Consider the following 72,089-nt stretch of genomic DNA (forward strand, 5'->3'; position numbering starts at 1 on the left):
AAAGGATAGCAACAAGTTGAAACATGAATTTTCAAGAGAATGGACCAAGATTAAGAGAAACTCTTCATCAAACTCCAAGCTGCGTACGATGGCAAGAAGCACCATCAAGAATTACCGAGACACTCCGAAATAATGAATAAATAAAGGTTGAGCAAACAAAGAAATAATTTGAAAACAATCTTGAATATGAATATGACTGATGGAATCCATACTTACGTCAAACTTGAAAATATTTAGAGATCTCCGATACAGATTAGATGAGCCAGGTAAGATCCTGGAAACCTATTGATAATGGGCCCACTCAAAAGAAACCACCATGAAACAATTGCTTAGAAGAGAGATTGCACCGGTACAATGGAAAGTTGATGAGGTGAGAACCTCGAAATAATTGAAGTATTTGAATGAAAACATAAAACTTCTAAGATATCTACAACACTCCGGATAGAATAGAGAGAAGATAAATAAGTAAGAGAGGTTGATGAGAATTTCCAACACAAGAAGCATTTAAAGGATGAAAAGTATATGATGAACATCGAGATCTTGAATTGAATCCACCAGAGAAGAACACAGAGAAAAAATATGAAGAACTCAAGGCTCTTGAAAATCTTCACAATAAATCACGGGATACGATTCGAACGAAGAGATAGAGGAAGCAACACTGAAATAATGCACTTGGATGATAACTGAATCACTAAAGAAAAGGGGAGTGAGGGTGGGAACAAAGAAAACTTGGGACAGATGAGAAAACTACAAATGGAAATAAGACGATTGATCTTGCAATATTTGAAAGGATTGAATTGATTTGAAGAGAAGCACACCGGTTGGCAAGACTTGAAATCACAATTTCGGTTTGAAAATAATTGATTATACAATTTGATTTATCAAAAGAATTAATTAGGACTCCCATAGAAATATGAGATCACCACTTAGATAAGATATGAAATCACCACTTGACATCGAAGCAACTCAAATTACCATACTCAAACAAAACAAAGGATGAGGCTTACGAAACAAGATGTAAACAAATATATGACAAAGATTTCGCTTGATATTTTCATGGTAAGGTTCACATGGGCTCGATAGTACATTGGATTGTCATATTGAAATGACGCTCGAATATGATCCTCAGGCGTAGCGAACTACAAGGCTTGACGGAGCATATGTGATGACATATATTGAGATTTTCCTCTGTAAGAAAGACTGTGAACAAACGAATCCACTAGATGTCGAACCCCAACCTCACATCATGCATTTGTTGGAAGATGACTCTTGGTAAATACTTGAATTCCCACCTAAGAACCCCCAAATTTTTCTGGTTATGCAATCGGGTCCACGGATACAAGGAGTAAAATCCATCACTCAACTCCTAGCAATAACACTACCCTTCCAGTGTGTCACATCTGTCGACACATAACCATAGATCTCAGAAACTCATCTACCTCAGACCCTCGTAATCACAATGATACCAAGTATGGAAGTACATCCGGACGCTCTCCAGCAGTACTGGGGATGTCAGACTCCGCTCGCGACAACTAGTATTAAAGCAATTTCGAATATCCTCCGTCCTGAGATATTAAGGAAATTGAACAATAACGAGGTTGACAAGAATCCCCTGGAGCTCAACTCCTCAAAAACAGGAGGCACCAAGAATAAAATATTGGTCCCAACAACATCGTAGAGGTTCCAAAATAACCGCGTGATCCTAAAAAAATTGAGCGAGAAGAGAAGTAAAAATAAAATTCCTAGGTCATGAACCTCACTAGAGCATAGAAGCGGAGTAAAAAGAATCCTACTCTCCGATATATAACTAAACTCAAAGTAGTTTTTCACCAAACTCGACTCGGCCAAGTTCGATCAATCAAGGGGGCTCCTAGGTCAGTACTGCTCTGATATAAACTTTTAACACACAAGATGTGATCATATCCTCATTTTGGCACGAGGGACTCGACAGGGATAGAAGCACAACTCGTCTTTTTGAAAGAAGGGATATTGTTACAAGTACATGTACATAAGACATGAGTATTTGGAATTGGCTTACACTCGCCACAGGCTAGAACAAGAACAACACAATACAACAATATGTTCAATCACCAAGTAGAAGAGTAGGCTCCGACGACGGACGAAATCAAATGATAAAATAACGATGTCCATCCTTGCTATCCCAGGCTGCTGGCCTGGAACCCATCCTAGATCGATGAAGAAGAAGAATAAACTCCAAATATCACAATCAACGCGCTCACATCAAAGTATCGCTTTACCTGTACCTACAAGTGTTGTTGTAGTAATATGTGAGCCACAGGGACTCACCAATCTTATTTCTAAAGGTATCAAGACTAGCAAAGCATAATGGGTGAGGCATGGTCAAGTGGTGAGGCTGCAGCAGGCAACTAAGCATTTATTTGAGTGGCTAACTTATGAATACGAGAATAAGAGGGGGGTGATCTACGCATACCAGACGTGAACTAACAATGATCTCGAAGTGATCCAGAACACCTACTTACATCAGACATAACCCCATCATGTACACTTCAGGATGCCGAACTTACGAGACGAGACGATCACGGTTATGCACACAGGTTGCATATTTAATTAAGTTTACTTCAAGTTATCTAGAACCGGATGTTAAACAAAGTTTCCATGGTGCCACATAACCGCGGGCACGGATTTTCGTGAGATTTAACTCTGCGGGGGTGCTCCAACTAGTCCATCACAAACTACCAAACGCTGCATCGGATACCTCGACCGCGAAAAAACCTGTGATCTCCTCAGATTCCTGGTGGAAAACCTCAACCTCGAGATAGCCCAAAGTATCTTCAGAATCCATCACACAAGACGTTTGAGAAAGGTAAAACAAATCCATCAAGGCCGCCGGACATGCCGTCAATCCCAATAGGAGCTGCCTATCTCGTTCTCAAGGCACAGTCGGATAAGCGCAGCGTACGGTAGCATGATAGAGATCTCCCGAGTTGCCCCGGGTTGGCCCTGCACATGACTCTAGTTTGGACCAACACTCATGAGCAGCACTCGCTCGGGGGTTGATTATTTATCCTCGGGTTAATTACTCCCTCTGCGGTTCATTAGTTATTAGGCAAATGTAGTATCTATGTTAGGCCTTAACAGAAGAGTTTTATCCCAAAAGGAAATTTAGGGGGTCCCCATAACAACCCCAAGCATGTTAGGTGCTCAATATGGAACTTAAAAATGATGGCCGAAACTAAGGCGGCAAAAGCGGAACAAAACACCCAGCCAAAAGGCGAAACCTTCCGCCTTTTACTAGGTATATACGTGTATTCAATTAATAGCAATAATATGGTGATATAACAAGGAATTCATGTTTTCATATGGAACCAACTGCACCTGCAACTAGCAACACCATAATAAGGCTGAGCAAGCAGTAACGTGCCCAAATAGTGGTTTGCTGGGTTGTCGAGGGGTTAGAGGTTTTTCATGGCAATGTCGGGAGGTTGACATTTGTTTGGTAGGCAGCGAGACATAGCCAAAGAAATGAGACAACTAGCATCACAATGATAGTAATGGTATCTAGGGAAATGATCACCTTGCTTGTGATCCCGCTTGAAAGAACAACGAATCCGTGAAGCAGACAAACCAACGTAGTCGAACGAATCCTCACATTTCGACACGCTTGGGAACTCTATCGAGAAGAAGCAATCTGGAAACAAGAATCAACACACGATAGACACCACAATATATGCATGACATGATGCACAAACACATATGATGCATGTCCAGTTTAATTATGCAAGACACGACAAGCACAACAATCAATTAGTACACATTAAGTGAAGTTCAATATGCAACTCATTGCATATTGAGGAAACTCCAATTTGAATTACTTAGTTCACTCCTATTAGGTACACGACAATGCTAAATGTTTTTAAACATGGTAAGAGGTGAACCATAAATAAACTACACTAGATAGGCATTTTAAATGAGTTTGGAAACAACATATATCATTTCCAAAACGACCCGAGATGTTTATATAGAAATTGGCCCAGATATAGACTGAACATATTTTATATTTATTAAAAAACAATATAAAGTAGACCGTGTGATTCTACACGTAATTCTAGTCGATTTACATATATTGATCATTTGAAACGGAGCTACGGTCTAAAAGATATGAGCAACACAAGATGATATGTCACGAATGCAAAATGTATGCAAATGACTGCCACAAGCATGTTAAACCATGGACGCACAAGATATTATGGAACTACGTGAATTCTAGGCAAGTTCAAATGAGGACGCAACAACGAATAATAATTCCGGAAAGTCCCCATATGTAATTTTGAATTTGCTACACATCTGCCAAAAACACAATTTTATAGTTGTTAAATAGGAAAACAGATGATACCCTCTTAGTCTACACATTTTTCTAGCCAGGTTACATATGTGGCACATTTTAATCGGAGCTACGGTTAGATAGTTATGATATAAGCAATTTCTACAATGGCATCTACGTAGTTTAATTAAATAACAAGTTAAAACATTTTGTACATGGTTGAAAGTTGGATATTGTGAAACTACACAAAATTCTAAGCATTTTTCATGCACAATGTTTTTAAATTCGATGAACGATTATTTTGCTACAACTTAAATCGTTTTATTATGGCATCACACAAAACAATGCAAACAGCGGGTTAAATATTTCTTAACATGGATGAAAGTTGGAAATTATTAATCTACACAAAATTGTGGCATTTTACATATATGCCATTTTTTTTAGATGCACGGTTAATTATTTATTAGCCTTTTAAAATAAAACATATAGTAATTATGCACGGCATTAAAAAACAGCAGCTAAATCCTTAGAGAAGAGAACAAAAATACATGTACGGGCCTGAAGCAACAGAGTGCAGCAGCCTAGAAGTGGAATCGGCCCAAGTGGCGATGTGTGGGAAAATAAATAAACATGCAAAATTTGGGTTCACTATGATTTAGGTATGGGGCTCACAACGGGGGATCAGAGGCTAGCGGCCATGGCGATAGAGGGAACGGCTACCGAAACAGGGCGACGAGGCTCTCACAACATGTGGTGGTCGGGAACGGAACGAGTATGGCAAGATCTGTTGGATCCACGGCATAGGGCATCGGGCTGCCAGAACCGTCTGCGGGAGGTCCAACCTTGACCTCCATGGTGGCGGTGGGAAGCTCCTCGGGCTGATCTTGCTGGATACAGAAGAGGGAGAGAAAGAGCGTGAGGGAGAGAGAGAAGACAAAGAAGGGGAGGGGAAAGATAGGGCTGGCCTGGTCCGAGAGGTGCCAACGGGCATGTTGTTGTGCCCTCGGTCGTCCCCTCGTCAGGACGCGAGGACGGATGGAGCTGGCGTTACGGGAAGGCACAAGGCATGAAGACTAGTCCTGGTCACAGATGTTGATGGAAGTCGTCGACGCTGGAGCTATGTAGCCAGGGTGGGTCCATGGCTTCAAATGATTTAGGTCCGGTTGGTCCCACAGGGCGCTCTTGCTCGGGAGCTCGGCTCCTCCTCATCTGGAGGTCGAAGGAAGTTGCACGGCAACGGTGAGGCTCCTGTCACGCGCGGACGCGTCCAGGGGAAGCAGGGCACTACGGTGGATGAGGCGCTGGATAGAGAGGATGAGTTAAGGTGGATCTGGCGAGGAGCTCAGATTGGTTGGTTCAGGATCCCGATGGAAGCGAGTGTTCGGTGGCGGCGGAGGGACAAATCTTCTAGAATCTTGGGCTTGACTGGTTTGGCTAGGGTTACCTACTATATATAGTAGGTGGTTAATAGGATAGGATCTGGGTTATTTGGACCGTCCGATTGTGATCGGACTGCGCGGAACGAAAGAGGGGGGTTAGCTGGACTAGGTTGGCTCTACAAAGGGGTTGGGATGAGACGGTAGGGAAGTGTGCGGCCCGATGCGGAATTTATAAAATCGAAAACATCCAACGAGTAAACCGATGACTGCGCTCCTACGGTCAACCGTTTGGGTATCAAACGGACTTCGATTGCGACAAAATTTGATAGGCACTCTAGCTACACTAGATGAAGACCGCACGCCAAGTTCCAACCCATTCCGAGAATGTTTTAAACACACTTTTAAAACAATGTTTTAAGTGATGTCGCGGGCACGTGCGTGTGTGGTTGGTCTCGAAATGGTCAACGACAAAAACGGAGAGAACCGTAAGTAATAATGGATGCATGTTTTGAAAAAATGAGGGCAAGGGAGTGCCGCTGCAATGTGGATGATGCGAATGATGAGATCATGAATGCGACTGATGAGATCATGAATGCGACAACATAATAATTCACAAGGCAACAACAGAATAAAAGCGAATCTTCTCGAGCGTCGGTTCCGGCCTGTTACAACTCTCCTACACTAACAAGAGATCTCGCCCCGAGATCTAACAATGAAAAGGGGAAGAGGAAGAGAAAGAGCAATACTTAAATCTTAGTTGCTTCTTAGACAAACGAGTGAAACCAACGATCCTTGAAGGTTGTAAGGACATGAAGAATGACATGAGGGACAAGCAAGAATTGAAAAGAAATTTCCGCAGCACTTTGGTAGGAAAGAGAAGAAAAACTTCATAAGATGGAATAACTTGGAAAGATGACACAACACTCCGGTTAAATGAACAAGCAAAGAAAGAACATGATCTTGGCAAAACAAAATGATCTGCTGAAGAGAGCAACATCACAAAGCCTCCGGAACAAAAGAATAGAAACTAGATCATTGGAAGAAAAGAACAAAGAAGAAAATGACAACTTCCACCACAATTGAATTTAAGAGCATGCTTACAAAGAGAATTGAACGAAGTTGTTGAAAAATCAACAACGAATTGAACAAGCTAGTTGTGGGCTTATGGAAAACCATCTCAATTAATGAGGTGACAACCGGCCACTAATGGAAGGAAAAATTACATGGGACAACAAGATATGCAAAACTTCTTACACCAAGAGGATATACAGAACTTGGATCATGATATACACGATAGTAGAAACAATCCTTAGAAAAAGCTTTAGGTGAAACCTAAACCAAGATAGCTTCGATGGAAGAAACCATGGGTTGAAAATATCTCATGATCAAAGAATTTGGTGGGTTTAAATATCTCATTCTTGAAACAAATTCCCTTCGAGACTCCTCCACTAAAAAGAATGCTATAACACTACCTCAAAGGGGAATGGAGGAAAAATTGCACCTCTAAATGCAAGAGAAAGAATACTTGAGGTACTCCAACAAAATTTTGAAGAGCACTTTGAGAAAGCATTAAATCCTTGAAAAACCACCTTGAAGAACCCTTGGAAGAACTCCAGAATGAAAGGATGATAGAAACGAATTAAAGGTTGAAAGGAATAAGATTTAGGCCTGGAATTGATTTAGAAGGAACTTCACGAAAAGATACTTGAGAAAATTTGGCACTCCGGAAAGAAAAGATAAGAACACTTGGGATAAGAATTAGATATCACGAAAAACTCCGGAAAAGAATTAAAATCACTTTGATGAAACAAGAACTAGAATAAGAATTATGGTATGCTTATCCTTCACCAAGTAAAATTGATGACAAACAACTCGCTTGGCATACCACTCATTCTTCTTGAAAAGATTGAGGAGAGAGATACAACACAAACTTGAACAAGTCCTGGAATAAACACCGGTAAGAATTTGGAATGAAAGAGCATAATACAAATGAACTGGGTTCCATGAGGACAAATAGAGCATGATTCCATTAGGGAATGCTTGAACAAGCCACCGGTAAGAATTTGAAACGAATGGGGATATTTCGCATAAATGGAAATACACGAGATGAAGAGAGCACGATCCACCTGAAGAATTTAGAACATATGGGGATATTAGAAATCAATAGAATATGCGAGAACAAAGAGATATTGAGCCATGTAACAGAAAACTTCTAGAGCGCACGGGAATAATTGAGATACGAACGAAGAGACAAAAATTAAGAAGAATTTGAGAATGATTTCTGAAAGATGAGAATGAAGAAATCTTTCGAAATGATGGCCTTCGTAGGATTGAGAAATTAACACAACACTCAAATGCACTGGTTAGGTATGGAATGAATAACTCCTGATCGACAACAATTTGAAAGGATATCAACAAGCTGAAACATGAATCTGCAAGAGCATGGACCAAGATTAAGAGAAACTCTTCTTTGAACTCCAAGCTGAGTATGATGGAAAGAAGCACCATCAAGAATTAGTGAGACACTCTGATATAATGAATGAAGAAAGGTTGAGCCAATGAAGAAATAATTTGAAAACGACTTTGCAGAGGAATATGACTGATGGAATCCATACTTACGTCACATTTCAAAATAGTTAGATATCTCCACAGTAGATTAGAAGAGCCAGGTAAGATCCCGGGAAACCTGTGGGTTATGGGCCCACTCAAAAGAAACCACCATGAAACAATTTCTTAGAAGAGAGATTGCACCGATACAATGAAAACTTGATGAGATGAGAACCTCGAAATAATTGAACGATTTGAATGAAAACATGAATCTTCTCAGATATCTACAACAATGCGGATAGAATAGAGAGAGGATGAATAAGCAAGAGAGGCTTGCTAAGAATTCCCAACATGAGAAGAATTTAAAGGATGAAAAGGATATGATGAACATCAAGATATTGAATTGAATCCACTGGAGAAGTACATAGAGAAAAAGAAATGAAGAACTCAAGACTCCTCAAAATCTTCACAATGAATCACCGGATATGATTTGAACGATTGGATAGCAGAAGCAACACTCAAAGAATGCACTTGGATGATAATTGAATCATTGAAGAAAAGGGGCGGGAGGGTGGGAACAACGCAAACTCGGGACATATGAGACGAATACAGAAAGAAATAAGAGGATGGATCTTGCAATATTGGAAAGGATTGAATTGATTTGAAGAGAAGCACGCCGGTTTGAAAAGACTTGACATGACAATTCTGGTTTGAAAAGAATTGACAAGACAATTTCATTGAGCAAAAGAATTAATTAGCACACCCATAGAAATATGAGAACACCACTTAGAAAAAATATGAAATCACCACTTGACATCGAAGCAACTCGAATTACCATACTCCAACAAACAAAGGATGAGGCTTATGAAACAAGTCGGACACAAATATATGACAAAGATTTCGCTCGATTTTTTCGTGGTAAGGTCGCACAGGATCGATCATACATTGGATTGTCATATTCAAATGATGTTCGAATATGCTCCCTAGGCGCAGCGATCTACATGGCTTGACGGAGCATATGTGATGACATATATTTTGACTACCCTCTATAAGAAAGACCGTGAACAAACGAGTCCACTAGATGTCGAACCCCATCCTCACATCATGCATCTGCTGGAAGATAATTCTAGGTAACTACTCGAATTCGCAAGTAAGAACTCCCGAGATTTTCCAGTTATTTAATCGAGTCCACAGATAGAAGGAGTAAAGTTGACCACTCAACTCCTAGCAATAACACTACCCGTCCATTGTATCACATTCGTCAACACATAACCAGAGCTCTCGGAAACTCATATACCTTAGACCCTCGTAATCACAATGATACCAAGTATGGCAGTACATCCAAACGCTCTCCACCAGTACTGTGGATGCGAGACTCCTCTCACCACTACAAGGATTGAAGAATTTCGAACATCCTCCATCCTGAGATACTAAGGAAACTGAATGATACCGAGTGTGACAAGAATCCCCTTGGGCTCAACTCCTCGAAACTAGCGGCACCAAGAACAGAATCCCGTTCACAACGTCGTCGTAGAGGTTCCAAAATACCAGCGTGATCCTAAAACATTTGATAAGAAGAGAAGTAGAATTAAAATTCCTAAGTATTGAACATCACGAGAGCATAGAAGAGGAATAAAAAAATCCTACTCTCTGATATATAAGAATACTCAAAGTGGTTTTTCACTAATCTCGACTCGCACAATTTCGATCAATCAAGGGGGCTCCTAGGTCGGTACTGCTCTGAGACCAACTTGTGACGCCCAAGATGAAATCCTATCCTCATTTTGGCATGAGGGCCTCGACAGGATGGAAGCACATCTCGTTGTTTTGCAAGAACGGATATTGTTACAAGTACATGTACAAAACAGATGAGTATATGGAATTGCCTTACACTCACGACAGGCTACAACATGAACAACACAATACAACAATATATTCAGTCACCAAGTAGAAGAGCAGGGTCCGATTATGGAAGAAATCATACGATAGAAGAACTATGTCCAACCTTGCTATCCTTGGCTACCGGCCTGGAACCCATCCTAGATCGATGAATAATAATAAGAAGAAGAAACTCCAAATAGCACAATTATCTCGGTCACGTCAAAGTATTGCTTTACCTGTACCTGCAACTATTGTTGTAGTAATCTATGAGCCACAGGGACTCAACAATCTCATTTCCAAAGGTATCAAGAATAGCAAATATTAATGGGTGAGGTATGGTTAAGTGATGAGGCTGCAGCAAGAAACTAAGCATTTATTTGAGTGGCTAACTTACGAATACAAGAATAAGAGGGGGTGATCTACGCATATCGCACGTGAACTAACAATGATCTCGAAGTGATCCTGAACACTTGCTTACGTTAGACATAGCCCCACTAATTCCTCTTCCGGATGTAGAACTCACGAGAAGAGACAATCACGATTACGCACATAGTTGGCATATTTGAATTAAATTTACTTCAAGTTAGCTAGAAGGAGATGTTAAAAAAAGTTTCCAAGGTGTCACATAACTGTGGACACAGCTTTCAGAAAGATTTAAGACTGCAAGGGTGCTCCAACTAGTCCATCACAAACTACCACATGCTGCGTTGGAAACCTCGACCTTGGAAAAATCCATGATCTCTTCGGATTCCTGGTGGAAATCCTCAACCTGGAGATAGCCCAAAGTATCATCGAAATCCCTCACACAAAAAGTCTGAGAAATGTAAAACCAATCCAGCAAAGTCGCCCGACGTGCCAACAATCTTGATAGGAGTCGCTTATCTCGTTCTAAGGGAACAACTGGATGAGCGCAACATATATTGGCTTGATAGAGATCTCCCGAGTTGCCCTAGGTTAGCCCACACAAGACTCTTGCTTGGACCAACACTCATAAGGATCACTGGTCCGGGGGTCGATTAATTATCCTCGGGTTAATTAGTTCGTATGCGGTTCATTAGTTATTAGGAAAATGTAGTAACAATGTTGGACCTTGCCAGAAGAGTTTTATCCCAAAACAAAAATCATGGGGGTCCCCGTAACAACCCCAAGCATGTTAGGATCGCTCGACATGGAACATAACACCGGTAGACAAACTAAGGAGACAATTGTGGAACAAAACACCCAACCAAAAGGCCAAGACTTCCACCTTTTATCAGGTATATATATGTATTAAATTAATAGAAATAATGTGGTAATATAACAAGGAACCCATGTATTCATATGGAAGAAATTGCACGTGCAACTAGCAACGTTATAATAAGGCTGAGCAACTGGTAACATACCCAAATAGTGGTTTGCTGGGTTGTGAGGGTTAGAGGCTTTTCATGGCAATGTTGGGAGGCTGACATTTAAGTGGTAGGCATCGAGACATAGCAAAAGAAACAAGACAACTACCATGGCAATGCTAGTAATAGTATATAGGGAAATGATCATCTTACCTGTGATCCCGCATGGAAGAAGAACGAATCCGTCAAGAAGATGAACCAACATAGTCAAACGAATCCTCACCTTTCGACACGCTTGCGGAACTCTATTGAGGAGAAGCAATCCGAAAATAAGAATCAACACACGATAGACACCACAACATATGCATGACATGAATCACAAACACATATGATGCATGTTCGGTTTAATTATGCAAGGCATGACAATCACAACAACCAATTACTACACATTAAGTGAAGTTCAATATGCAACTCATTTCATATTGACGAAACTCTAACTTGAATTAATTAGTTCACTCCCATTAGGTGACAATGTTCGTTAGCTAGGAGCCGAGCGATCTCCTCTCCTATCGCCTTGCATTTTTCATGGAGGAACGATGCAAGTGTTCCCTGACGGGCTTGACCTTGGAGTCCAGTCGGAGGTGGTGCGTGGCAAGTTCCCTCGAAACACCCGACATGTCAGACGACTTCCATGCGAAGATGTCGCAGTTCTCATGGAGGAACCAAATGAGCTCGGCTTCCTATTTGTTGTCGAGTGATGTGGAGATCGTAGTCGCAGCGGCGCCCGGGTCGTTGGGATCAACGTGCACGTGTTTGGTCTCATCAATAGACTAAAAGGAAGACAAAGTAGATGGCCGCTTTGACCTAAGAAAATCAGTAGTGTCCGCCATCTTATTGTATCCATCGAGCTCGACTGCAAGGACTTGCTCGTTGGTGATTTTGGAGCCTTGCTGAAGGCACTCTTTGGTGATCTTCCGATTGCCAGTCACCGTAATCATGCCTGTAGGTCCTAGCATCTTGATTTTAAGATACACGTAACATGGTCGGGACATGAAACGTGCGTAGGTGGGCATACCCAGGATGGTGTGATAAGCGCTTCGAAAGTCTACTACCTCGAAGGCCAGTCGATCCTTCCTGTAATTTTTTTTGCCACCGAATACGACGTTCAGGATAATCTAGCCAAGTGACTCTATCTTCTTCCCGGGAATGACCCCGAAGAAATGCATGTTGCTCTTGCTCAGTTGGGACAACGGGGCATCCATGGACCTGAGTATATCGGTGTAGATGATGTTGAGGCCGCTGCCGCCATCCATGAGGACCCTACACCGTCAGACCACATAGACAACCAGGGTCGGCCGCCCAGGGGTGGCAATATGGAATGGATGGTCGGACTAATCGAATGTGACGGGTGTCTTCGCCTAATCGAGATATTTTGTGACAGTCGGAACTGCCATGTTTGTCTCCCGATTGACGACCTTCAATCGGCTCTTTCTCTCGTAATCAGCGAAGAACATGAAGACCTTCTCGAGATTCAGATACCCAGAGGCATCCTCTCTGTCTTCGTTGTTGTCCTTTTCCCCACAGGGTTCCCCTCCCATCTCCTGTGGAAGCACGCGACCATCCCTACCAGAGTGCTTAGGATAAATGGGATTTCCATCACGTCCGTCTTGGTGTGGATCTCGCATGGCCTATCCAAGAGGTCACTCTTGGGATCGGTTTTCTTCTTACCTGCCCAATCCTTCTTTTTCTTCTTCTTGGATTTATTTTGGCCTTGCCCTGGGACAACGGCAACTTCGGCCTTGCTCGATGCATCAGCCTTCAGCTTCAACTTATTTCCCGTGTTGCCCCCGAGTGAGGGGCATCACCAGCTCGGCCCTTGCCGGTAGAGAGGCGGTCTTTTTTTCCGTTCGTAGAACGATTATTGATTTCCATTGTGCAAATGAGGGACATCTCCCCCGGTCGGCCAAACTTGAGTATGAACTCCCTGTACCGAGTGCCTGCTTTGAAGGCGCACATGGCCTAATGCCTAGTGAGGTTCTCCACGGTGTCGTGCAGCGTGGTCCATCACTCGATGTACTCGCAAAGAGTTTCATTGCTCTTCTAGACGCAATGCTACAACTCTTCAAACCACCCATGTGCTTGTAAGTGCCCTCAAATGTTTTGATGAACACTCAAGATAGGTCTCCCCAGCTGTGGATACTACTGGAGGCAGCTGATGGAGCCACGCCCTCGTTGACCCCTCCAGCATAAGGGGTAAGAGTTTCATCAGGACGAAATTGTCGTGGCCACCTACGTGGATGGCCACTTGGTAATCTTCAAGCCAAGTTTATGTCTTGCACTCACCATTGAATTTGCCATTCCCCGTGGCCAACCGGTAGTTGGACGGGATTTCTGCTTCTCGAATGTGTCTATCGAAACACTCGAGACCGGAGACACCCTGGACCGCCCGCGATCAGTCAACCATGTTTTGCGTGATAATGGAACTCACGTTGAACTGGTGAGCGAGATAACCCTCGTCTCCATAATCCCTATGCCGATTAGGGCTTGGCCTACAGTCGTGAGGTCGATGTCCGAGAGACCCACTCCTCGGAAGAGGTGTCCTGCTACGACCTGATCGTCAGTCCTTCGATCCTCGTACGGACCTATCAGAAGAGGAGGAGATCTCCGATGTCTTCTGAGTGCGTGAGCACGGTGAGCCGGCTGCACCGTATCCGCCCATACAGACTTGCCATGGATGTGATACTGCGGTTGGGACACCGCTGATTTTTGTTGCAGGGCGGTCTTCAATAGAGTGTCTTCAATGGAGTCTGGATCTGCGGAATGCCTTCCGAGCTATGGGATCACTCGGATGCCATGGAATCAAAGATCTAAGTGGCTGCAGCGAGGTTCTGCAAAGGTGTTCGCATCACCTCTATGTTGCGTTGGCGCTCGTTTAGAAACAACTGTCGGCGGTTGCAATTGGACTTGGGCTGATCCCTCGCGACTCATGCATCTAGTGAGCGTCGAAGCCGCTCGAGTTGCTCCCGTTCAGCCAGAGTGGCTTGGCGCGCGTTCTCCAGGGCTATCTCCTCCGTGGTGTTCTCGGTGATGAGGATATGCAGAGCATGCTCATTCCTCCGCCTGTTTTCCTCCCGCTGCTGCTCATTGAGCGGCTGGGGAACGTAGAGGCTGGAGTTGGCATGGCGACGATTGCCTCCATCATGTATGTGGGTGTTTGGCGCCAGAAAACTAGGGGCTCCACCCCTGGCCATGTCGGCTATCAGGACCTCCACAGTGTCTCCGCTGCTCTCGCAATCGGACTCGTCGAACGAGTTGTCACCTAATGAAGGGAAAAGGCTGATAGTGGGCTCGTCTGAGTCAAGCATGGACACTTGCCATGATGTGTCTTGAAGAGCCACCACATGCTTGATCCAGCGCTGAAGCCTTGAGCGCCCGAAGTGGTTGCGACGAACCGCAGCAGGACGTGGGTGTGGCATATGGTACGACACCTACGGTTGCTCTCATGGTTTTGTCACGACAGATTTCCTCCTGGAAGGACTTAGTGATGGGGCCATCGCAACCATGTAGCGATTCAAAGGGGTTAATGTGGAGCAAGAGACTATTTTACCCAGGTTCAGCCCCTCTGATCAAGGTAAAAGGCTACGTCCTGCTCTATGTATATTGATGTGGAAATCGATTACAAGGGTGCGGATTTGCCTGACCTAGCTTTCGATTGGTGATAACTTAAGTCTTCCAGCCCTATAGACTCGCCTTTATATACAGGTCAAGGCCCTAGGGTTACAAGGTTCCGGGTCACGTATGATTCGTGACCTGACATATCTCTAACTGTCCTTACTTCTATCACAAGGAAACTTCTCGAGTCCCTTCCTTTATATGGGCCATAAGTTGTCATCTTTGTGTCTTGGGCTACAACCGACTCTTCTGGCTTTGCCTTGCGCCTTCTCCTTCTTAAGTCATGGCCCATATTGCACACGAACGTTGAGACGCCATCATCTTGACCCGGCCTCTTTGTATGGTCACATATCCATATAATATCCGCAACATTAGGCACCAAATTGACATGAACTTGTTCACGTCAATAAACATTTCTCGTAACTTTGGCGGCTCACACACAACCCAAATTTGTTCTCCGATGGAAGAAACGTCGGCTCGCAGTGTCCTTCTAAACTTTTGCTCCATTTCTTAATGATGTCAGCTAACCGGAGATTTTAGGGGTCTTTATGACGTCATTCCAATGGCTCCTTTAACTTATCCATTCGGCCCGACAATCGAGACGCCATCAACTCCAAAATTTATTGCATCTCCTAGATTCCCGCACGAGCCGTTTCCATTTCTGCTCGAGCCTTTAAATATCGACAAGGATACCTATTTTACTTTTACCCTGCTCCTCTTCTTCGTCTTCTACCTTGAGTGTGAGCCTCCATCGCGTCGCCGCTGCGCGTCCCATCAACAAAACAGTTCGGTACGAGGACCCCGCCGCTGTGGGCCTTCTACTCCGAATCATGAAGGTTCTCCACATCCAGCAACGCCATCAGGTAAGATTTATGTTTTTTGTCATATATCTGATTTAGGTTGTGTGTTGTAGTTCAACGGAGTTCATAGTGTTTGTCTCGCGTTCATCCCCATTACAGATCTATTTGAAAACCTTCTCCAGCGATAGGTTGCTGGAAAAGTATGGATCTGAATCTCGCATAACCTCCCTCGATGTTCTGCGAAAACCTTATGAATGCTAGCTGTTGCTACCCCATATTTTATTGTCATCTAGGACTATTGAATACCCTTTTTGTGTACCGTTGGTAGATACCTCTTTCCGCACACTTTGGTAGAAAACTATTTGTCCAGGACTTAGTGGAATCTGATATCATGGTCCTTTCACAAGTCATTTTCTCCCTCACGCTGGCATGCTTGACATTTTGGAATTCGCCATCTCTATGAACCGCCTTTGTATTAAGGCGACTCAAATATTGCGAACTTCCTCATTGTTTTTTTGAACTCCTCACTTCCTCAAACAATTTTTGTTTGTTGAAATAACCCACCAATCATATGTATGCAACATGTTTTCTTCGTGGATCTGTTGCTATGTTGAAACCATAAAAATACGACTGGTTGCCCTGCCCTACAACGATGCGGGTTAGTAAGAACTTTGTATTCTAAGGAGATGATCGGATGGAGAGCCGCCGCTGGAGAGGTATGACCTCAACCCTCCGAAAGAGAGGTTGTGGTTTTCACTGATCATCTAGAATGAGGCTTCTCTCCCCCTGGTTCAAAATTCTTTCGAGACACTCCTAACTTCTACAACCTTCACCCCCAATATCTAGGTCCCAATTCAATGAGTAATTTATGTCAGTTTCAAGTCTTCTACGAGGCGTACATAGGGATAGAACCCACCGTTCCCTAATTTAGGGAGTTCCTCTATTTGAACTGTCAGATGGAATGGGTTGATGGTCCAAGCTTAGAGCTCGGCGGAGTCACAATCCAGAGGCGGTGTGAGTGTGGTTTTCCTAGTGTCACCTTGCCCAGTCACCCCAAGGGCTGGGGAAAACTTGGTTTTATTGCAAGAATACCGCACCTCCTCAAGGAAATCCTGTGTCGGGTTTCAGAGAAGAGGGTCTTCCAATGGATTTCCAGATTCCCGGTGCACTGACCCCGGAAGACCAAGCTGCCCACACTTTTGTCTCATCAAAACTTAGAGCTTTGAACACCAATGGCTTGACCGTAGTTGACTTGATCTGATGTTGGGTGGAATGGCATATTATGCCCTTAAGCCGCTGAGATGGACTGATTTGCCATTATAACGGTGACTTAAACAATGATCAACACTTCACAAATGTAATGCTTCACTCTGAAGAAGTTAATTGCCTTGTGAAGAAGCTATGTGGTGATCCCAAAGAAGTATGTTTGAAAGCTGGTTGGAAACCATTCTGCATCCAAAATCCGTCTCCTGAGCTAAATATATTTAACTATCACCCGCCTTATTTTGTATTTCCTTTATTCTTTGGAGAACTAACTTCCCCTCTTTTTATACTACTGTAGAAAAGCGCGCCCTTCTGGAAACGTAGCCCAGCGAAGACACCTGTTAAAAAGGTAAAAACTGCCACGAAAAAGAAGAAGAAAACCAAAACAACAGCTAGCAAGTCAACTCTTGTGGGCGAGTCACACAGCATTGAAGAGTTGTGTGAGGTAAATGTATAGACTATCCCCTTAGTGTGTCACGTGATGTTCTAATCACTCAATTTAATCTGAGGGGAATGGCGTTGAAAGTGATGCTGAAGATGTTGAGGTAACTTCAATATCTTCTGACTAAAATATTTCCTTGGAAAGACCTCCAAGGCGGGTTTGTAGGAAAGTTCCTATGAATCATCCAGATGCTCATTTGGATCCTAACTTCCTCTTGAAGAAGGCTTTATATACTCCAAAGTGCCACACCCGCAACTCCTCAGGTGATCTTATGGCGGGTCTACCTGAGAAAACCTCCAGTCGTAAACGCCACACTGAGGTGCCTTTTCTTTCTTTATGAACTGTACCCTATTTGTTAATTGTGCAAACTCACAAGATTTTCCTCCTTAATAGGTGTCTCCTCCTTCATTTGGCGATTCAGTGTCTTCAAAATTGCCTCCTCTTGTTCGTCTCCCACGGTGCATCACTATTTGTCTATCCAGCACTTGCTTCAGTATTTTATATTCCATTATATATACCTCAACCTTTCATTCTTTAGGGCTCAAGCAAAGAAAAGGAAAACTGGCGGCTCAGTCGCAAATAGTGAAGCGCCTGAAGTGGGGGAAGCAGATGCTTCTAACCATGATGAGCCAGTAGAACCAGTTGAAACTCATGTTGAACCTGAGTAGTGCTATGGATGATATCCCTGATGTTCCAACTGACCCAGTAGAAACTGACAATACGACCATGGAGGCGAGTCAGAGAAAATATCTCAACCCGCCAAGTCCTCTCAAGACAACCAAAGATGCCATGCTTGAAGAAGAAGATGTTGCCATTACTGGGATGGGTGACTCGACGCCCGTCTTTAATGTGCTGACTAAATATACTTCAAAGGATGTCTCAACCGAAATAGAAAAAGGGAAAGCTAAACTTCAGCTTCCCAATATTGAGAAACTAAACTTTGAATAACTGCATGCGAGATATCTGAACCGTCTCTCCATGAACCTAGACATGGAAAACGGCCTGGTAAATATGATGAAGAAAAGATACAAGGGATGGTATTGTGTAACAAATTACCCAATATATCCCTATGTAGCCCCCAAGGGTCGGGTCATCTTCTTGAAGATGAGCTGGGTCTTGTAAATAGTCTTGAAAACTTAAACATGTAGCCCCCAAGGGTCAGGTCATCTTCTGGAAGATGAGCCGGGTCTTGTAAATAATCCTGAAAATTTCAACCTGTAGACCCCAAGGGTCGGGTCATCTTCTTGAAGATGAGTCGGGTTTTGTTAAATAACTTCAAAAACTTCAACCCGTAGCCCCCAAGGGCTGGGTCATCTTCTTGAAGATGAGCCTGGTCTTGTTTAATAACTTTGAAAACTTCAAGCATAGCCCCCAAGGGCCGAGTCATCTTCTTGAAGATGAGCCGGTTTTTGTAAATAATCTTGAAAACATCACCCTGTAGCCCCAACGGGCCGGGTCATGTTCTTGAAGATGAGTCGGGTTTTGTTAAATAACTTTGAAAACTTCAACCCATACCGCCAAGGTCCGGGTCATCTTTTCGAAGAAGAGCTGGGTCTTGTTTAATAACTTTGAATACTTCAACCCATAGCCCCCAAGGGCCGGGCCGATAATCTTCTTGAGGATGAGTCGGGTCATGTTAAATAACTTTGAAAACTTCAACATGTAGCCCCCAAGGGCTGGGTCATCTTCTTGAAGATGAGCCGGGTCTTGTTTAATAACTTTGAAGCTAGTGCATTAGCCCCCAAGTGTCAAGGATATTGCTTGCAATCTGCTTGAGACTTGATGCCAAATGATCAATTTGTTCAGGTAGCTTCGAGCTAAACTCATTTCTCTTGTTTGATTTTCTAGGAAACTATAAGCCAGGATGACTCATCCTTAAGTGGTAGGAAGAAAAGCTTGGGAAGTCAACAAGACGCCAAGGCTGCTGCTGAGGAAAAACTTCGAGTCTCTCTGGCAGAACATGAAAAAGCCAAGGCTGAGCACATATTATACAGAGATTCGGCTAAAGCTGACAAAGTCGCTCTGTTGAAACGTGCTGAAAATGTTGAGGGTCAATTGAAACTGGTTACGGAAAAATTGACTTGTCTGCGACGACACATCTCCAAGATGACAAGTGTTGTCTTTGGTAAGTATTTTCTGTATTGTCCGTTGCAACCATTGGAAAGGACACAAAGCGCCAAGCAATGTATGTTTCATTTGTTCCTTGTAGGCCCTCGATCCGCCAATCTTCAAGATTACTGCGTGTTGAAGTTGTAAGCGCTATATACCCATACAGAGGAACTCTATGGTGGCGGCTTATTCACCATCAAGGTTGTGTGGGGTGACAAAGAGCCAGTAAAATTCATCAGTGATATGCTGAGGCAGCTCTCAACCATACTGAAGCACATAGAAGAAATAAAGAAATCACCTGCACGGCAAGTGCTAATCACGGCTATGAGCCGGTCTTTAGCGTATGCCCCAGAACTCAAGTCGGACGAAGTTGGAGGTGGGTTTCCTGAGTATAAAGATGATGGCTCGAAATTTACTCAAGAAGACTACGCCCAGTGCGTAAGGGATGTTCCTCCTGCAGCAAGTCGACTTATCGAGAGTCTTGACCTATCCAAGTATCAGGCGGCTTATGATGACAACGATAAGCGTGTGGCACCTCCCAGCTTTGCACCAATGGACCTTACTCCTCAGTGTTGTAAGCATCTTTTTGCCCCTGATGCTGATCCGTCAACCATCTTCACAGAGGAAGCTTAATTTCATGCTTTAATCAATTGCACTTGGGATATCGACAACTTCCGGATCTAAGATCCTGAAAGCTCGGCACAGGGTAACCCGGAGGCAGCTTAAACGAGGTGACTCCTGAAGCTTCAACCTGGAGAAAAATACTGAACCCGGAGGAAACTTGCCACCGGGTTAATATGGAAAAAACATTGTCCTTTATGATCCATGTAATTTTTTTAAGTATAGTTAGACTTCTATATTGTTGCATGAGTATGGATGCCAAAACTTTGTGGCATTACCTTTTAATACAAGTCGCTTGTTTGAGCTGTCATTGTCTAGGAAATGTGTTTTCCTCCCCTCTTTGAGAAACAGACTTCAGAATCACCAAACTTTGGATGACTCGGTAAAGCTATTGGATCTCTTCCTGAAAAAGAGAACACCGTATATGGTGAAAAATAGGCCGACCCAGTGAGTCGCGATGGGTAGACGGGCTTGCAAGGCTCTAGTCGTACCCTAAGAGGTTTTTGTAAAATCCTTTATGTTTTTAGACTAGCGGATCAGGCTCAAGTCAAGCTTTAGTGAAGCAGGTTCTATGAACCCATGGTTTTTCTATTTTCCATATGCTGGCTCTCGCAAGCACCTCAATGTTTTAACTTTGGGAAGTTCAGGGTCCAAGAATGGATGACTCGCCAAGAGTACACGTGGCTTATAGGGCGAGTCGCAAAACATACAGTCTAGTATAACCATTGTAATGCGTTAATTTTCCCCTAGCCAAGAGGGTATTAAGGCGGAACTCGATGAGTTAGAAGCCCCCAAGCATCGTATGATCAAGGAAAAATGGGCATATGATTGTAGAATACAATGCTATTACTGCTAAACAACCTCGGGAATAGTAGCAACAAGTAAGTCGTTTTTCATCGTTCATGATCATAAATTGGCGCCTATGTTTGAATCGTGTGTCATGGCACTCGGTCCTCTTTCGCGTATTAGTATGTATGTTTGAACGATCACAATAGGGCGAATCGTCCTCTTTGATACTAATAGCGTCCATGTTGAAATGGCAGAGACCCCGAATTTCGTGGGCGTTGGATTTATTGTTGTGATATAAGTAGTACAAATATACTAAACTATGTACATGAGTAAGGAGCCGATGTCTCTAAGTGTAATAAGGCCGCAGATGAGCAATGTTCCACGAGCGAGTCGTCTCTTCCTCCAAGGTTGGCCTATCAGGGCGAAGATCGATCAAGTAGTAAGAGCCCTTATGAAAGCTTTTGCTGATGACAAAAGGTCCTTACCATGGAGGTGATAGCTTATGCATGCCTGTGTGATACTGAATCAGTCGGAGCACTAAGTCGCCCTCCTGGAAGACCCGGCTCTTGACTCCTCGACTGTGATAACAACCCAGGTCTTGTTGGTAGATAGCGGATCGCGCTGCGGCTAAATCACGCTCTTCCTCCAGAGCATCCAAGGAATCCTGACGTGCTTGTTCATTAACTGCTTCTGTATACACGATGATTCTAGGAGAATCATGCCTTATATCGCTTGGAAGAACCGCCTCGGCCCCATACACAACGAAAAAGGGAGTATAACCAGTGGATCTATTTGGTGTTGTTTTGATGCTCCAAAGTACTGAGGGAGTTCTTCAAGCCAACAACCCGGAGTGCACTGTAAAGGAACCATGAGCTGGGGCTTGGTCCCACGTAAGATCTCCTGGTTTGCCCGCTCAACCTGACCATTGGACTGTGAATGGGCCACCGTAGATACGTCAAGTCGGATGTGCTCCCACTGACAAAACTCCTTCATTGACCCCTTAGACAAATTAGTACCATTATCACTAATGATGTTGTGAGGATAACCAAAACGAAAAATCATCTTCTTGAGGAACTTGACTGCCGTCTCTGCCTCTCAATTGCTGACCGACTCTGCTTCAACCCACTTGGTAAATTTGTTAACCGCCACCAATAGATGAGTCTTTTATCGGAAAAGATCTTGAATGGGCCAACCATATCAAGCCCCCAGACCGCAAAAGGCCATGTGATTGGGATCATGCGCAATTCCCGAGCCGGCACGTGCACTTGGCAACCAAACTTCTGACACCCATCACACTGGCGCACTATGTCCTCTGCATCGGCATGAGCCGTCAACCAGTAGAAACCTTGGCGAAAAGCCTTTGACATCCAAGATAGTGACCCGGCGTGATGTCCGCAGTCGCCAGCATGTATCTCATTGAGAATATCTCGCCCTTCCTCTGGGAAACACAACGCTGAAAGACCCCACAGGTGCTTCGTTTGTGTAACTGGCCTTTATGGATAACTATGGACTTGCACCGCCGCGCGATCTGTCGAGCAAAATTTCATCAGTTGGCAACTCGCCGCGGGCCAGATAATCCATGTAAGAAAATGTCTAGTGAGGAATCGCTCGGAGAGCCACCAGCAATTGTTATTTTGGGTCAAGAGCTGCTATGTCCTCTTCAGAAGGCAACCTCACAGAAGGGTTATGCAAGACATGCAAGAACACATTGGGGGGAACAGGCTTGCGTTGTGATCCTAGTCGTGTTAAAGCATCAACCACCGCATTCTATCGACGATCAATATGATCAACCTGGTAGCCTTGAAAATGACCCGCCACGTCGGTTACCGCATGCCTATAAGCCACCATTCATGGGTCTTTAGAATCCCAAGTTCCAGATACTTGTTGAGCCACCAAATCTGAATCGCCCAAGCACCTGACCCGACCAAGGTTCATCTCCTTAGCTATCCTGAGCCCATGGAGCAGTGCCTCATACTCAGCCGCGTTGTTGGTGCAAGGAAACATGAGGCACAAAACATAGCAAAATTTGTCGCCTCGTGGGGGAGATAATAGTACTCTAGCTCCAGGGCCCTCCAACTGTCTAGAACCATCCAAACGAATAGTCCAGTATGTGTTGTCAGGCCTATCTTCCGGAATTTGCAACTCCGTCCAATTGTTGATGAAATCCACCACAGCTTGAGACTTGATGGTTGTGCAAGGCATATACTTCACATGGTGAGTACCAAGCTCTATCGCTCATTTAGCAATTCACCGAGTGGCTTCACGGTTCTGTATAATGTCCCTGATTAGCGCAGAACTGACCATGGTGATTAGATGCTCCAGGAAGTAGTGCTTCAAATTCCGGCTTGCCATAAAAATCCCAAAGACCAGCTTCAGGTATGTATAGTCGATGCACATGTGAAAGGTGTTGTTCTTATTGAGAACAAACACCGGGTTAGCCAGAAGCCGAGCGAATTCTTCCCCAATTTCTTTACGCCTCTCTTCATTGAAATGACGGAGGTATTGTCGAACCGGCTTCATCTTGGGATCTACATTCAGATGGTGCTCAGCGAATTCTCTCAGTACTCCCGGCATGTCAGAACGTTTCCATGTGAAGATGTCCCGATTCTCACGGATGAATTCGATGAGCACACTTTCCTATTTGGAATCCAAACCGGTCCAAATAGTAAACTACTTCGAAGAGTCGCCTGGGGTGAAATCCACTTGTTTGGTATCATATGTCGGCTTGAACTTAAGGAGCGGCTCAGAATCAACGGTTCGTTTTTTGAGCGGGCTCATGTCAGCTGGGTCCACACTAGCCTCATGGAAGTTCAGCTCTTCAGGAGCGCATGCCGACTCAGCATATGCGGCGTCTCCCTCTTCGCATTCATGTGCTATCTTTCGGTCCCCATTGATTATGATGGTGCCTTTAAGACCAGGCATCTTAAGCTTAAGGTATACATAGCAAGGCCGGCCATGAAGCGGGCATAAGCTTTCCGCCCGAACAGAGCATGATAAGGACTCTTAATTTTCACCACCTCAAACATCAATGCCTCACTCGTGTAATTGGATTAATCACCAAAAGCCACATTCATTTTGATCTGCCCAACTGGATACACCAACTTACTGAGTACAATTCCATGAAAAACCATGGTTGAAGGCATCAAGTCTTTCTCAGTAAAGTCCATCCGCCGGAAGGTGTTATATTACATGATGTTGATATTACTACCTCCATCCATGAGGACCTTAGAGAGTGTGTATCCCCCAACCTCAGGCGCCGCCACCAATTCTAAGTCGCCACGGTTATCAATCTGGGGCAGGTGATCAGCTCTACTCCACGTGACAGGCTATTCACACCAATTGAGGTATGTGGGAACCGTCGGTTCAGCCATGTTGATTGCCCTTTGTTTTATTTTCTTATCCCTTATACATGTGCTAGTGGTGAGAACATGGTATTGACCACCATTCGACTCCTTAGGATTTCTCGGAAAGCCTCCCTGGTTATTTGGCTAGTGAAAACTGCCTTGGTCGTTATACTGCTGATTACTTTGGCCAGATGACTGTCCACAATTGTTATGTGAACCGCCTCTCCCGTGAGGACCCTAGTTAGGAAAGTCACCAAACGAGCCACCTCGTGACCCGCGGGGGCCAAACTGACTCGGATGGGGACCTTTGTTACCTCCTTGGTGATCTCTGGATGATTGAAGACGGAATTCCTGCAGTACAAAACAGTTTTCCCAAGAGTAAGCGGACGGGCCACCCGGGGTACTATGCTTAGGGCAAGGCCCCTAAAGCATCTCTTCGTAATTGCACGGTTTTCTCCCACTAAAGCCCGAATCCTGACCAGTGTTCCGGGGCTGGTTTCTAGGCCCGGCGCTGGCATTAGCGACAAAGTCAGACGCGCCATCTTGCTACCTCCTCTTTCCTTGACGTCCCTGGTTACTGTTAAGCCCATGAGCCTCGACGTGACTCGTAGCTTCGTCTCCCCTTTTAACTTCACTGGCCTTATCATCATCGGAGTCTGCATCCTTTGTGTCTTCTGACTCAGAGTACTGGGCGAGGGTGTCGATCAACTCGCCCATATCCTGCACCTTTCGCTTAAGATGGCCGAGCTTCAACACTACAGGCTGAAAATGGCAGTTCTTCTCCAAGATCAGCATGGCCTGAGCCGTCGTGATATCATCCAAAGAATGGATAATCTCCACAACCCGCCTTGTCCAGTGGTGGGCTGATTCATCCGCCTGCTAAACACAATGTTGAAGATCTACAATCGTCATTGGACGCTTGCAAGTCCCTCGGAAGTTTTTAATGAAATGCTCCTTGAGTTCTGCCAAAGTGTTGATGGAATTGAGTGGTAAATTCTTTAACCACGTGCGAGCTGGCCCCTCTAACATCATGGTGAAATACTTGGCGCAGACCGCATCACTAGCATCAAGCATGTCCATAGCCATCTCGTAGCTCTCAAACCATGCCCCTCGCTCAAGATCAGGTGTATAGTTGGGCACCTTATGTGGGCCCTTGAAGTCTCTGGGCAAGCGCTCGTTGCGTAGAGAAAACAATAAGCAGGGGAAACCTACGTTACTTCCTCCCAATCCATCGTACGTGGGAGCTGGGTGGGAATAAGGTGGAACTACCTGACCCGCCAGCACCGCCGCCGCCTCTATTTCTGCCTGTCGAGCGACTTGTGCAACATTGACAAGCCACTGAGCATTTAAATTTGGCGGTCGGGCAGGATGGCTTGAGGCTGGTGTCAGCGGCCGCTGCTGGAAACCACCGAGGGATCATCTGGGCTGCTCTTCAAGTGACTGGTCTGTGGTGTGGAGTCAAGTCGATCACGACTATATGAAAAATATGCGTGCTGGACCACCCACGTCTTCAGCATCTCAATGCCGTTGCTTGCTTCCACCTCAAGCGCAGTGTTTCCACGAATAGGAAGAGATTTCAAATGGCGGGTCACAGCCAGCACATTATCCACCGGGTTGGAGAAGTGACCTTGGGGTGTTTGGAATTGTTGAGCCGCCTGCTGGATCAGTGGGGGTTGCGTCGGCTACTGAATGACCTCGACCTGCGCATTAATCTGGCTAGGCGGGTTATGCTCCGCGCCAGGCGTATGTGGGATGCTAAATAAATGAGTGGGGTTAAGATTGGCTGGGATACGACTCTGATGCCTCCTCTGATGCACTGCATCAGACGCGACCCGCTCGCCCTCAAGCCGCCATGCCTCCATCTTGAAGCGCTCTACTTCCTCGTCAATCTAAGCCTGCTGATCCGCCATTCGGGTCTTCTCGGCATCGATCTCACATTGTATCTAAGCCATCTCCTCCTGTTGTTTGGCTAGTTCCGCATTGACTTCCTCCTAGTTATCAGCCGTCACAATGACTGCCATGAGTTTTGACATCTCAGCCATCAGATGTGTCATGGCCTGCGCCGGCGTTTTTCCAGAGCCGCTGGCTTCGTGGGCGGTCGCCGTGTTTGACTAATTCGGGGCCGTCCTTTCCCCCACCATGTAGATGGCAACTTAGCGTGGTGGTTCCTCTGGCCCTTCAAAGATTGCCACCTTAGGACCAATTAATTTTTTTGTGAATGCTTGTGATGCTTGAAGTGACTATTGTTTGCTTGCTTGCTGGTATGCTTGTGTTGATTCTCAATAATTCTTGTTACTCTCCAGACTCACCTCCTTAGCCCAAAACTCCTGCCTAATGATCATGCCATGTGTTTAGGACCAGAAACTATTTTTACCAATATTATTTTCACCAAAAAGCACTTCCTCGAATTAAGCTTTTCAGAAACCCCTGAGATGGGATTTGTACTACAAGTCCTCAAATTAGGGAATATATTTTGCACCAATTATTTTATAAAAAACACATTATCAAAATGACTTTCCAAAAGCACAAAGTTATTTTTTTAAGTTATTTTCCCATTTTATTTAAATACCTTCCTGTGGGACCAGAAATGGTCTCTTATGAAGAAAACTTATTTTTATTGCTATCAAAATATTTGAGAAAATTTAGGGAAACTTAATGGACATATAAATTCCATATATATGAGTTTAAACACATGGTCATGTTCAAAATATTGGGCAAACCCTTTCAAAACCCTTCCTGCCTATTTCAAGCTATTAGAATATTTCTATAAGAAATATCCTCAATAAATTCCTGTAAACTTCTAGCATGTCACATATGATATTTGTGATGGTCTTGCCAAGTTTTATCTCATTCCAAGTTGATTTGCTTCCCCTAATTATTCTAAAACCCTATCTGTCCAGATCCAAATTTGAGCAACTCTACATTGTCAAGTATCTCCAATTGTGCTCAAATTTGGTAGAGATGTTCTGATACTACAATATTGCATCCACACCAAGTGGTGGATCAAGGATAATAGAAGAACTTGTCCCAAGCCCCTCAAAACCCTCTGTGTTGATTTCTGACTTTGGGAAACTTTACATTATAAAGTTTCTCCAATTGACCCCAAACTTTTTGGGCATGCTCTAATGCTCAAATAATGCCCCCACACGAAATATTGGATTTGTGGGAATTGATTTGAATAGTTTTATAAGAAGAAAGCCATTTCTGCCCATTTCATGGGTTTTCCAAGTCTACATTGGAAACCTTCTCCACCAAATCCAAAATTTGGTGTCCAAGATTATTTTTATCTATTATTTGATCCTGTTAAGTTTCATATCCATTGAAGTCCATCTGGTTGCTCTGCCACGCATCAAACACCTTGTGTGCATTCACTTTATTGGCTACTTTGGCCCCTTACACTTTAACTCTTGAGATCAACTTTCTACCACAGCTTCATATAGTTACATTTTACGTCCAGTAACATTCCCATGGCCACTGGTCAATTATTGGAGAGGTACCCCTTGTAGCTATTCCTCATTTTTACCCTTGGATCAACTTCTTTACCCATCTTGCCCCACTTTTTCTTAAGCAAGGCCCCATCATTCTTCCAAGGCATACCTAGCATGCTAATGCACCATTTCATATCAAAATATAGTAAGCTCATGTGGGAAATATGAGCATCCCATCTGAAACTTCATTTCTGGCTAAAATGTAGCCTTGCACAGCAAGTACTGGCTGAAACTTTGCAGTGGTGAAGTATTTCCATATCAAGTGCTCCAGGACATGGTTTCACCCCAAGGTTTCCCCTCTCTAAACCACTTTTGCCAGCCCCTAGTTTCCTGTTGGAATGTTAACCTTAGTCAAAACCAGTTCCAACCAGCCGCAGATGCAACCAAATTCCCGAGTCTTCTTCGTGCATGTGTGCCCTACGTGTTGGACATGTTTGACTCGTCTTAGCAGCCATGTGGACTCGAGTGGCAATGGTGACCGCGCTGGCAGCATGCAGTAACGGTGCTCTGCACCATTTGTTCATCTTGCAGCTCAGGTCCCTCAATGGACACCTGTCCTAGCGCGCCAAGGCACTCCCCTTGACCAGTCCAAGCCATCCCGACGCCTAGAAGCGGACAAGTATTCCGTGGCATGCGTGCTCTCGCCGTGCACCGAAGCTGCAGAGAGCTCCCGAGCTCTCTCACCCTCCCCCTCTGTTATCTCCTCTTCCCCGAGATCTCTGGCTTCCACTAATCTCCTACTCCCTCCTGGAAATATCCTGAGCTCCCTCTCCTCCTCACGCGCCCTCTCCCCTCCTCCCATGGCCACGAGGCCAATGATTCGGCTCACCCGAATTCGAGATTTCCCGAGCTCCTCCTCTCCTCCTGGTTGGCATGGGGCATCCCCCTCTTTCTCCTTCACGCCATGCCGCCGCTGTTTTATCTCTAGGGCACTGGGTGCATGGAGCCACGGCGGCCGACGGCCCTCCTTGCGGCCATTCCAGGTCGACGCCGATGCAACCCTTCCCTGTCGGTGTCTAGGGCCTGGCCGGACGCGGCGCGGCCGCCCGAGCCCGCCGGTGTGTCGGGCTTCGCCGCAGGTGGCTCGCGACGCTGGGGCAAGCGCCAGCGCGACTGGCTCGCCTCCCTTGGTCCTCCTTTGCTCGCGCGATGTAGGGGATGAACCTGGCGGGAGGGCCTCGCCCGTCAGCAGCAGCCAGGGTCGGGCCCAGTCCCGTAAGTGGAGGCGCACCTCCATCTTGCCGCATGCTTGCTTGAAAGGCGCATTTCCAAAAGTGCGCCAGCAGCGTCTCAGCGCCCGCGCACTCGGGTCGGCCCAGTGGCTATTCTGCACCCTGAGCGTCGTTTAAACCTTAAGTGATTACATCTGTTTTCTCTCTTTTCTTTTTCTGACAAGATTCATAAATCCTTAGTAAATTCATATTCACTCCAATTTTTTATATTCAAACTCCTGCAGGTTCCTAAAATTCAGGGCTATCCATATATGTGCCTTGCACATTTTTCCAAGCAACTATTATGTTGCATTATTATTCAAATATAGATTTAAATGCTCCTAGCCCACCTTTCAAAAGTTCCTTCAGCATTCAAATCAACTCCAATTGGAGCGATTCCAAATCCGAGAGCCTTCTAATATCTTGCCCTATTTTTGAAGCCCCGGTCAACATTTTTATCAGACTTTATTCTCTTGCATTAAATAAATAGCTTCCTATTGCTATTTATCTAGTATGAGAAAATCCATAAAATATTCATTTCAACTCCAAATCGAGTGAAACAACTTCCTAAATATTTCTGAAATTATACTCTATTAAATGAGTGCCTCCACTCATTTTTATCATGATATTTTCTGTAGGCATCTTTAGAGATCACTTATTCCTCCTTTCGTCCATTCAAAAATCCTTGATGATTCAAACCTCATATTGCAAGCCTTAGTTGACGGAGTAGACGGAATACTCGGAGTTGGATCGGAAGACCTCGAAGATCCCGAGAACTTATGAGAGCAAAGGCAAGCATCCCTTTGACCATGAATGAGCATATGTTATGATGCATAATAGTGTAGCAATTATTTCCGTTGCATATGATCATAAGCACCGGTAACTCATTGAACTGATGTTACCGATGGCTCCTCCGGAGCACATGCATTGATCTTGATCCTACCACCTATGAGGGTCATGCTAATATCATCTTGACATGTAAAGTTAGAATAGCAGTACATGAGCATTTTGTTGGTACAAAGCAAAAGTTTATGAAAACCCCGTCGGGTGCCACTAATGCTCGAGGGTGATGATGAGTTAGGTGGCCACTTTCGGAGAAGTGGTACACCGGGTATTTTGAGTGAGTATGGTTTTGGAAATGGGATTCGATTTATGATGTGTCGACCGTCCCAACCTTACATGTACGACCATGTTACCCCTTTATGGGACAGGGCTTTGTTGACTACTCTGGTCGGTGCTAGCAAAGAGCCACATTACTAGTGGAGAGAGTTATGTGTGGTCACTGTCGAAATCGGGTCGTGCCAGGTAGGGCGACTATGCCGTTTTTACGTGTTCCATGCACACCGTTGGTCCCCGCATGGTTGATACTGTCTGGAGACGGTGCTCGTAAGACCTACAACATGTGGCCTAGGTACCAATCGAGTGGACCTCTTTGTCTAGTATCGTCAAGGGAAAGGCATTGATCCGGAACTTACCTCGGGTATGTTATATACAGCAAGTCGTGGATGACACGGAAGTTTCCCGGATCTCGTGGGTCCAGTGTACTACCTATGCAGAGTGTAAAACTATTCGAATAGCCGTGTCCACGGTCAAGGACAGTTGGGTGGTGCTGCTTAAACTATGTCCAATTATTTTCGCATAAACCAAGTGTGTGTGAGTATGGTGTTATTAAGAAATAGTTGATATGACCAAGTTTGGTGACTTGGCATATAGGGTGAACCCGGAGTGTTCAACCCTCGACAGATATATTGGTATCTGTAACCTATTATTCAAGTAACATTTAACTTATGTTGCAAACCCATGATCATGTTATTACAACCAAGTTGTTGTCCACCAAAGATACACATTATTGTTATCCTTCACTTGCATTGTTCATATCATGCGTTGTTTGGGAGTACAATCAAAAGTACTCAATGGCTTCCCATTTGCTATTTCATTGAGCAGCTTTGAGAGCAAAGGATATGGTGAAGAGTAACTTGGTGACGTTCTTCCGAGCTAGGACGCTTCCCAGTCAGAATGCTTGTAGGTTGAGGCTGATGGCATGGGTTCGCGCTTTTGATCAATATTTCCGCTATTGGTCCAGTTTGGTGTGTTGGCCCTCAAGTCCCTACGTATGTAAGACTTGACCATAATGGTCATTTATTGTATCAAACAGTATGTATGGATGTAAGACTCTTGTTATTAAGGTTCTCTGTGTTCGGTGAGCATTGATCTCTGGGATCACTGAGCACTTTCACTCGGTGATCTCGACTCGTAAGTCCGGTCCCCACAGAGCTGGTATCAGAGCCATCCTGACTGTAGGAAGCCCTTAGTTAGCACGGACTTTAATTACAATAAAACAGCTTTCCAGACCCTTCAAAAGTATTTACAAACCTGTATCTTTCTCACCTCTCCTAAATTTTCAAAGAAAGCAAGGTTTTACCTTAGCACTCCCACTCTTATCTTCTTGACATCCCTCGTCGGCATGTTTAAAACTTGCAAATAGCTGCTAGCCCCCTTATTCCTGACCATGTGATTACTTAAAATCCTCTTGGGCAACTCGAAAAGAAGCAATCTTTCCAAGCGACCACCCTTGTGCTGAAGAACAAATATGACAACTCTACGACCAGACGACACCAACAGAAGTACCTCCATGAGGAACAAGGACATCGAGACCCAGAAGTTGGCGACACCCTCGACGCTGTTCACGAGTGGTGCCACCTTTACCTACGATAATCAGGTCGTAATATATGCAAGGCCATGATCTACATCACTAATAGAGCGACCCTCTCAATATTAAGGTTGTGTCGACCACCACCGGTGTAAGAGAACCTTACCATTTGGTCCGCCTCACCTTAGGGAGCAGGAAACCGGTTCTCTTCATCCCCCGCTCTAGGTGCCGATATCGCGATCAGTTTGAGTGATAGGTCAGAACTCTATCATGCCTTGCTGACGCCATTGCATAAAGGTTGTCCACTTGAGACTCTTGAAGCCTCAAAAGACAAGAAGACAATGACAAGATCACGAAGACAATAGAAGACCCTGTCAATGACAACCATGAAGAACCACCTTCCTCAGCAACTCCCCAGACGAGAAGACATCAAGAGCTCTTTCCAACTCAACCAAGTTGCTTTGGTGAGCAACAACAAGAGGCGTGACAACACCATGAGAAGCTCCAGAAGACTTAGCGGACTCCTCTCCGAGGCACGAAGCAAGCACAACAGTCGAGTCCGAGAACCATAGGGAAGGATGAGTCGTAAATCCCTTATGCGAAGTCGATCCGTGAAATGATTCTGATGGAACCATGTTGTGTGTTGTTTGTTTATGTTGTTTGTGCTTTGATATAAGTCGCACTTTTGTTCTAGGCAGCAAGCATGCGGTTATATCACCTGCCTCATCTTGATGTTTTAAGTTGACTTTTCCAACACTCGTTTGATTGCACCTGCACTATAGCACCACTTAGGCACTCTCCTCTGTGCTGCTGCTCTCTCTCTCTCTCACCTATCTCGACAACTCTAGACCAACAAGACATGATGCATCGGGAATCCACTTCGATGGACAACTGACGCTGAAGATACTGACTGTACCAAACTCAACCACAACCCGTAGGAGTTATGCCTTCCTCGAGATTGGAAACCCTCTCTAGACCAGACTAGCCTCCGCAAGCCTTTCCGGCTAAATTTTCTGGTCATGTGTCTAGTACATGGACTTGCGAGAACACACGTAGATCCCCGATAAACCCCCGCTTAGCACCGGGTTCTTTATGGAACAAGTCATCGCATTGAACTAGTATCCTTCAATCTTAAGCTAGCACCATAACCCTGATGCCATAAGAAGGACCATTCTCGGATATAAGAATATTAGACTAAGGTTGTTGTGATGATGATAGTTGTCTTGAGGATATAGCTAGGCTACCTTGGTGGATCGTAAGACCCTTATAAAGGTAGGGTAACTTGGTGGAACAAGTTGATATAGTAGCATGACTTACATGTTCCTGGAGTAAGTTGGATTCAGTAGGACGATTATGATCACGAGAGATAATTCTTGGTGGTATAATTGACTTTATTAAGTAGTTGGCATGATTTGATGCTTTTACCATAATGACTTGGAGTATCGAGTAGATTTCTCATTGGAGTTGAGTCTTGGATTTAAAAAGGTAATCTTAATAGAGTATCGATGATGAGAGAGACCACATGGTTCGGAGTAAGTTGGATTTAGCCCGATGATCTCGATGATAATACCATGTTTCTTGGTGGATAACGAGTGCGAATACTTGGAGTTGCCGAACTGATTTACGAACCGATCTGAAATGGCCTTGGAGATTAGATGGCCATGATATTGGAAATTGGTGGATACATCATGCTGTAATCCTTGCAATAATATGTGAATTATGACGACTCTAAGTGATTATGTAGAACCCCATCAATATTGGATTTGTAGAAGGGAAACCATGCTTTGGATTGGTATACCACACATTTTGATAATATAGAAATGCAGTACCCTGTCCCTTGAATGAGCTAGCTGGACATTTGGATTCGTAGCATCCAAGTTCAAACTTAGCATCTTGTATGCTTCCCTCAGGTTCTCGCATAGGGACGCATGTGCAATGTATGTTGTATGATACTTGTGGTGTTTTGGGTTTAGTCCTTCCCTCATCTCCGGAGTTGACTAGCATGAGTGGTATGGAGTTGACTTATGTGAGATGGTATATTTGGAGAAATAGGGTGATTTTGTCATCCCGAGTTAGAGGTCGGGCTATTGGCATCTAATGAATGTGCTTGGAGATAAGATGATAACTCTTCACCCACATCCTAAGTTCCTTGAGATCCTAAAGTTCCACCCAGCCATAAGATGGTCAGATTACGACTCTAAGTCGTTGGAATATGGCTAGTACTTCGCCTGACCACCACCCCTCGTGTCTATGACGAATTTGGGCATGAAGAACTAGATCGTGTTGGACCGTAAACCCCTCGGCCAGTGACAACCCATAGCAAGCTTCCGTTCTCCTCACCCGTCTCATGAGCACTGTGCTTATGGCATGCTTAGGGAAATACGTTGTTATCCTCGCGGATGACATACTTATTCACCCAATAACAGGAAGAACACCTTAGTCCTATTTGGAGGAGCCCCAGGAATGCCAATCGCTATGCCTCTCAAGGGTACAATGTTATCTCGAGAAGGTGGGCATCTCGAAGCCACTCCAAGACAGGGAAGGTCTATCCTACTCAAGGCGAGACGAAGAACTGCCATGGTTGGGAAGCCACGACAATGACGAAGAAGCAAAAAACGTCAACCATCGATCCTGCACCGAGGACATCAATGAAGTCAAGAAGCCTCGACGAATCAAGACGATGACGCCCTTGGACAGCGAGAGAATCAGACGGCTTCTTCTTGGTCCGAACCAAGGACGACAGTCCTAATTGGGTCATGGTGGAAACCTGCTGAAGTGATCCACCCGCTTCCCGAGCCACAGACCTTGGGAGTGGATGACTGGTCTATATTCTTGGGTAGCGAGCTCATCCAGGACCCCTCGCGAACCCTCCAAGATGGTAGGACCTGTTCTGGACTCTGAGTCTCCAAGCTTAGACTCATGGGCGAGGCCCAACCCAGACCTCTTTCATGAGAAGCCTTGAAGACCACTACAACACCCTCGAGGATGAAGATCACATGTGACCATAGCTTGCCTGCCTTAAGGGAGTCAAGGACTTCCCCAACAACAGCGAGCCACATGAAGTCCTTGACCCTTATGTTCTAACGCGAGACATCTAGATGTCACTAACCGGCATGCGAAGCCCCGGGACGAGAACCCAGACACACTATCTTGCCACGTATTCTGGCTTTGGAATGCACTTGCAAGCCAGAACCTTGCACGGACTTAGCCCACCAAGCCCTTGACCTCGGTCAAGCATAACTTATTGCCAGACCCCGCTCACGATCAGGCAAGGTCGTGTGGAGCATTAGAAGTTGTATCATCAAGCACCTCAAGACCACAACAACAACATGGGGACATGAAGACTACCTCCAACTCAAGATTTTGTATCTCTCCAACACCTAGCCTAGAAATCTCGGGGAAAAGATTTTCTTAAGGGGGTAAGGTCTCTAACACCCTTTGTTTAGCTTTCCTAACTAATTAACTTATTTCAAAAATTAGGACCAATTAATTTTTTTGTGAATGCTTGTGATGCTTGAAGTGACTATTTTTTGCTTTCTTGTTGGTATGCTTGTGTTGATTCTCAATAATTCTTGTTACTCTCGAGACTCACCTCCTTAGCCCAAAACTCCTGCCTAATGATCATGCCATGTGTTTAGGACCAGAAACTATTTTTACCAATATTATTTTCACCAAAAAGCATTTCCTTGAATTAAGCTTTCACAAACCCTAGAGATGGGATTTTTACTACAAGTCCTCAAGTTAGGGAATTTATTTTGCACCAATTATTTTATTAAAAACCCATTATCAAAATGAATTTCCAAAACCACAAAATTATTATTTTAAAAGTTATTTTACCATTTTATTTAAATACCTTCCCATGGGACAAAAAATGATCTCTTATGAAGGAAAGTTATTTTTATTGCTATCAAGATATTTGAGAAAATTTCGGGGAACTTAGTGGACATATAAATGAGTTATTTTTATTGCTATCAAAAAATGATCCATATATATGAGTTTTAACACATGGTCATGTTCAAAATATTGGGCAAACCCCTTCAAATCCCTTCCTGCCTATTTCAAGCTATTGGTAAAATTCTAGCATGTTACATATGATATATGTGATGGTCTTGCCAAGTTTCATCTCATTCCAAGTTGATTTGCTTCCCCTAATTATTCTAAGACCCTATCTGTCCAGATCCAAATTTGAGCAACTCTACATTCTCAAGTATCTCCAATTGTGCTCAAATTTTGTAGACATGTTCTGATACTCCAATAATGCATCCACAACAAGTGGTCCATCAAGGATAATAGAAGAACTTGTCCCAAGCCTCTCAAAACCCTCTCTATTGATTTCTGACTTTGGGAAACTTTACATTATAAAGTTTCTCCAATTGACCCAAAACTTTTGGGCATGCTTTAATGCTCAAATAATCCCCCCACACCAAATATTGGATTTGTGGGAATTGATTTGAATAGTTTTGTAAGATTTCTGCCCATTTCATGAGATTTCCAAGTCTACATTGGAAACCTTCTTCAGCAAATCCCAAATTTGGTGTCCAAGCTTATTTTTATCTATTATTTGATCCTGTTAAGTTTCATATCCATTGAAGTCCATCTGGTTGCTCTGCCACTCATCAAACACCTTGTGTGCATTCACTTTATTGGCTACTTTGGCCCCTTCCACTTTAACCCTTGAGCTCAACTTTCTACCACACCTTCATATAGTTACATTTTACCTCCAGTAACATTCCCATGGACACTGGTAAATTATTGGAGAGGGATCCCTTGTAGCTATTCCTCATTTTTACCCTTGGATCAACATCTTTACCCCTCTTGCCCCACTTCTGCTTCAGCCAAGGCCCCTTCATTCTTCCAGGGCATCCCTAGCATGCTAATGCACCATTTCGTATCAAAATATAGTATGCTCACGTGGGAAATATGAGCAGCCCATCTGAAACTTCATTTCTGGCTGAAATGTAGCCTTGCACAGCAAGTAATAGGTACTTTCCTCCTCTTGAGCTGAAACTTTGCAGTGGTGAAGTCTTTCCATATCAAGTGCTCCAAGACATGGTTTCACCCCAAGGTTTTCCCTGTGGAAACAAATTTTGCCAGCCCCTAGTTTACTAGTGGAATGTTAACCTCAGTCAAAACCAGTTCAAACTAGCCCCAGATGCAACCAAAATCTTGAGTCTTCTTCCTGCATGTGTGCCCTACGTGTTGGAAATGTTTGACTGGTCTTAGCAGCCCTGTGGACTCGAGTGGCCATGGTGACCGCGGTGGCAGCATGCAGTAACGGTGCTCTGCACCATTTCTTCATCCTGCAGCTCAGGTCCCTCAATGGACGCGTGTCCTAGCGCACCAGGGCACTCCCCTTAACCAGTCCAAGCCATCCCGATGCCTAGAAGCGGCCAAGTATTCCCTAGCATGCGTGTTCTCGCCGCGCGCCGAAGATCCAGAGAGCTCCCGAGCTCTCTCACCCTTCCCCCTCTCTTATCTCCTCTTCCCCGAGCTCTCTGGCTTCAACTCAGCTCGTCCTCCCTCCTGGAAATATCATGAGCTCCCTCTGCTCTTATCGCGCTCTCTCCCCTCCTCCCATGGCCGCGAGGCCAATGATTCGGCTCGCCCGAATTCGAGCTTTCCTGAGCTCCTCCTCTCCTTCTGGTCGGCGTGGGGCATCCCCCTCTTCCTCCTTCACGCCCTGCCAACGCTGTTTTCCCTCTAAGGTACTGGGTGCTTGGAGCCACAGCACCGACGGCCCTCCCTGCGGCCATTCCAAACCGACGCCGCTGCAGCCCTTCCCCGCCGGTGCGTAGGGCCTGGTCGGACGCAGTCCGGCCGCCTGAGCCCGCTGGTGTGTCGGGCTTCGCCGGAGGTGGCTCGTGCCGCCGCGGGCAAGCGCCGGCGTGACTGGCTCGCCTCCCCCCTAGTCCTCTGCCCACGCGAGGTAGGGGATGAACCTGGCGGGTGGGCCCCGCCCGTCAGCAGCAGCCAGGGTCGGGCCCAACCCCGTAAGTGGAGGCACACCTCCATCTTGCCACCTGCCTGCTTGTAACGCACATTTCCGAAAGTGTGCCAACAACGTCTCAGCGCCCGCGCAGTCGGGCCGCCCTAGTGGCTATTCTGCGCCCTGAGCGTCGTTTAAGCCTTAAGTGATTCCATCTGTTTTCTCTCTTTTATTTTTCTGATAAGAGTCATAAATCCTTAGTAAATTCATATTAACTCCAATTTGTTTGATTCAAACTCCTGCAGGTTCCTAAAATTCAGGGCTATCCTAATATGTGCCTTGCTCATTTTTCCAGACAACTATTTTGTTGCATTACTATTCAAATATAGATTTAAATGCTCCTATCCCATGTTTCAAAAATTCCATCAGCATTCAAATCAACTCCAATTGGAGTGAGTCCAAATTCCAGAGCCATCTAATATCATGCCCTATTTTTGAATCCTTGGTCAACATTTTTATCAGACTTTATTCTGTTGCATTAAATAAATTGCTTCCTATTGCTATTTATCTTGTATGAGAAAATACATAGAATACTAATTTCAACTCCAAATCCACTGAAACAACTTCCTAAATATTTCTGAAATTATTCTCTATTAAATGAGTGCCTCCACTCATTTTTATCATGATATTTTTTGTAGGCATCTTTAGAGATCACTTATTACTCCTTTCGTCCATTCAAAAATCCTTGATGATTCAAACCTCCTATTGCAAGCCTCAATTGACGGAGTAGACCGATTACTCGGAGTTGGATCGGAAGACCTTGAGAACTTATGAGAGCAAAGGCAAGCAGCCCTTTGACCATGACTGAGCATATGTTATGATGCATGCTAGTGTAGCAATTATTTCCGTTGCATATTATCATAAGCACCGGTAAATCATTGAAGTGAAGTTACCGATGGCTCCTCCGGAGCACATGCATTGAGCTTGATCCTACCACCTATGAGGGTCATGCTAATATCATGTTGACAAGTAAAGTTAGAATATTAGTAGCATGAGCATTTTGTTGGTACCAAGCAAAGGTTGATGAAAACCCCGTCGGGTGCCACTAATGCCCGAGGGTGATGATGAGTTAGGTGGCCACTTTCGGAGAAGTGGTACACCGGGTATTTTGAGTTAGTATGGTTTCGGAAACGGAATTAGATTTATGATGTGTCGATCGTACCAACCTTACATGTACGACCACGTTAACCCTTTATGGGACGGGGATTTGTTGATTACTCTGATCGGTGCTAGCAAAGAGCCACATTACTAGTGGCGGGAGTGATGTGCGGTCACTCTCGTGATGGGGTCGTGCAAGGTAGGGAGAATATGCCTATTTTACGTGATCCACACACACTGTTGGTCCCCGCATGGTTGATACTGTCCAGAGTCGGTGCTCGTAAGATGTACAACATGTGGCTTGGGTACCAATCGAGTGGACCTCTTTTTCTAGTATCGTCAGGGGAAAGGCATTGATCTGTTATTTACCTCGGGTATGTTATATACCGTGAGTCGTGGATGACACGGAAGTTTCCCGGATCTCATGGGTCTAGTGTACTACCTTTGCAGAGTGTAAAACTATTCGACTAGCCGTGTCCACGGTCAAAGACAGTTGGCTGGTGTTGCTTAAACTACACCCAGTCGTTTCCACATAAACCAAGTCTGTGTGAGTATGGTGTTATTAATAAATAGTTGATATGACCAAGTTTGGTGACTTGGCATATTGGGTGAACCCGGAGTGTTCACCCCTCGACAGATATATTGGTATTTGTAACCTGTTCTTCAAGTAACATTTAACTTATGTTGCAAACCCATGATCATGTTTATTACAACCAAGTTGTTGTCCACCAAAGATACATATTTTTGTTATCCTTCACTTGCATTGTTCATATCATGGGCTGTTTGCGAGTACAATCAAAAGTACTCATTGGCTTGCCACTGGTTATTTCATTGACCAGGTTTGAGAGCACAGGATATGGTGAAGAGTAACTTGGTGACGTTCTTGCGAGCTAGGACGCTTCCCAGTCGGAATGCTTGTAGGTCGAGGCTGATGGCATGGTTCACGCTTTCGATCAATATTTGTGCTATTGGTCCAGTTTGGTGTGTTGGCCCTCAAGACCCTACATATGTAAGACTTGACTACAATGGTCATTTATTGTATCAAACGACATGTATGGATGTAAGACTCTTGTTATTCAGTTTCTGTATGTTCAGTAAGCATTGATTTCTGGGAATACTGAGCACTTTCACTTGGTGATCTCGACTCGTAAGTCGGGGTCCCCACACCTTCCCTCATAGAGAGGGCAAATTGAATATGTATCTCCCATGGATGACTCACCGTCTGTGTTCACAGGGGTATCTCCACCACCTCCCGGCTTTCCGGGAGGCTAACCCCATGTGTAAAGCCGACGAATATGTGACGTCGCCCGATCCGAGGCATGGCGGGTTGGGAGAACCGAGCCGTCCCGACGATGTCGGTGCAGATGTACGGCTCAGGGACCGATGTTCCGATCTTGCCGATTAAGACATGAATCTTGCCGAAGGGGACCCGGTAACCTGATTCGATTAAATAGGCCTTGGGACCCCAGCTTGAATTGTCCATGTAGTATCTTCCGTGGTGGCTCTTAGTCATGAGGCCGACCGCGTATGTCCCGAACCCAGGGAGGCCTCCCTTTGAGAACTCAACTCTACGGTGGGCGCCAACAGTTGCTGAATTAGGATCCCATGCGCCACCATGCTGAAGTTTTAAGAACCTCGAGTGGGCAAAGCATCAGTGTTCAACGGTGCGTCCCGCGTCCATGCCGAGTCATCAGCGGTGAAGCTAAGGGAACCGAAGAGGATCTCGCCGCCGAGTGTCATCATGATGAAGAAAAAAGATGGCAACTCCAACTGCGCTAGAATTTGCTAGACGCGCAGCCCCACGATGGGCGCCAACTGTCATGGGAATGAACCTGGCAATAGTACCACAGTTACGAACGGAGTTTGGGGAGCCTAGCTATAGTGCAGTGGTCACAGCCGGTTCTACGAGTACAGGCCTCACTCAAGAGTGGTAAAGGCCCTACGTCACGAGCCCAGAGGCTTGGTGTTTGCTTATGGGTGGTTTCAGTATACGGAATTCTCAAGCCTTATCATGGAGCTGAAGGTAGGATTACAGAGTGTGTTTAGATCCGTTGAGCGTCGTATCAAGGCAAGTTAATGCTAATAACTTCGAAAGATACTAATAACAACAACTTTAACTTTGGCATTACTCCTAAGTGGTAGATTGACCCTCTTGTTGTTGTAGTCTCTTCCTCATCCATGTCTTGCTATAGTCCGAGTGTCAGGGCACATCTGACTGACCGAAGATGGTCTGAATGATCCTGTGTTTCTGATTGAGAATCTGTTTTCCCGAGTGAGGCCGAGACTGAGCCGATAGCCTTGTGGACACTAATGCTTGTGCGGGGCCCTAGGTGGGCCCCTGAATGCTGGTCCATGGACCTACCCCTAATGGACAACCCCATCAACCGCTACTCATAGACCAATATGGATAAGGTCATTACTTTTTGCAAGAACTATCTTCATTTCTTAGCCGCGAACCTGACTTTGCCTAAGATAGAACCTGCTCCGAGTGAGGACATCCTCCACAATCAGGGGCTTAGCTGTGAACCTGCTTTCGCCAAAGTAATAACGTTCTGAACGCGGGCACGACACCCGCTCGGAGACCAAGATGGACTGGACCATAATTGTTCGCAAGAACTACCTTCATTTCTCACCCGCGAACCTGACTTTGCCTAAGATAGAACCTGCTCCTAGTGAGGACATCCTCCACACTCGAGGGCTTAGCTGTGAACCTGCTTTCGCCTAAGTAATCATGGTTCTGAATGTGGGTACGAACCCTACTCGAAGACAAAGATGGACAGGACCGTCATTGTTTGCAAGAACTACCTTCATTTCTTAGTCGCAAACTTGACTTCGCCTAAGATAGAACCTATTCTGAGTGAGGACATCCTCCACAGTAGAGAATTAGCCGCGAACCTCCTTTCACCCAAGCAATAAATGTCACACCCCAAAAATTTAATAATATTTTTATAAAATAACATATTGCCTAGAATAAATTTTTTGAGAAATAATTTACTTCATGTCTCTTCTCAAAGCCTCTTTCCAAAAACTTTTCTTTTCAAGTGGCATTTTAAAGATCATTTAGTGCTTGAGCCCCATCTTGAGACCATTTTAACTTCTTTATTTAATTAAATGGGGATATTATTTTGGCCATGTTTATTTAAAATCTGGATTTCTGGGTTTTTAATTGAGTTTTGAAACACTCTTTTTTCCTTTTATTTTGGCCAAGTAAATGTTTTTGAAAATTTATGTTGGAACCTGAGTGCATGCATCAAGACATTTCTTTTCTTGTGGAAAACTCATTGGAGATTTTATTTTAATATTTTTGCCAAGGTTTCTTTTATTCAAAAATGACTTCTATTTCCTTTAAGGGCCTGTTTTACACTACAACCTTTATATAATTTTTTCTAAAAATTCTACAAAGATTTTAAGTGACACGTGATGTCCGTGGATCATTTTTTTGTAAAAACATATCCAAGTGTTTTGGAAAATTTGAGCTGATTAACTCCTTTTCTATTCTGGCCAAAAGTGGAGTTTGTACTACAACCCCTAGTTATATTGTTCCACAAATTCTATAAAAAAATTGGGGATGTCAAGTAATGCATGGGATTCACTTTTATAAAAAATCCAACCTTGTGCCTTGGAAAAATTTAGCAAAACAACTCTTTTTCTTCTTTGATCCAGTTTGGTACTTTGTACTACAACCATGTTTTTCCTTAATCTGGTTGCCTTTAGATTTTGCATGCTTGTGTGACACCCTAGCAAAACCTTAACTCCATGAGTTGAGCCCCATTGAATGATTTTAAATGCATGTGATGTTAGCCTGAACATTTTGTTCAGAAATGATTTTCTCTAACAATTGCATTACCAAGTTATTCATGTGGCATTTCATCAAGCACCTTGGGAGCATAGACATATTTGGCATTATTCTTGATTTGCTCTATGGAGTTGTTTCCCCAACCAAACCCTCATGTCCACCAGACCTTCCCATGCCCCTAGCCTAACCCTAGTAAATCTTAGCAGCCTTGGAGTCCATTGGTGATGCCTGGCATTTCATCGAACAGGTGTTGTGCGTGCTCTAGACATGCCGAGAGCACACATTTTGCACGCGTGTGTGCCGAGCCGTCGCGTCTGTGCACCTCCTTGCCGTTTTGGTCTGTTGTAGAGTCACGTTAACGCTCTCCCCAGACTGTTGGCCGCCCTGCCCTGAGCGGCGCAGCGCGTCGGCCTGCAGCTCTGGCAACCTGCCGACCGCAGCGGCCCGTCTAAGCAGTGGTCGGCGCCGCCCGGACCTTCCCCACATGCCAGGTGCCCCGGTTCCCCTCCTGCCTCGTCTTCGTGTAGCCCCGCTACCCCTGCTGCCCCTGGTGCCGACCCTGTTGCCTCCGGTGTGCTGCCATATGGATATCACCGCCATGCTTATCCCCTGACCGCCGCAGAACCGACTCGGAGCCGGCTATAAAGAGCCTCTCCAGGGGCTGTTGTGTACTCAATTCCTCTCTTCGAGCCATAGGAAGCTCCTCCTGAGCCGCAGCTGAACCAGAGCCTCTTCTCCCCTCACCTCTGGCCGAAGCACTGGCGTGCCCGGCGCCTCCCGCGGTTGTCGAAGCTCTGCCCCGTCTAGAGCTCCCTGGGCCCTCCTCCACCCTCCTCGAGGTGCAGCTCGTAGATAGGCTGAACGTCCAGAACGGTGGCCCGTGCCGCCGACAATCGCTGCCGGAGCCCGCCCCCGATGATGTCTCACAGCTTGAGTGGAACGAGACAAATCCAACACGTGGCCCTCACATGTCGGTTAGCCATCCACTTCGCTAGCTAGCGAGTCCCCCGTGGTGCGTTTTCATTCGGTTAAAGCGTATTTTCTGCAGCCGTTTCGGTAGGTGCGCTTTCTCTGGTGGGAAGCGTATTCCTTCTGAAGCACTTTCCTTTTGGTGATTTTATTAAAAACAGAACTGACCAGGATTTTCAAAAGGCTCGAACTTTCTATAAAAAACTCCAAATGGACTGATTATTTTTCATACTTATTTAAAAATTCCTCAAGTTTATTTACAAATTTATTTTAAAAAGATTAAACAACTTTTGTGTGCTGTTTTGTGTCTGTGTGTTAATTCAAATATTTTCAAAATAGGATTTTGGAGAGAGGAGACCTACTTCAAGATTTTGGGATAGACCTCACCCTCCTCAAACTTCAAAGGCAAGCATCTTGAACTCTGTTTTTTCATAAAGTGGTGTGATGTTTGTTGTGGTGCATCTATTGTGTGATTTTAGATTTTGTTAATAAAAATCTCGCATGAAATCATACCTTGCATAAGAGCATGTGATGGATATTGTTGTTGCTAAGTTTGTGGAAGGCAAGTGGTGAGTGGTTACTGCCTCATACTTCGTATGCTATGTGCGTCTGGACAACCTTGGAGTAACGGTGTCTGCTGGAAATGAGACCATGGGCTGACACCTCGTGGGACGAGAGTGGTTAGTGAAAGCATGTCGGGGTGTGATGGTAGTAACCCTTAGTTAATTCCTTCAAGAAAATTGTGTGGTGCTAAGAATTCCAGGAAAATAGTAAACTCCCTAAGTCGACCGTTGATCGAGTCTTATCTGTGTGTCGGCTTATCTTCGTGCTGCCATAGGTCTTTCCGAAAGGGAATGCGGTCTAGTAGGTCATAAATCTATTACCAGGTACACATCAAGTAGAGAGGACGGGATGAAGGTATCCATGGCCCTGGACTAAATCAAGTCATCTGGTCAGGGGGCATGGGTGTTTCCGGCCTGGGACCCAAAGGGAGCGGCCATTACCTTGTAGCGCGCGGTATAAATTTGATCCCATGCTAGTCGAGGTTGGAGCCTCCCCGTCTTATGGATTTTCCCTAGCATTGTAGTCCGAGTGATGTCGGTCTTCGCGGTGGAAAATTGGGTGTGTAGTGGTTCTGAGAGTTTACTTCTGAGGTACCATACACGGGATTAGTCCGAGTGACTAATGAAACCCGAGGGCTGTGGGTAAAAAGTACACAGTACCCTCTGCAAAGTCAAAACTATTCGAGTAGCCGTTTCCATGGTCAAGGACGACTGGTTGACTAGTCAAGTGTGGGTCTGAATGTCGATCTTCAGAGGAAGTTAAAGAAATCGTAAGACTAATCAGGAAATGTGGTGGATGATCATATTATTATTATTACTGTGGACTAACCCCTATGATTATGATTGATGGATATCCGTGGGATGGTTCTACCTCCTGGATATTCTATATTTATTATTGTTTTATATAAGCCCTTTATATGTTGTTGCTCAGAAGCCCGATTGAGGCATGCTTATTATTATTTCTTATAAGCCCTTTTTGTGGTGTCGCTAAGACGCCCGACTAAGGCATGCTTATTATTATTTCTTATAAGCCCTTTTTGTGGTGTCGCCTAAACGCCCGGCTGTGGTATGCTTGTTATTATTTATTACAAGCCTTTCTATGGTGTAGCTTAGACGCCTGACTATGGCAACTGTTAATACTTGCATGTGAGCCCTTTAGGTGGTGTCGCTCCAACGCCCGACTGCGGCACACATGTTATTACTTATTCATGGTTACCTTCCTTGCTTGTTTATACAACATTGGTGGAAATTGCTTATCTGCATGAATGCATCCATGAATTAAATTCTAATGGCATGGTAGAGTTATTAAGTGGATTATGCGTGCATCTCCCCTGCTTTAACTTATTTCTTTTCTTGATGTTTGCGAGTACATTCAAAGTACTCACTGGCTTGTCCCTGGCTATTGTGCTGGCCAAATTGCATAAAAAGAGGAGCACGATGCCATCAACCCCATAACCTAGGAGCCTCGGATAGCACCCTTATGAGATAGGAATTTATCGAGGTCAGCTGTTCTTGTGGGAATGAAGTCCCATGGACGTTGGAGATTCCTCGACTCACTTCCGCCGTCAACATCAAACATCTGTCCAAACCAGTAGACCTTTATGGTATTGTAACCCAGATTTTGTATTTTTTTCTTGGATATATTTTATCAAGTGAGTGTCTACCAACTAATAGTAGTCCTGGGGCTGGTGAACACAAAGACCTATTTTCTGAAAAACCGGTCGCTACAACCTTGGTATCAAAGCCAGGCTCACCATTGGTTAAACCTATCTTAGCTAGGTCGCTATCCCCACCCCATATATATATATATATATATATATATATATATATATATATATATATACCTAGCCTACCCAACGGAATAGTCAACCACAGTAGACATCCGACACCTTTTTGGCAAATGGTGCTAACCTGTCAGCCCAGCCCTTAAGCTTTGTGTCTATGACCGACACCAGAGCTGTCGCATCTCCTAGCGTGCGATGAAAGACTCCCTATTCTATATAGGAAGGCCTTGCCTCAGCCCAGCAACCCGCAAATTTGAGACCACCACTCTAGTAAAAACCACTTGACTTGCAAGATGCATGGCCGCATTCTTTGCAACGAGACCATCGTGTTTGAGCCTCGGGACTTCGTAGTCATCCTTGCCAACCTCAGCCACCAAGTTTTTGGCATAGAAGAGCCTCCGGTGTATGTTGTACATGAGGAACCAGCGAGTGCGGTTATACGTTACTTTTGGCATGTGTGCACCTCTATGGAGGGAATTCCTTGTTGGAGTGCCCTCACCATTTCACTGGTAGAGTAGCCACATATGAAGGCTTGTAGCCCGAGAAGCTATAGTCCAACTGCGACATCTGTCGCCATGGATGGATAGCCAACCATTCGGCTACTATCCTTGTTGTGAAGGCTATGGTAGTCTGACCCGAGTTGCTAGTGAATACCTTGAGGAAGACCCTACATTGGTGGAGATTGTGCGCTATTTGAGAGCGCAGGAGGCAGTCATCAATCAGATCGCCTCTGACTTGGTCATGAGTCGCACACCAACTGCTCGCCAGAACCCGGGAGATCATGAAGTCGCAACCGCCTCCAACAACGAGCACATCTTGGTTGGAAGACCTATTAGATCTCTAAGGTCTGCCCCAACCTTTATGTTAGCTCACCCGACCATGACCCCGGCGGAGCTTCACCACAATTTGGATGCCTTCTGTTAAGAAGTTGTGCCAAGGTCATGCCGTCCAAGACGTCGTTGCCACCGCAACCCTCTATCCCCGTTCCATAGCCCTGTTGACTCTCGAGCCATGGTAAATGGAGGAGCCGTACTGGTTACTGAACCCGTCCGCTCAGAGAGCAATGAAGGCGGAGCGAGTCCGTCAGAGTAGTTGTTTGGCCTTAGTACCGAGTGTTGCCATGTAATGTTGTATTCACGTGTTGTAATAGACCCTGTTTTAAATAAAATTGCAGGATGCGTGCACGCCTTTGTTTTTAAAGGTAGAATTGTGTAGAGCAGTCCGTGCGGCCTTTGAATAAATTTTTGGGCGTGACCACCCAGCCACCAAGCTAGCTAACAGAGTGATGTGTCACTTGGGAGTTGATACCCGAGTTTCCATACCGATGAACCAAGACACACCAGTGTCATACGGTGTGTCCCTAAACGAGGTACCTAGCGAGACCAACCATGACCGCGCCTAGCACTTCTCACCAAGTGTGCTACGGTGAGCCAGTCCTCCCCATGAATACCCATTGGGATTCATTCAGAAATTCTAGATACAACCCCACAAAGGTAATCATGTTGCCTCGTAGCCCAGTATAGAGCAGACCTAGTGTAACCATCCCTTGTCCTTCAGGTCTTCGCAAAGGGTGTTGATCCATCAATGGGTGGATAAATTCCACACTCCTTCTATTGGAATTTTTTCCCATATTTTCCATTGGTGGGCGGTTGTTGTCAGACAAAAAGGGGACACGTTCTCCAGACTCCTTCTAGGAGAAGTAGAATGTGTTTCCCCGATCGGGAAGATTTTCTCGGGAACCCCTTGCCCGTATCTCGTTAACCGCCATCAGAGTATATGTTAGTCCAGTAGTATGTTTTCCTGATGCTGGCTGTGCAGCAGTGTACTATTTGATTGCATTGTTTGCACCTACATATGAGTGAGGGTGTGCTATATGATTATCTTGTTTGCGCATGCAATTGAGTGGTCATGATTCCGTGTTTTCATGAGTGAATTGTTTTCTCTTCCTAAGCAAATCTCGGGCACAAGATTTAGTTTTAAGGGGGTAGTGTGTCTCACACCTCAAAAATTTAATAATATTTTTATAAAATAAAATATTGCCTAGAATAAATTTTTTGAGAAATAATTTACTTCATGACTCTTCTCAAAGCCTCTTTCCAAAAACTTTTCTTTTCAAGTGGAATTTTAAATATCATTTAGTGCTTGAGCCCCTGCTTGAGACCATTTGAAATTCTTTATTTAATTAAATGGGGATATTATTTTGGCCATGTTTATTTAAAATATGGATTTATGGGTTTTCAATTAATTTTTGAAACACTCCATTTGCCTTTTATAAAATTCTTCCCCAAGTAAATGGTTTTGAAAATTTATGTTGGAACCTCGGTTATTGCATCAAGACATTTCTTTTCTTCTGGAAATTCATGGGATATTTTATTTTAATGTTTTTGCCAAGGTTTATTTTATTCAAAAATGACTTTTATTTCCTTTAAGGGCATGTTTTACACTACCACCTCTATATAACTTTTTCTAAAAATTCTACAAAAATTTGTATGTGACAAGTGATGTCCCTCGATCTAATTGTTGTAAAAACATATCCAAGTGTTTTGAAAAATTTGAGCTGATTAACTCCTTTTCTATTTTGGCCAAAAGTGGAGTTTATACTACAACCCCTAGTTATATTCTTCTAAAATTCTATAAAAAAATTGGGGATTTTAAGTAATTCATGGGATTCACTTTTATGCAAAAACACAACCTTGTGACTTGAATTTTTTTAGCAAAACAACTATTTTTTTTCTGGTCCAGTTTGGTACTTTGTACTTCAACCATGTTTTTCCTTACTCTGATTGCCTTAAGATTTTGCATGCTTGTGTATCATCCTAAAAAAACTTTAACTTCATGAGTTGAGCCTCATTGTATGGTTTTAAATGCATGTGATGTTAGCCACAACTTTCTGTCCAGAAATGATTTTCTCTAACAATTCCATTACCAAGTTTTTCCTTTTGCCCAAATGACTTGACCTTCATGACTAACACCTAGGGTGAGTATGATATGGAGTTTTTGGGTTGCAAAAAAGCTCATTGGAAGCCTCTGGCATATCATCAAGTACCTTGGGAGCATAGACAGATTTGGCATTGTTCTTGATTTTCTCTATGGAGTTGTTTCCCCAGCCAAACCATCATGTCCAGTAGCCATCCCCTTACCCCTAGCTTAACCCTGGTAAATCTTAGCAGACTTGGAGTCCATTGGTGATGCCTGCCATTTCATCGAAGAGGTGTCGTGCGTGCTCTGGCAACCCGCCGATGGTAGCGACCGGTCTAACCAGTGGTCGGCACCGCTCGGGCCTCCCGCATGTGCCAGGTGCCCCGGTTCTCCTCCTGCCTCGTCTTCGTGCTGCCCTGCTGCCCCTATTGCCTCCCCTCTGTTGTCGTATGGCTTTCCCCGCCGTGCTTATCCCCTGACCGCCGCGGAACCGACCTGGATCCGGCTATAAATAGCCTCTCCGGGGGCTGCTGCGTACTCCATCCCTCTCCTCGAGCCATAGGAAGCTCCTCCCAAGCTGCAGCTCAACTAGGGACTCGTCTCCCCTCACCTCTGGTCGAAGCCCTGGTGTGCCCGATGCCTCCCGTGCTTGGCGAAGCTCTACCCCGTCTAGAGATCCCTAGGCCCTCCTCCACCGTCCTCGATGTGCATCTCGTCCTCCCGAGCGCGTAGATAGGACGAACGTCGAGAACGGCGGCCCCTGCCGCCGGCAATCGCTGCCCGAACCCGCCCCTGATGTTGTCTCAGAGCACGAGAGGAAGTCCCCTCTCTCCAAATCCTATTTTGAAAAATATCTAAATTAACAAGAAAATCCAAAACAAAACAAAAAAGTTGTTTGAGTAATTTTGAAATAAATTTTTAAATAAACTAGAGGAAATTTTAGAGAGGTAGGAAAAAGAATCAATTGATTTGGAGTTGTAAATAAAAAATTATGAGCAGTCAAACTTCCTGACTAAATCTGTTTTAGAAATCAATTATGGAAGAAAACGCTTCGTTCAGAGTATGCTTTCCTGAAACTGAAAGTGTATTCACACTAGGACGCTTACCTGCAGGGAAGACACACCAGCAGGGTGGCGCCATAGGAGCAACGACTCCCTCTTACCGACAGGTGGGGACCACCTGTCGGGTTCTGCCCGTTCCTCCCGCGTCGTGGCGAGAGGTGAGTACGGTGAAGATTGCCGGTGCTAGAGGGTGTCATCTGTGGAGCTCGACATGCCGGCAAGCTCAAGGGAACGTGTCGCATCTCAGGGAACTGGGGAGGACCTCTGGAAGACTCAGAGCAAGGCAGGGCTTCAGCCATGGCGGATGACGTTGTCACACGGGAGAGGGGCTTTGTTGTCGGTGGTTCCTGAGACAAATTGGGGGTAGGAATGGATCCCTCGGTGTAGTAGGGGCTAGAGGAGGGCTCTTGGAAGGAGGGGGAGGCTTTGGACTAGCCAAATGTGCCAGGGGGATGGCGGCGGGTGGTGCTGCCGGAGGTGAGCAGAGAGAGGGCTCCGGTCGAATTGCGGCGAGATTCGAGAGCTGTGGGCTCGGGGCGGGGGGGGGGGGGGGGGGGTACTAAAGTACGCAAGAGATCAGGGTTCCTTTTATAGCTGTAGTCGAGTCGTTTCGCCGGGGCTTTCAGATAAGCTCGACGGCGGCACACTCTGGCTAAGGCTCAGGCGCAAAGGGGCTGCAGCAGGGCTTAGCAGGGGCAGGCTAGCGACGCAGCACGGGTAGCAGCAGGAGGAGGAAATGCTGCAGGGGATGGATGAAGAGCAGCTGGCAGCTGGAGGTGGCATAGGCGATGCTGGCCTCGGCAGATGCGGCAGAGATCAGCAGGAGGCCGCTGAGGCGAGAACTTTCGCTGCTCTTAGTGTTGTAGGCGAGAGGCGACCAACAGTAGGGCAAGTCAAAGCGTTGCGCGGCTTTAGAGACTAGCCAAGGGACACGAGCAGGTGGACTAGGCAGCTCGGGCATGTGCATGCAAAATGTGGGCTCTAGGTGTGCTCTGGGTGTGCACGGCAAGTGTTTGACGAAAAGTCAGAGCATGCCAGGTGTTTCCACTGCGTGCGAGGCTACACAACACCAAGCTATAAGATGAAAGGGGGCTGAGGGATATGCAGGTTGGCCAGTGAAATAATTTTCACAGTGTAGACTACTACCCATGCCAAATCTGCTTATGAACTCCAGGTGTTCGGCAAATTGCTAGAGGCATCAAATGGTCTTTTCTGCACACAATAATCTCCATCCCCGAGTCTCTGTAGATGTTAGTCGTGGTGGCAAAGTTAGTTACATCAAAGGAGGAATTTGTTAGTACAAATTGTGGAGAAAACCTTTTTTGGTCAGAAACTTTGGGGGTATTAAAACATGGACTAAAAAGCAAAGGATGAAAAATCGCAAGTCAATTAGAGCAAGGGAGAAAAAGGTTGTAGTACAAAGTACCAAAGTGGACCAGAACAGAAAAATAGTTGTTTTGCTAATTTTTTCCAAAGCCCAAAGTTGAGCTTTTCCATAAAAGTGAAACCCATACATGACCTGACATCCACAAATTTTTATAGAAATTTTGAAATATTATAACTAGGGGTTGTAGTACAAACTCCAATTTGGACGAGAATAGAGGAGTTAATGTGCTCAAGTTTTTCAAAACATATGGCTAAGGTCTTACAAAAATAAGATCCAGGGGCATCATAGGTCATCTTCAAGTTCTCATAGAATTTTTAGAAAAAGTTGTCTCAAGGTTGTAGTGCAAAACAGACGCTTACGGGAATTAAAAGTCATTTTTGAATAAAAGAAACCTTGCCAAAAATATTAAAAAGAAAATCTCCAATGAATTTGTTAGAAGAAAAGAAATGTTTTGATGCGGGCACCCAGGTTCCAACATAATTTCCAAACATATTTACTTGGGGAAGAATTTTATAATTAGGGAAAAGGAGTGGTTCAAAAATCAATTGAAAACCCAGAAACTCATATATTAAATAAACATAGCCAACTAAGTCATATCCCCATTTAATTAAATAAAGAGTTCAAAATGGTCTCAAGCAAGGGCTTAAGCACTAAATGATCTTTAAAAAATGCCACTTGAAAGGAGAAGTTATTGGAAAGAAGCTTTGAAAAGAGTCATGAAGCAAATTATTTCTCAAAAAATTTATTCTAGGCAATATTTTATTTCATAAAAAAATTGTGAAGTTTTTGGGGTGTGAAAAACACTACGCCCCTTAAAAATAAATCTCATCCCTGATATTTGCTTAGGGGAGAAACTAATTTACTCATGAAAACATGGAACGTGATCTCTCAAATGCAGGCGCAAACAAGGCAATCATATGCCACACAGTCACTCATATGCAGGTGCAACAATGCAATCAGATAATACATCGCCACTCACCTAGCCTCGAAAAACATACTACTGGACTAACGTACACTCCAAGGACGGTCAACGAGATACGGGCAAGGGCTTCCCGAGAAAATATTCTCGGTCGGGGAAACACATTCTACTTCTCCTAGAAGGAGTCTAAAGAACATGTCCCCTTTGGTCCGACAACAACGGCCTACCAATGGAAAATCTGAAAAAAATCACTAGCCAGGGTGTGGAAGTAATCCACCCATTGGTGGGTCAACACCCTTGGTGATAAGCTCAAGTATAAGAGATGGCACACTACCACTACTAGGGAAAAGCCTAGCAGTACCGCGTTTTTAGGGCTATCAGTAGCGCGGGGTACCGCACTACTGATAAGGCGCTATAGCCAACGCTTTATCAGTAGCGCGCTTTTTCCCATGCTACTACTATAGCTACTTAGCAGTAGCACTGTCCTTACCAGCGCTACTTCTAAGCGGCTTAGAACTAGCGTTTTTTATTTTCAGCGCTAAAGAGCGCTACTACTATATTATCACATATCTTTTTTTTATCTATTTGCGATTTTTTGTATAGATTTTATATAGTATTCTATGATGAGAATATTGCCAGTTTATGATATGATTATCATACACATAATAGTCTCATCATACCATCCAACACAAATCATGTCGTCACATCATAATCATGATATAGCTATATACAAGTTACATGGCATGTCTCATCATACATAATGTATATTTCTTGAGGCACCGGTTCGTATCCCTCTCTGACACTAGGGTGAACCTAAAGTAACTACTTCCTGCTTCGGCTGTGCTATCTAACCCTCTCTGGCTATCGCTTGGAAACCGGTACACCTGGGCCTGACACTCCGGTCACTCATCGTATACTCCTGGCGTAGCACTTCTTCGCCATTGATGATCTAAGTACCTGCATCATCACATGAGTCGATAATATGCAACATATATAGTTGAGCAACAGAAGGAGATAGACTTGGCAAAAATAGAAGCAACATCTCATAAGCATAAATAACGAAGGTCATAGTACCCAGAATGCCCTAACTAGAGTGATCTTCGCTAGTTGAGGAGGACGGTTTAACTACATCACAAATAAAGTTTAATCATGCATAACTCAAAGTTTCGTCATAGAGAAAGTATGGACTAAACGGACAATTTGTCATATATCGTCAATCACCCCAACATGTTGTGCCATCCATCCAAGTCAGAGAGATAGTCCCCGGGCGCAGTGAAAGGCTTCAGGACGAGACGCTCAGCCGATACGTGTGTTTGGACGTCTTCCCACGACATTTGCCGGTCCTTGTAGAACATCCCTATTTTTTCGACGACCTCCTTCATGAGGATTTGGGCAAGTTTACGTTGGATATGATGGAACACAACTCGAAGTTGGTGATCCGGGATATCTCTTAGGTTCTTTGCCCATTGCAGAATATGGGCATCGCAGGATGTAGGTAACATGCGAAGGTTCTGCTGATCCCATTTGTACTCCAGCATGTGGTGGAGGACATAAAATCCATCACTAAGAGTACCACTCGGTTGCTCGAGGCAGCAGAAGACGGTCTTATGGGAGAAGGAGAGCACGCGGTTCCTTGTCCTCTTGGTCGTGATCTCTCCACCCCGTAGGCCGTAGAAAAAGATAGCACTATCGAGAACACACTTGATGTGGGTGTAATCCTTTTTCTTCAAGTTCTTCGACGAGTCCAAGTAAGGAGTGTAGGTGAATAGGGGGTAAAGGATGATGAGGACGGCGTGCCCGGCGCTGCGCAAAATAAAGCATGAGAATCGTCTCCTTGTCCTTATTGGCGACCATGAAATCGGCGATGTAGTTACTCGTGTATTCACGTTTCTTTGGGTAGACTGCCAAGAAGGCATCGTGCATGAAGTACGGGTTAGCGACACAGATATAAGGTATCTTCTCAATCCTGATGATGTGGTTCATGTGCAAGGAAAAAAGGCGTATAAACAAAAAATCCAGCCTTTTCAAGTGAAACAAGTCAAAGATGTAATCGAATCTAAGGAAGATCTTTTCCGCAGGGAATGTGTCGATGTACAACCTTTGCTGCAGCATGTTAACCATGTAGAGCGGGTATCCTGGATTTTTCAAGGTGATCAGGATTTTCTCTCCCCGCAACAAATCGTCATGAAGTCTCCTTAGATCGCCGTATATGGCCTCTACCGCTGGCTTCGGTAGGATTGGAACACCGGGGATTTGAAATTTTGCCGCATCAGGGATAGGTATACGGTATTGAAATCGAGGTTGCTGAGGCGGCTGGATCATAGAAGCAGCTTTGTTGCCTTTCCTCGGTCTCTTCCTATGCTTCTTTCTACTAGAGGTGAGCCTATCATACGTTCATCCTCCGGTAATTCAGGCACCAACGCATCATGCTCAAACCCTGAGTACTCATACTGCTGAGCCATCAATCCTCCGTTCTTAGAGGCACCGATATTCAGATACTGTAGAGGGTCATCGTCATCCTCGTCGATGGCATCATGCATTGCTTCTTCGACGGTGGCAACATCATCAACCACTAATGGAGCCTCTTCCTCACCCGGCACGACATGCGACGCTAATTGGGTGGGTGGGGTGTTGGTGTTCATACCTTGGTGAGGCTGCTTGGTTATGGGTGTGCTCCCGGCCGCCTCCAGACGAAGCACACTCTTCTGCCACAACAGGACCAAACGCTTGCAATTGCCAATCAGCCACGTGGTCTCATCGTCATCTCCCACGAGTGCTACCGGAGGAGCAAAATTCTCGTGGCCTAGTTTGACACTCGCCACGGAAACCTTGAAGACGTCAGGGACGATCAGCCGACTGTGGAAAAATTGTTCCTTCGGCTTCATTATCGTCGCCTTCCCCACGTCCACCTTCTGGCCACTAATGGTGTACAGTATGGTTCACAGGGTTACGACGGCCTGCAAAGACATGTCTGCGATGTGAAACATTCGAAAGGCAATGGAAACAAGAGATTATACATATACTGAAGAGGCCAGTGTGAGAGGTACCGTGATGGCGTCGAACTCAGCCAAAGATGAAGCACCACCGAGCACGTACGAGATGGTGGACGGGCTGCTATGAGCAGGTGCGGGAGCCGATGCAGGAGCAGGTGTGGGAGCCGGTGGTGGAGCAAGTGCTGGTGCGGGAGCCCGTGCAGGAGTAGGTGCGGGAGCCGGTGCAGGAGTAGGTGATGGTGCGGGAGTAGGTGAAGGAGGAGGTGCTGGTGCAACGCTAGACGATCTGCTCCCCAAGAAGTTGGAAAGGGGAAAGTCCACTGCATCCTTATTTGGATTTTCCTCGCTCCAACTGACAACAGCTGGAACTGTCGGCGTTCTGGGAATGGGGGTACCTAGACATGCCTACCTACGGCCCAGGGCTGGCCCACTTCATCAACATAAGATCAACTAGCACGACACCACCTAGTATAAGGCCCTCGTGAGGGGCCAATTCTCGTGAGGAGGAGCGACATCAAGACCCGGAGGGGGCCTCCTCAGGACCCCTCCGGAGTGGCGGATATTCTGACGCAGGGCCCAACCTCAGGAGTCAAGGATGACGAAGTGGGAGGACAGGCGAGCAGCAGGCAGCAGGCGGTGCAGTTTCCCCTTTGGAGCAAAGAGGGCAAAGGCTAACACTGTTTCCCAAGGCATCTTCTAAAGGTTTCCATTTTGGTGCAACAAGACCATGGCCGCCCGCCGGCAGGACGGACGTCATCGCTGTGCCCACCCCAGCAGCGCAGGCAGCTACTTTGCAGACGAAGACCACTTTTGATAGTTGCAGCATGTTCCCTTGTCCCCCTTAGAAATTTGCAGTTGTGGGATCCCTTCCTGCCGAAAAGATGAGGGAAGAGGACCCGGGCCTCCACTATAATTAGAAAGGGTAGGATATTTCGTAGGCGATCGGTTCATTCTCACCCTTGAACAACACACAAAGTCACCCAGCCTCCGGAGGCTCGAGAGCACTGTACTAGTTCATCAACCAACCTCCCCGAGAGGCAATCCACTAAAGCAGGAGTAGGGTTTTATGATTCGCAACGGCCGAACCTGGGTAAACTATTGTGTTTTGTGTTCCTCTCACCATTGAGTGAGTCCTTCGTCGTTCCCATCCAGTACCGATCTTGGCGAGGCTAGGCAGGGAGAGATCTTCGTGCACGCCCTTTTCCCGAGCCCAAAATCCGACATTTGTCGTGCCAGGTAGGGGGCATGTGAAGGTCTTCTTCGAGCTTCCACCTTCCCAGGCCCGCTGCTCCGATGGCTGGTGACCAACCAGCATCTTCGAGCCTCATCGAGCTGGCCGCCAACCACTACGTCATGGCGGCCGGAAGCGCACGCGCTGGCGTTGTGGTACCGGGCGGATCGTTCCAGATCGTCAACGTCGTCTCCATCATCTCAACAACCCGTGCCACCCAGGTGCCCGACAGCTGGGTGGTGCCCCCAGCACCCACGACGCGCCGCATCAACTTAAGGGACCTCGACGCTCAGGACGTGTTGCAGATGACAAGCGAGATGCTCCGTCAATGACCGACGCAGGAGGGATTTGACGCCTGGGCAGACCACATCATGGAGCTGATCGCCATATCCCAGAAGGCCGTCCAACCCCGCTCTTCTTCAAGGTCGCCAGCGTCGGGCACCGAGGGCTCGCACCTCATGCCGGCCCCCGGGGATGCGAGCAACAGGGCCCCTCCTATGATCGGCAGGACCAAGAGAGACGCGTCCCGTGCAGCCGTATTCCTCCTCCAGGTACCACCACCAGGGGCGCGAAGAGGATGGCGGTATGACCGACGTACACGCCGGTGTGCATCACTAAGAACAGGTCGGCCCCCGACAGCCTGGGGCGGCCAGACAGGAGCGTTCCCTCCGGTGCAGCCAGTAGAGGACGCAGGCGTAGGCGCGGGCGAACTACTACAACGGATACATGCCGGGGCATCAAGGAGGAAATAAGCACCAGACGGCGCCAGGACCATCCAATAGCAACAACACGAACAAGCGACTTCATGCAGAGGCTTATCTCTTGAAAGTCTTTGAGCAGTATGGCCGGGGAGATCCCCCTCCACCACCGAGAGGGACCACCACCGTCGCACTGCTAAGCAGCCATGGAGGGCGATCGAATGGAGCGTCACCGGACCCTCCCGACGAGGATGAGCTTCAGGCATCCCCCCGGGCGCCTATCCTCCCTAGGAGTGAGGAACGCTTCGGGGCCCCTTCTTGAGCCGGGCCGAAGAGGTGCGGGCAGGGAGGCGCCCTCAAGCCGCAGGACGCGGCGCTAGCCGCCTCTCCCATGGAAGAACGACGCAGGGCCAAACCTCAGGCCTCACGAGGACGAGTCGAGTGCAGCGATGAGACGCAAGAGGCATGGGTCACCCGCGGCAACCACGATGCAGGCGTGGGCACCGAGGGCCAAGCCTTGCGAGGCGCTCCTCAGGCACAAAGGAGCTATTCGACGTAATTTTTTGGATTTACTGCCTTACAAAGTGTCTGATGACCGCAGGGACTTCGAATATTTAGGGCATGCTTTCGCCCATCGTTTCGTTTGCGCAATCTTTTATAATTTCTGCTGCATCTTTGGGCGACCTAACACACTGTCTTGCTTGCATATTTGGGCAATCTACTTCCCTCGCTCGGCTGCTCCGGCCGGTGCGCGTTGCCCCGACACGGGGGCTGGGAAGCCCCACGGCTCCCGAGGACCACAATCGACAGGATAAAATCAGAGCCGCTCGAACGTTAAAGGGAGTTCTTGAGCATCGCGCCTCAGGAGCCTTACTGGTCACAAAGCCACTTGATTACCCTGGTGTCGTCCAGGCTTGGTCGGTATCGGGGGATGTCGGGGCCTAGCCTCGTGAGGCACCTCATGACGGCAGGGAAATATGTGGGACTGGGACCTGTCAACGTGGAGCCATAAAAACCCCTTAACTGGCCTCCACGGAAGGTGGACGCAAGACCTTCATCAACCCGTCGCACCTCTACATCGTAATTCAATCCTTCCGTAACCTCCTTAATCCCGTGACACTCTCACGTAATAACGAGCCGAGGCTGTAAATGCCCAGGCCCCCCCGAGGAGGCGGAAGGGGTCCACCCCACGCCTACTGGAAGACCTATGCTCCGCGCTGGGTATAGATGGAGGAAATCAACACATTCCACCAATGACTTCGGCAATTAGGCGCCTATGCCTTGGGGGTAGGGACACTCGAGAGGCCAAAGCATCCTCGCGATCTCCCATATACACCCCCACCGTGACACTCTCACGTAATAACGAGCCAAGGCTGTATACGCCGAGAGCCTCCCGAGGACGTGGAAGGGGTCCATCCCACGCCTAGTGGCAGCCCAACGCTCCGCGCTGGTGAGAATATGAAGGCAGTCGGCACGGTCCCTCAATGACAATGCCCGCAGCTGGCAGGGAGACCCATATAGTCCTCCAATGACTATGCCATCTTGAGTGCCGGACGCGGTGTTTGCTTGCATTTCTTGGATTTCGAACATTTTTTTGAACTAAAACTTGTCGGGTCCAAAAGTTATTTTCTAATTTTCAGTGCGTGATGTTCGAAAAACAAAAGGGGGGGAAACTTTCTCTGGCCTCTTATTGTTTCACTGTTTTAAAAACCTCCTGTCTGGAGGACGTTTTGGAGATAACCGCTCTGCACCGCCCTTAGGAGTCAAGGAGCATGAAAGCAAGGAGTTGCTACCCCAAGGACAAACATTTTTTAGTAGTCAACCCCTGCTCGGGGGTCCGGACCCAAATTTGATGCCACCACAAAGAGTCTCAGGAGGCCTCAGGCCCCCCTGGGGCCATGAACAAAGGAACGGAGTGCGGAATCACTCGGGCGCTAGAAAGGGGGCTACTGGACACGACTCAGGAGCCTTACCGTTCATAATGCCACTCGCCATAGTTGGCACAGTTTGGGAGCCCCGGTAGGTGTTAGGAATGTCGGGGCCTCGCTCTGTGAGGCGCGAGCCTCATGGCGGTGGGGAAATGTGCGGGGCCAGGGCCCGACGACGCAGAGCGGCTTGCGTGTCAAGGGGGGCTCCTGAGAAGCACGCCTCAGGAGCCTTACCGGTCATAATGCCACCTGGCCTTCGGTTCAGGGCCTCGCCCCGTGGGAGACAACCTTGGTAACGGGTTGCGCCTTACGGAGGCAGGGAAATGCACGGGACCGGGACCCGCAGACATAGAGTGCCGAAAGGGTCTTCACCCATCCCACCTATGAAACATGAGCTACACAAGAGGGACTATGCAAGGGGCCGACACAAGCCCACGAGCTAAGTACCCCACAGGCCCGGACCGGAACCTTCTCGCCTCACGTGTAACTGATAATGAATTAAAAACGTGCGCACTAATGAAGGCATGCAGAGCCTAAGGATTCAGCTGCAGCAAAGAACGAGGTTGTCGGCCAAGCGCGCGGCAATGCGAGTGGTGCCTCGGGATCCCGGACCCTCGTCACCACGAGCAACGGTTGGAGCGGCGACAGGCCCTAAGCTTCGAAGCCTAGCCGCATCGATCCCCGACGAGCGAGCCATCAACTCAAGAGCAAAGGGAAAAAGTAGAACGACAGAGAAGCAGGTAAATAGAAGCTAGGGACACCGAAGGGGAGGAGTTGCCGACGTCACCCACGGCGCCTGTCGGCTCGGCGTCGAGACTCCCCTCCTCACTTGAGGAGGGCACGTGGACGTACCGCTCCACTAGGGCGTCCACGTGCGGGCGGACTTCATCCCGAAGAAGACGACGGGACTCAGTAGGCGCTGGCTCGACGATGCGCTGAAGGTCAAGCTCCGAAGCGAGGCGGTGCAGGTTGGAGATGATGAGAGTCAGGGCAAGGCCCAGATGCTCGTGCGTGCTGGACGCTCTGTCCTCCTCCATGCGGGAGACGCGAGCCTCCAGCGCCTCTATGACCCTCTGGAAGAAGGAGAGGTAGCCCCCGTTGCTCCTCACGTTAGGGAGCGCCGGGGTCTCCCACGCAAATCGGTGCATCGCGTCGGCCGCTCGGCCGGAGATGTCCGCGAATTGCTTGGCGACGCCTAATCCTGAGCAGCCTGCACGACGTCGCTTGACTTCTTGACCTGCAGCTACACCGATGCCAGTTCTGCCTTGGCCTCCGCCTCGTCCTGGCGGGCGGCATGGAGGGCGGCCTCAGCGCTCTCAAGCTGAGCCCGCAACCCAACCACCTCCTCTTGAAGCTCGCCAAGCTTGGGCTTCTTGGAGGAAGGCGAGCTGGAGAACAATGAAGGTCAACCACCAAGTAGCACATGAAGCAACAAGTAAAGGAGACGCAACGATAGACTTACTCGTCGGCCATAGCCCAGCGGTGGCGGATGTGCGGGGGCCCTGAGGGCCCTCCGACGCTGCCTCCGGAGCCAGATGAAGGCGATGGATGCGCCGCGTGCTTCCCTTGGCCAAAACCATCTCCGGACGACGGCATGAAGATGAAGAGCGAGGGGAGAAGAAGTTTTCTTGCGGCAAGCAAAGGAAGTAGACAATGCAGGATTGAAACCCGTCGAGGCCTCGCGCAGCCCGGGAGCCTCGAGGAGCGGGAGCGTGACCACGCGGCTGCAGGACACGTGAGCCGCCTGGCCCGCGGGCAAATGGGGTCGCGCGACGCTTCGGGGCACCCTCAAGGCTTCGCCGAGGAGCCAAGCCACGCGCGCGTTGGTCCCGGGGGCTATTGTCCGCGTTCTGGGAATGGGGGTACGCAGACCTGCCTCCTGCGGCCCAGGGATGGCCCACTTCATCAACATAAGATCAACTAGAACTGCACCACCTAGAACTGCCAGGGAAAAACCATAAGATGGGGAGGCTCCGACCTCGATAAGCATGTGATCAAATTTGTACCGCACGCTATAAGGGAAGGGCCATTCCCTCTCGATCCGAGACCGGAAACACCCATGCCCCCTGACCGGATGACTGGATTTAGTCCGGGGCCATGGATACCTTCATCCCGGCCTCTATACCTGGTGTGTACCTGGTAATAGGTTTACGACCTACTAGACCGTATTTCCTTTTGAAAAGACCTGCTGCAGCACGAAAGGTAAGGTGACACACAGACAAGACTCAATCTACGGTCGATTTAGGAGGTTTAATATTTTCCTACAAGGGTTAGTACCACACAATCTTGTTGAAGGAATTATCTCAGGGTTACTACCACCACAACCCGACATGATTTCACTGACCACTCTCATCCCACGAGATGTCAGCCCACGGTCTCATTTCTATGATGACACACCTTACTTCGAGGTTGTCCAGACCAACATAGCATATGAGGCATTACCCAGTATTTACTCACAACTTGCCTTCCACATACTTAGCAATAAAAATATCCATCACATGCTCTTATACAAGGTATGATTTCATGCGAGATTTTTATCAACATAACCTAAAATCACACAATCAATGCACCACCGCAAACATCACACAACTTTATGCAAATCAGGTTTCAAGATGCTTGCCTTTGGAGTTTGAGGAGGGTGATGTGTACCCCAAAATCTTGAAGTAAGTCCCTTCTCTCCAAATCTTATTTTGAGAATTATCTAAATTAACACGCAAATCCAAAACAGCACATAAAAGTTGTTTGATTAATTTTGAAATAAATTTGTAAATAAGCTAGAGGAAATTTTAGAGAGGTAGGAAAAAGAATCAATTGATCTAGAGTTGTAAATAAAGAGTTATGAGCAGTCAAACTTCCAGATTAAATATGTTTTAAAAATAAATTATGAAAGAAAAAGCTTCGTTGAGAGTACGCTCTCCTCAAACTGAAAGTGATTCACACTTGGACACTTACCTGCAGGGAAGACACACCAGCAGGGTGGGGCACAGGGGCAACGACTACCTCTCACTGACAGACGGGGACCACCTGTTGGGTTCTTCCCGTTCCTCCCGCATCGTGGCCAGAGGTTGACTCCGGCGAAGACGGTCGGTGCTAGAGGGCATCATCTGCAGAGCTCGATATGCCGGTGAGCTCAAGGGAACGGGCCGCATCTCATGGAACTGGGGATGACCTATGGAAGACTCGAAGCTTGGAAGGGCTTCTGCCATGGCGGACGGTGTCTTCGGACGGGAGAGGGGCTTCGTCGTCGGTGGTTCCCGAGACAATTTGGGGGAGGGAATGGATCCCTCGGTGCAACACGGGCTATAGGAGGGCTCTAGGAAGGAGGGGGAGGCTTTGGACTAGCCGAATCCGGCAGGGGGGGACAGTGGCGAGTGCTGCTGCCGGAGGTGAGGAGGGAGAGGGCTCCGACCGAATTGCGGCGAGGTGAGAGAGTTGCGGGCTCCCGGGGGGCTACTGAACTACCCAAGGTCTCGGGGGTCCCTTTTATAGCCGTGGTCCAGTCAGTTCGCCGAGGCTTTCGGATAAGCTCGACGACGGCAGATTCTAGCGATGGCTGAGGTGCACAGGGGCGGCAACAGAGCTTAGCAGGGGCAGGCTCGCGATGTAGTGCAGGCAGTAGCATTATGAGGGAACTCTGCAAGGGAGGGACGAAGAGCAGGTGGGCCCGGAGGTGGCCTGGGTGGAGCTGGCCCCGGCAGATGCGGGCGAGATCAACAGCAGGCCGCCCAGGCGAGCACTGTAGCTGCTCTCAGAGCATGGCTAATAGAAGAGCCTGCGGCCGGCTGTATGCCGATGCCACATCATCTAAAAGCCTTATAAGAGACTACTAGTATAATAGGCTGGCTATAGAACGACTATTATATGGACTATACTATTCAATGCTTGCATTTTAAAAAAGGCAAATAAGCACAAATGATTGGCAGGTTGGATGAAGCGCGTGCGTTTAGCGCTCACGCCGGCTGCATGCTTGCTGTACTGTATCGAAGATTGAGCTGCAGCCGGGCGCTACGCGAAGCACCGACTCTACTCTCTCTCTCTTCGTTTCTCACTCCTCCAACACAGATTTTTGCTGACATGTAAAACGTTATAGCCACCTGACTAGGACTATTGTACTTGCTCTCATTGTTGCAGGCGAGAGGCGACCAACGGTCGGGCAAGGCAATGGGCTGCGCGACTCTGGAGACTTGCCAAGGGGCATGAGCAGGTGGACTCGGTAGCTCGGGCACATGCATGCAAAATGTGCACTCTTGGCGTGCTTTGGGCGTGCACGGCAAGTGTTCAACGAAATGCTAGAGCATGCCAGGTGTGTCCACTAACTGCGAGGCTACACAACACCAAGCTATAGGATGAAAGGGGGCTGAGAGACACGCTGGTTGGCCACTAAAACAATTTTCACAGTGTAGACTAACACCCATGCCAATCTTCTAATGAACTCCAGGTGTTTGGAAAATTGCTAGAGGCATCAAATGGTCTTTTCTGCCGACAATAATCTCCAACCCTGAGTCTCTCTAGATGTTAGTCATGGTGGCAAATATCAAAGGAGAAATTTGTTAGTACAAATTTTGGGGAAAACCTTTTCTGGTCAGCAACTTTGGGGTATTAAAACATGGATTAAAAATATTCCAAATGATCTAATATTTGGAACATAAGGGTTTGGTAGGGTGCTCTACAAGCATGAAAAATCTCAAGTCAATTAGAGTTGGTCTTTTGCATAAAAGTGAATCCCATGCATCACCAGACATCCCCAAATTTTTATAGAATTTTTGAAAGATTATAATTATGGGTTGTAGTACAAACTCCAATTTGGGCCAAAATAGAGAAGGAGTTAACATGCTCAAAATTTTCAAATCACTTGGCTACGGCTTTAGAAAAATATGATCCAGGGGCATCATAGGTTACCTTCAAGTTCTTATATAATTTTTAGAAGAAATTTTCCAAAGGTTGTAATGCAAAATAGGTCCTTAATGGAATTATAAGTCATTTTTGAATAAAAGAAACCTTGGCAAAAATATTAAAAAGAAAGTCTCCAATGATTTTGTTAGAAGAAAATAAATGTTTTGATGCAAGCACTCACGTTCCAACATAATTTTCAAACATATTTACTTGGGGAAGAATTTTATAATTGGGGAAAAGGAGTGGTTCAAAAATCAATTGAAAACCCAAAAATTCAGATATTAAATAAACATGGACAATTAAAATTAATATCCCCTTTTAATTAAAAAAGAGTTTAAAATGGTCTCAAGCAAGGGCTCAAGCACTAAATGATCTTTAAAAATTGCCACTTGAAATGAAAAGTTTTTAGAAAGAGGCTTTAAAAAGAGTCATGAAGCACAATATTCCTAATTTTTTTATTCTAGGCAATATTTTATTTCATAAAAATATTATTAAATTTTTGGGGTGCGAGGGAAAGTAACAGAGGCAACCCATCAAAGTGATCGCCACTTCATCATGATCCCGATGCAATAAAAATGAAGTGATATATGCTATGCATAAATAGTTTCATTGACATGATAAAAGGGCAGCTTGCGTGGCTAAACAATGTCTTCAGGGTCTTCAAATCCTTCTCGTCCAACTTCTACGTAAACAAAGCAATCTATCCTTGCAATATAACGGGCAAAAATAAGACCACAACAAAAAAAGGAAAAATACATCACTCCAAAATATGACAAGCCTAAATAGTTTGTAAAATACTAGGTTGAAAACTAAAAATATTGAAATTATTAGTTTTTTGGATTTGGAGTGCCAAAAAAGTGAAAAGCAATTTAACAGTCGTTTTAAATGCTGTAAATATGGTTTTAAATAAGAATAGTATAGAAAATATTTTTGGACATATATTGAAATCAAACCATTAAATTGTTTGGAGTATTTCGAGAATTTAGAAATTGGAATATTTGGATTTGGAAAATTATTTTGGTCTAAGGAATTTATAAAAAACAATGAGAAAATAAATATAAAAAGTGCACTATGCCATTGGGTAAAAATGGCTGGCCGAGCCGGCCAAGTCGGTGAAGCAAGCACAGGTGAGCCAAGCACGCTCGTGTGCCGGGTAATTAAACCCCACAGGCGGGGCTAATATACTAGAGGGAGGGGCATCAAGAGAGGACAAGATGATAGGTGGGCCCCGTGTGTCATCTCTGACTTCCTGACGAGAGGGGGGCGTGGGCTCACCGGCGATTCCGGTAGCAGTGAGGGCAGCTAAGGGCAGGAATGGACTCGTCATGCTCCCGACGGTCGGGTGGATGTGGAAGGGGTGTGGGAGGTGCTCGGGTTCGTGGGAGTCGAGAGGCAGGGAGGCGAAGCTTCGAGAGGAGGTCATCGTTGATGAGTTCTTGCTACAAACGAATGGGAGAGAGAGGGAATCACATCATGGAGGTGAGGGAGGAGCGTGGGGAAGGAGAACGGTGCCGGAGGGGCCTTCTAGCTTGAGATCACTTGAGACCCTATGTGGCGGCGGTCAGGTCCAATCTGAGCTCAGGGAACGCATGAGGAGGTTTGGGTGGTGAAGGGGCGTGATTGAGAAGGTATGAGAGAGAGAGGAGGGCACATCAGAGGCTCAGGGAGGGGGGCTTAAATAACTGGGGCGCGAGTTTGCCATGGACCAAGCCCAGGGCCATGGCACGGGCGTCGCTGGGGCAACAGGGAGGAGCTGGAGCTGTGGTGTGGTGCTTGTGAGGGTCAACCTGGTGCAGGAGACGCGAGAGAGTGATGGGAGCAAGATCGGGGCGGGTCAGAGGCGCGGGAAGCTACTAGCAGACGCACGTGGCACTTGGTCCACAAGCGAATGGTGAGAGAGAGAGGAATAGAGAGGATGGGCCCGACTAGTTGGTGTGCTATGGACGTCGAGGCAACCTCGAGGGACACGAGCCTACATCCCTAGGCTATCGGGGCCTCAAGATGCCCGGACTACTGTGTGGCTTGGCACTATAGCAGGCTCCAGAGTGCAACTTTGGCATGCCATGGCATGCTCTAGACGCATCCCAGCTTGTCCACTAGCTGCTGGATGGTCTAGGGGTGCCTTGGATGCTTAGGGAGTAAGGGAAGGTAGGGGTAAGAAAGAGAAGAGGTACAAATGATGCTACCATGGTGAAAACAGAGGGTAATAGTGGGGTTTTGCCCCATCAATGATTGTACCTAGTCTATGGGATATTTACTGGAGGTAGAAGGTGACTGAAACAAGGTGTGGTAAAGTTTTGGAGTGAAGAATAATAGTGGAAGGGGTTAAAAGAGTGGTTTTACCAAATCACGAGAAGGTGTTTGATGCTAGACTGGGCAAGTTAAAAGATGCTACTTGCTATAAGATTTAACATGATCAAATGATGGATAGAAATGAGGTTGATTACCAAGTTTGAGTTCATTTGAAGAAAGTTGCCAATGCAAACTTTATAAACCGTAGAAATCAACACAACCAGGTTTCCTTAGATCTAGCCATGATAATCTATTGTCCTTGATGCACCACTTGGTGTACTGTTATCATTTGGGGGATAGATCATGCCCACAAATTTGAGATCAAATTGAGAAACTTGACAATGTATATTTGCTCAAATTTGGATCTGGACACAAAGGGTTTTGGGGAATTTTGTGAACCAAAATTATTGGAATTGAGCTGAAACTTGGCAAGATCATCGCATATGTAATATGTGACAGGTTGAAATTTTCATGGATTTATTTGACAATATTGCTTATAGAAATATTTCAAATACCTTAAATATCCACAAAGGGTTATGGAAGGTTTTATCAAATATTTAAACATGACCTTGTGTTGAAACTAATATATATCAAAAATATATGTCCTGTGAGTTTCCCTAAATTTTCTCAAATATTTTGGAAACATCAAATAATTCCCCACTATAAACGTCTTTCTTGCCTCACTGAAAGGCATTTAAATAAAATACAAAAATAACTAGTACAAATATATTTTTGTGGTTTTGGGAAGCCTTATACATAATTGGATCCTAATAAAATATTTGAGAAAAAATATTTTCCCAAATTTGTGAACTTGTAGTACAAGGCTCAGCTCACGGGTTTTTGGAAACCTAAATTAATTAAATGCTTTTTGGCCAAAATAATATTTTGTAAAATTAGCTTTATGTCCTATACACATGGCATGGTCATTGGGCAAAGATTTGGCTCAAGGAGATGAGTTTTGAGAGGAGGAGGATTTTTTCGAATTCAAGCATTCTTATGCTCACAAAAAGTTTAGTTGGTCCAATTTTTTAAACTCATAATCATAACACAGTGGTACAAACAGAGGGTATGACACTTTGATGTTCAATATGAAGTTCACCACGATTCCCACAGTGATCTAGTTGATGTAATCTTCTTTGCGGTGTGTTTGTTGGGATCCAACAAATTATGACTTTAGGATGAGACTATTGGATAGTCTTAATTGATTCATCTCTGAATTCTTTTATGCACGATTATTATAGCTTCATATTTCTCTCCGATCTATCTATTTGGTTTGGTCAACTAGATTCATTTATCTTCAGTGGGAGTGGTGCATTGTGATGGGTTCAATTTTGTAGTTCCCAATCCAAGTGACAGAAAGAGGCATGACACCTATTTATATTGGTGCCAGTAAGGATAAAATGATGGGGTTTATTCATATTGCTAGAGTTCACTTTTTGCAAATTATGTCATCCTGCTCCAATCATTACTCTAGATAGCAATCGATGAGTGGAGTAATAGTAGTAGATGTAGGTCGGAGTCGGTCTATTTATTTATGGATGTGATGCCTATATATATACATGATCATTGCCTTGAATAAGATGTCATAACTATGCTCTATTCTTGTAATTGCCAACAATAATTTGTCAACCCACTGTATCCTATTTTCAAGAGAGAAGCCTCTAGCAAAAACTATGCCCCCTGGTTTACTCAAATTATATTACTAAAACCACAAAAGTAATGGTGCCATTTATTTTCTATTATTTACTTTTAAATTTATATTATCTATCTATCAGTATTTCATCCTTGCAAGTAACGAGTTTAAGGGGCTTGCCAACCCTCTTGCCCGTGTTGGGTTCAAGAATTTAATTCTCTGTGTGTAGGTGCTAAGCACAAGAGTTTGCATGATCCTCCTATTGGTTCAACAACCTTGGTTCTTACTGAGGGAAACAATTATTTCTACTATCTTGCATCTCCTCTCCTCTTCGAGGAAAAGCCAAACACAATCAACAAATAGCATTAACTAAATACAAGTGTGCGTCCGATGTAGGACTTACAATTCACCTTAATAAACTTTTTGCGCTGATCCAGCACAACACAAATAATTATCCAGATGATTATGTGTGTGATAGTCGACATACAAGTTAACCGGATGAGCTATTTGTTATGATAAAAAATAACACAAACGATTAGCCAGATCAAAATGTGTGTGATAGACGGCAAACACGCTAGATGTATGAATTGTTTGCGATGAGCCAAAATAACTCAAACGGTTGCAGAAGAATATTGCAGACATTCTCATTAATGAACAGAGCCTAGAACGGATAGTCGATACAAAATTTCATTCACTTGAGATTATGGTGACTAAGCTAGCTACTACTGTTGATACTTTGAAGAAGGAGGTAGATGTAGTTGGGATGACTTTCGAGGACAATGATGCTACACTTCCCATGACCACCTAGTTCACTACCATGGCTAGGTTTTCTTTACTGTCAGCACGAGAGATCAGACCTTTAGTGTTTGCACGAGTTATCACTTCTTTAGCTCGTCCTTCAGCACCTCAACTTTCTACTGCACCAGCTCAGTAGACACATGCAAAAGCATTTGGTGACGCTCTTCTTTCGACTCCTTCTGTTAGTGAAGGATTGACACCTTTGGGGGCCTCAACGGTCCCCTTTTTGCTGGTTTGGTGGGGAGAGGGGGTCGCGGCAAGAGCAGAACCAACACTCAGGGCCCGACAAGATATTTTTACCCAGGTTCGAGCTGCGTGGTGCGTAAAACCCTACTCCTGCATGCGTTCAGTTATACGTTTTGGGTTACTATAGATCTGTCCCTTTTATAGCCTTTCCATTTGCCAAAAAGCCACTACTACTGAGCCTCAAGCCTCCTTTTATAGGCAAAGTGCTCACCATAGTGGCTCAGAGGGTGAACGGTGGGTTCATGGGTGAAACAGTGCCGACCGACAATTACAGTGTCACTGCCTTGCCAGAGGTGCAATAAATGCTTCGACACACTTCCCTGACCTCGTTAGGGGGGTTGGACACGCACCCAGACGTGGCAACTCCGGGGCGTTGTGCTGGCGTGCGAGCGGACGCGTGGCGCATGCACCGTCGGTGGCGTGCTCGTCCGTGGAGGTGTTCGTAGGTCACGAGGTCCCCCTGGGCCCGCACCTCTCCTCGGGCTTTTCTCTTTCTTCCCGGCAGGGTTACCATGCCCGGGCTCTTCCTGTTCCTCTCGGCAGGGAGGTGACAGCCTGCCGAGGCCTTGTCATTCTCCCCGGCAAGGGTAACTTGCTGGGGCTCTGTCTTTCTTCCTCAGCGGGAGGGTCTCGCCATGGCATTGTCTATCTCCCCGGCAGGGAACTCCTGCCGGGGTCTCTTCTTCCTTCCCAACAAGCGAGTGCTTGCCGGGGCTTGCAATCTGCACTTGGTGGTTTCTGAGTCTCGCTTCCGCCATAGGCCCCAACGGCGCCCCTTGCCGTTGCGAAGAGGCTGCCGGTGTCCGCGCACAAGTCTAGGGCACTGGAGACCCTAGTCTTTAGTGCACCAACACCTTCGATGACCACCGGAGCGACTACTTCATCGCCTTGTGTAGGAGATCCAGCCCAGAGCGATGTTTAGCTCTGTATGATTTAATCTTTTTGGTAACTTGTTGCCAAACTAGGAGAATTTGTATAGATCATAGGGCTTCTAAAGAGAGAGATATAGTGCTGCTTCTTTGTGAGTTGCTCTTTGATACTTTTGGTCTTGGAATTTTCCATGTCTTCTGTTTTCAAAACTATGTCGTCATTGATCATACGGTTCCTATTACTTTGCTAGATCTTATGATCATTCACTTGTAGGCTTGGTGTTATGTGCATTGTATTTCATTCAAATCCTTTATGCGCTCCATCAAGATGTATGTGACATGGAAGAGTGATCCCTGATGCTAATTGTAACGCCCAAGATGCGACCCTATCCTTATTTTCGCGCGAGGGCCTTGACAGGGATAGAAGCGCATCTCGTCGTTTCACAAGAATGGATAAGTTACAAGTACATGTACTGAAGAGAAGAGTATATGGAATTGGCTTAAACTCGCCACAAGCTATATCAGAGTCACATCAGTACAATACATAAATATCACCAAGAAGAGCAGGGTCCGACTACAGACGAAAACAAACGAGAAAAGAACGACGTCCATCCTTGCTATCCCAGGCTGTCGGCCTGGAACCCATCCTAGATCGACGAAGAGGAAGAAGAAGAATCTCCAAATGAACAATCATTGCACTCACATCTTTATATCCTTTACCTGTACCTGCAACTGGTGTTGTAGTAATCTATGAGCCACAGGGGACTCAACAATCTCATTTCCAAAGGTATCAAGAATAGGTAAGCTTAATGGGTGAGGTATGGTTAAGTGGTGAGGCTGCAGCAAGCGACTAAGCATTTATTTGAGGTGGCTAAGTTACGAGTACAAGAATAAAAAGGGGGATGATCTATGCATAACGGACGTGAACTGCTGATGATCAAATGAATGATCCTGAACACGTACTTACGTCAGACATAACCCCACTATGTCCTTGATCGGAGAAGGAGCTCAAGAAAGAGACAATCACGGTTACGCACTCAGTTGGCATATTTTAATTAAGTTAACTTCAAGTTATCTAGAACCGTATGTTAAACAAAGTTTCCACGTTGCCACATAACCGCGGGCATGGCTTTCCGAAAGATTTAACCCTGCAGGGGTGCTCCAACTAGTCCATCACAAACTACCTCATGCTGCGATGGAATGACCTCGATCAGGGAAACCCGTGATCTCCTCGGATCCCTATTGGAAAACCTCAACCTTGAGTTAGATCAAAGCATCCTCGGAATCCCTCGCACAAGAAGCTCAATAAAGCTAAAACAAGTCCAGCAAGGCCGCCCGGCGTGTCGACGATCCCGATAGGAGCCGCATATCTCGTTCTCAGGACACGACGGATAAGCGAAGCGTGCGGTGGCCTGATAGACATCACCCGAGTTGGCCCGGGTTGGCCCGCACGGTGCTCTGTTTTGGACCAACACCATCAGCACTGGCCCTCCCTGTATTATGTTGAATTACTCCTCGGGTAGCGCTAACTCCCTATGTTTTTCAGTATTAATAGAAGTATTATGTTGGGCAAATATAGTACCAATGTTCGGCCTTGTCAGACGAGCTTTATCCCGAAATGAGAATCTAGGGGGTCCCCATGACAACCCCAAGCATGTTAGGAGCGCTCATTTATGGAACATAACAACGGTAGCCGAAACTAAGGGGGCAAAGGTGTAACAAAACACCAGGCTAGAAGGCCGAGCCTTCCACCTTTTACCAAGTATATAGGTGCATTAAATTAAATAGCAGTTAATAGGGTGATATAACAAGGAACCCATGTTATCACATGAAAGCAACTGCACATGCAACTAGCAACGCTAACACATGGTTAAGCAAGCAGTAACATAGCCAATCAGTGGTTTGCTAGGTTGTGATCAGGTTGAAGGATTTCATGGCAATATTGAGAGGCTGATATTTAACAAGTGGTAGGCAACAAGACATAGCGATAGAAACGAAACAACTAGCATGACAATGATAGTAATGGTATCTAGGGAAATGGTCATCTTGCCTGAGATCCCGCTTGGAAGAAGAACGACTCCGTGAAGCAATCGAACCGATGTAGTCAAACGGGTCCTTGCATTCCGACACGCTTGCCACACTTTATTGAGACGAAAGAAACCGGAAACAAGAATCAACAGACGATATTCACCACACGATGCA

General features: G+C 45.9%; 1 long non-coding RNA gene across 1 annotated transcript; it reads right to left on the reverse strand.

The window, feature by feature from the left end:
- Nucleotides 1–9,372: 9,372 nt before the first annotated feature.
- On the reverse strand, nt 9,373–50,515 carry LOC123439846. The gene is made up of 3 exons (XR_006630195.1): nt 50,046–50,515; nt 11,649–11,740; nt 9,373–9,787 (listed from the first exon to the last, which is right to left on the reverse strand). It is a non-coding gene; the product is annotated as an uncharacterized LOC123439846 (long non-coding RNA).
- Between the last annotated feature and the right edge of the window lie 21,574 nt (nt 50,516–72,089).

Source organism: Hordeum vulgare, chromosome 3H, assembly GCF_904849725.1.
Source record: "Hordeum vulgare subsp. vulgare chromosome 3H, MorexV3_pseudomolecules_assembly, whole genome shotgun sequence".
NCBI lineage: Eukaryota > Viridiplantae > Streptophyta > Magnoliopsida > Poales > Poaceae > Hordeum > Hordeum vulgare.